The sequence below is a fragment of the Mesitornis unicolor genome, unplaced genomic scaffold (assembly GCF_000695765.1).
Source record: "Mesitornis unicolor isolate BGI_N332 unplaced genomic scaffold, ASM69576v1 scaffold38105, whole genome shotgun sequence".
In the NCBI taxonomy this organism is placed as follows: domain Eukaryota; kingdom Metazoa; phylum Chordata; class Aves; order Mesitornithiformes; family Mesitornithidae; genus Mesitornis; species Mesitornis unicolor.
The window spans coordinates 1-52,820 of record NW_010188208.1 but is presented as its reverse complement, the minus strand read 5'-3'; the positions used below and the strand labels follow the sequence as shown (position 1 = coordinate 52,820).

General features: G+C 39.3%; 1 protein-coding gene across 1 annotated transcript; it reads right to left on the bottom strand.

The window, feature by feature from the left end:
* Positions 1-21,349: 21,349 nt before the first annotated feature.
* Positions 21,350-52,188, bottom strand: PTCH1 (patched 1; the record flags this gene model as incomplete). Its single annotated transcript, XM_010185686.1, is given in 15 exon segments — positions 21,350-21,877; positions 22,985-23,239; positions 24,639-24,738; positions 27,695-27,837; positions 30,865-31,002; positions 32,517-32,797; positions 33,361-33,544; positions 35,595-35,737; positions 40,395-40,704; positions 41,198-41,597; positions 43,136-43,254; positions 49,463-49,588; positions 50,844-50,942; positions 51,581-51,736; positions 52,036-52,188. Coding segments are annotated over 15 exon segments (3,135 nt in total), but the record flags the coding sequence as incomplete, so codon positions are not given.
* Positions 52,189-52,820: the final 632 nt, after the last annotated feature.

Sequence of the window (52,820 nt, the reverse complement as noted above, 5' to 3'; positions counted from 1 at the left end):
ATTGAAAGGCCATAAAACACAGCAAAAGAAGACTGGACAGAGCAATAGTGAGAAGATACCTCTTTTTGGTTTTAACCCAGTATCATGCAGGCATCTTTAGCTAATCAGTCTGAGAAACTGTCACCATGGTCTGCATTTTCCAACATTTGCTGAATGTGGTATATGATCCTTTGTTCACAGTAAGATAGCCCAGTCTCCTAATGTAGCCTTCATGCCTTTGTAAATGATATATTCTTTCAGTGTTGCAGCCCCCTGCCTCACAAAAAAGTCCTTAAGTAGGGATACTCTTCAAAATGGAAAATATATCTTTTTAGTGAGTATCAAAGTGGCTACCAAAATGGTATATCACAAGCCTGTAGCATCACAGTCATTCCAGTGTCAGCCAAAACAAGGCTGAAACAATACAACTCTGTGGCAGAATACAAGAACTGCAATTCATGGATTGCAAACTTTGGCATCACATTCTCTATACATTAACAGAAAACCTCAGATTTCTCCTTTCTTCATTTAGTTTATTGGACATTACAATATGGTGCTTCTTTGACCTCCCAAAGGAAACATACTTCCAATATTCCAGTGCCTTCACTGCTTCTTTAAACAGCTTGTCATCCACACTCCTTTGCCTGCAATACTCACTGTTGCAAATCCGTGGAATGCACTCTTTCATAAATCTCCCCTCAGGTGTTTTAGCAATCCTTCTTCCTTTATTGGTATTAACCTTTCTTTAACCTTGTCTATCTTCACATTTAGTCCCTTCCTCGTGACATCCCAGACAGAATATCAATTTTTTTGCCATCATTCTCTCATTAAAAGAGTGTTCCTTTGTTTCCTTAATTTTCTTGCTGCATTAACCGAGTATTTATATTCGATAACCTTTAAATGGTCTATAATTTAATATGACAAATCTGATTCACAACTCATAATCATTTACATGCATATAATGCATTCAGTTCAAAAGTGCTTTATATAGCTTTATACAGACCATGTAAATCCTCGTTTAAAGGCTTTGTTTCAGATATCTCTGTAAATGAAAGATATACATGCAAATACATGATACATAATAGCAAAGACAAATATTGTATTATGATGGAGATAGGGTTGAGAATATGTACAAATAAATAAATTCAACACAAAGTGTGTTGAATCAACTCAAATCTGAGCATCACAATGCCAAGTAGGCAATTAATTTTGTGGAGAGTGTACTGGATGAACCATGAGTCTTCTGGGTGGCTTGAAAGCATTTTATTTCCTTCCTACAAGTGATAATTTTTCTTCATCTGGTAAATGAGCAAAATTATACTGGCATTGTAAGATGCCCTAGGAATGCGGACTAAAGGACATTATGTAAAAAGTCTAATAATTATTGTAGAGGAAAAAAGACATTCAAATCATAGCAGTCAAGAAGCCTGCTTCCTCACAGTCTTCATTAATTGGTTTTGTGATTTCTAGAAAGTTATTAACCTTTACCTTTTCCATGTACTAACTAAATAAGGCCATAATTAAAAGTAAAAAAATAAAAATAAAAATAAAAAAGCATCAGTAGTTTTAGAAACTGAGTAGAAAAATTAAAGCATCACTGAGAAAGTATCTAGAATACAAAAAGGCTTCTGAGTGGTTTCACAGTGAGCGTATTTACTGGGAACGTAAGGGATACAGAAGTGAAATGTTCTACATGTGATAATCTGTAGCTGTACACTATGAAATGCTGCAAGCAAGTAACTAAATTAGTTAGGGAGACATTATCTATCTACAGTGGTTCTAACTTTCTCAATATTCAAGACCTGCAGCATTACCTGTCACCTCCCCAAAACTCTTCTCCATGCCACAGAGTGAGAGCTAAGGTGCGGATGGGAACAGATGGCCAAAAGGACAAGGAGACTGGGTGCTTGACCCCCACTTGGAATTTTTCTCAGGCTGTAACAAGGGTGGAGCAAAACTTCCACCATCAAGACCTCATGCCTTTGTGCTCAGAACTGCCCTTGCGCTGCTGCTGACATCTTGATGATTCACACTTTGCCAGGCACTCTGTTCAGTGATGGCTGCTCTGTAGCTCTGAGAGGAATCAAAAATTGAACACAAAAGCTGCTCTGACTTGTGCCAGTGCATTAAAGGGAATGGGAAAGACATGTGAAGACTGATCTGTAACTAGAGAATGGTGTGATACACATTTGTCATGGAATAAAGAAAGCCTAATTAAGAAACAGCAGGGAGAAAATGCAAGAGGTCTGTTCTTTAAAAAAGGCTGCAACCATTGAAAAAAAGGGTTTAAAATGTCATTTTGCTAGTGCCAGCAAGAGTCTATTTGAAATTATAGTTAAATCTATCAGTACTTGTTCAGAGAACTTGTAACCACATTAGATCTAGAAAAGTCATAGCAGGCCAGTTACAAATAATAATACAATAAGAAGGTCACTGGTGTGAAATACTATCAGGGAAACACTATTTTTTTCTGTCAGCTGTGGATTTGGAGCTGTGAAATCTCTAGTAGCTTTATGCTCATCCTCGGTTTTCATTCATATCCACATTATAAAATTCCTTAACCAACATATGTCAGGAGTCATTGATCATATTACATTTAGCACTGTTACAAAGCTGTAGTATCAGTCTCCACTCATACACAATCTTAAAACAGGCAACTTTAACAGTGTCTGGTCATGAATTCAATTCAGGCTTCAGAAACTGTGTGTTTCTGTGCAGTTTATCTGCATGCCCAGCAAAGCTTTCTGTACAGCCGCTGCTGATAGCCTGGCAAAGCCTTTGGTGCTGTGCTTATGGTTAGCCAGAGCATAGGAGCAAGGGACAGCGCAACTGATGGGCACGCTGTCAAACACAAACTTACACAGTTCCCTGGCATCAGGGCTAACTTCCTCCTACGCTTGTGGATGAACAGGAAATGGTGGCCTGAATGTGCCCCTTTGAGCACACCGATGGCACAGAATAAGACAGAAAATCTGTCTTTCAGCCACGTTATTTCTCTGGTTTATCAGTCACTTTATCTGTCTCTTTATCTGTCTGGTTACTAATGTCTCTGTGGCTGTTCTTAAAGACATGGCAGAAATCAAGACTTCTTTTGTCTGGTTTATCCCTTTCAGTAATCAAATGTTCTCCTAAAACCCCTGCAGCATGCAGCCATTGCAAATAAGGCTATACTACCTTAGATGTTGTACCAATACAATAAGGCTTAACCACACACTACTTATACAAGGAATTTTTTTTTTTCTGGAGCTCTGGTGGAGCTCCAGTGGCAGACATTTTCAGACTTTTGACATGTTTCCCCAGAAGACTGGTAAATGTACACAAAATTCAGATCCTCTTGGCCAACAACCAGGGCTAGAAGAGAATAATGACAATGCTTTTCCAGCCTATAGCCAAAACACCAGCACTGGGCAACGGGATAACCCTAAGGGTGTCTAATTTCTCAGAGACACACTGAGAATATGCATCTTCTTAGCCCCGCCTGTTATGGGTAGTTTCCCAGCAACAACAGTCACCTTTGCTTACTTTTTTCAGAACCCTTGGCTTGTAAATATTTTGGAGTCCTTTCTGAGGGAAGGTACTATGTGCATTTAAGAATAATAATATTTTCTCTGCTAGCAGGTATTTACCGTCTAGGCTGTCATGCCGTTAAGCGGTAACAATCAAGGAACAGAGCATTTCCTAGGAATTAATGGCTGGCTGGTCAGAGTTTAAAGCCTGAGGTACAGCCAGAGGCTATTAACTCCAGCTGGTCATTAAAAATCCTTCGGAAATACCTTGCTCTAAGGTCAGTATTACTGTTAAAACAAATGTAGGTAGATGGATTTATTTCTTGGGTTGCATTTTCAGTTGGTATGCACAGGGCTTTTCTGGAGAATTTACACCTTCTTAACATTAACCAGCCAATTACTTGAGTCACGTCTCAGCATTCCAGTCATACAGTTTTAATTATACTTACTGTGAAAAATGGAAGCAGAGCACTCTGGCAACTTTCAGATGAAATTATTTTTTCAGATCTGGTGGCAGCTTCAAGATGGTTTTCTTACCAGACAAAGAAACAAAAACCCTGAACTGTGCATATATTCACCAAGAAGTAAGTGCTCCATCTTCTTCTCCTCATTATCTAGTATTTTTGCACAAAGACATGATCATTCAGAATACCAGCTGGCCAACAGGCCTGAATGAGAATTTAACACAGGCAGGATTTTATAGGCTTTAACAGGAGCCTATAAATAATAAATAATTCCATTTAAAACATCTTCTGGGGAGACAGTGTAGTAGAAAAAGAATAATTCAAGAAAATACATTTGGAATTCATTTGCTGGAACAGAAAAGGAACAATCAGTGGAAGTACTCCTGCTTGTAAGTGGAGATGGGCACAGTTTGGAATAAAACAGGAACTTACTTAAACTGTAGAAACTACTGAATAAATCTTGAAACTTATGTGTCTAATAGATCAGTTATCTTTCAGAACAGCCATCCACACTTGGCTTCATATCTTTCTAGTATTCTGATTTCAAAAAACCATAAACAAGCCATCGTAAAAACACTGCCACTGAAATATTGCTATTGCTGTTGGGAGTGTTTGGAAATTCTGGAAGTTTAGTAGAAAACAGTATTTTTTACTGTTTTATGTGTTTGTGCTGTGACAACACAAATAAGTCTGGTACAGATAAAGGTTAAGCCTCTCATGCTGCCGATTCTGTAATATCTGAGTCTTTTATCTCACTACTGATTTTCAGACTAAAAGTCAGATGACTTACCTGAAACTTCTGAGCTTAATCAGTGCATAAAACCAGTTCTGCTCTTGTCAAATCATAGATTTTTATTTCACCAGAATTTAACTCCTTGGGTGACTACCTTAAGGGGCAGGTGGCAGGGCTTTGGGATTTGACTTTGACCACTTTCAGGAAGATGAAGGTAAGTATCAACACATCCCTCTCCGTTACTGTTAGAATCAGTGTCAGTAAATGGGGAAGTTTCTAAAGCCAGTCATCCTGCTGAGCAAACTGTGTTTCAGCAATTAAGTAATTATTTTCTGAAGGTACTCAGAGCTGTAGAGAAAAAGATTATTTCAGCAATTCTGTCAGTGTCCTGTTGTACTACAAAATCTTGTATAATTTCTGCTGAAATACTCTTATAGCTAGTTGCTTGCTTTCCATACAGGTATGCATACATACACACCCCAATAGCTGTTCCATCCTATTTTAAGATTATTTCCACTGGCATATGGGTTTCTTCTATTCTTCTTTCAAAAATGCTTCAACACTTCAACAATGTGCGTATGTGTTACCTTAAGGCTTCTGAATATCCCCGGCCTGACCTTCATTTAGCTTAGTAGGATACAGAACAAGTCCTAAGGCACAAATCCTGCAAACAGTTACACATCTGCTTAATTTTACAGACTCAAGAGTCCTCTGAGAGTTAAGCACTAAGTAAACATTTGCAGGATTGAAGCTGAAGTATTTTTTATTGTAATATGTTATTATGCATGTAGGAATATGCTTATGTCCCATGAGTGTACTGTCTGTTCAAATGTACAATTTCCCTCTCAGCCACCAACTTCTGATAGCAATAACCAAATGAAATCCATGAAGTCAGACTCCCAACCTGAGTTCAAGGCACCCTATGAAATGCAGGTTTCTCCAACAAAAAACTGTGTTTTCCCAGTTTAGGCTGAAATAGTTGCAAATGTTGCCTGTGACTGGGCATGAATTATGGACTTCTATACAGTTTGAAAATGTCTGCTTTTAGTGTAAGAGCCAGTGTGTATAAAATCAAATTTTGTCCTTCTAAATGTGCTTTCGAGATGAAATATCCACCCCTCCGACATTAAATGGATAAGTTGCAGCAGTTAGAGTGAAAGGATGCCATGACTAAACTATTTACTTAAAGGATTCCAATTTGTCCAAGCACCAAATGGTTTAAGTCTCTCAACCAGACAATTAATAATAAAACCACCATTCCAAAACACAATTTAGCACCCCAGATATATACCTAAGTTTAGCAGTATCTGATTGTCCAACATGTTGCACATTGCTCTGAACAAAAATTTTTTACCGAATGGATAGCTTCAGTCCTGAAATCTGTATCAGACATTCAGGAGGTATACTGGCAAAAGATTTAAATGCCTCTAGGTTTTAAACAGCACCTTAACTTCCTGCAGACAAATATCTGGAAAAAAAACACTTTGAAATAATTTTTGTTTTCACTCTAGTATTCCAAGAATTAATGCTTCTTCATATTCATCAGATTTTAAGCAGACTTCTTTCCTTGTGAGGATAGATAGATGTCACTCAGCTGGGTAGAAAGTGCATTTTTCCTGAACTGAACGGGTTGGATCAAAATAAAAGGAAACCTTCTTCCAGCACTACATCTTATCATTTATTATTTCTGTATTACCCAACACCCATTTAGAAGACCATACTCAAGTGTCTGTTTTTTGTGTGGACAAAAGCAGGAAATCAGAGGACACACACGTAAAAATCCAAGTGAAAAATATAAGTGAACATATATAAGCGATATGGAGGTCTGAAACAGAATGCTGGAAACAAAATTTCTGTATTTTGATACAACAGATACAGCCACTCCAGAAACTTTCAGAAGTCACAGACGCTAGTAAGCAGTATCCACCAAATTCAATTCACAATTCTGAAGTCAAGCAAATCAAAATGGTAGATGCTTATACTGTGGTTAGATCCCACAAAGGTTTTAAACTAACCTATGCCCAAAGTTCATAAGTTCTACTGCAATGCCAGAACTACTAATGCTGATGTCCAGAACAACAATTTCGATGCATGCCTACTAGAAAGATGAGTTACTGAAGGTAGTATACATATCCTGGAGTTACGGCATTTCATGGGGAAAGCAGCGTATCCTCTATATTAGATTCCAGGTATGCTTTTAATTATTCCAAGGGTCTTCCTCAGATGCATCTTTATTTGATCTCATGTTCCGTAAAGGTATTGGAGAGAATCTAAGAGTTGCTTTTGCATAGACTCCTTGAATGTGTATAAGCTGTTATATTTAGCAGCATATAGAGCTGTAAATTTAATAGAGATGATGTCTTCTTTCAGCAGCTTGCAAACAACGACAAAATTCAAATTTTGTATGCTCTGGACTGCTGCACGTCATTGTCCCCTGGCTATGACAATAAACTACTTAAATGGGCATGTACCCGGAAATACTATTTTTGTCACAGGGTCTGGGAAGGAGGACCAGTACTGTGGCTATGTTTCTGCTGGCCCAGTGAGCACCTTCTTTCAGCAGAGTGTAAGAAGCTCAAGAAGTAAATACCTGACCAGACTACACGATCTAATGACTTTGCATTAGCATAAATCCTGCTATCAGATTTCCACATTCACTTCAGCTCAGCTCATCTCAACTACTTACAGAAAAATCCTTCCTCAGTGCCTTCTTCGGAGCTACTAAACATGGAACTTCCCTTCAATGGAAAAGAACAAAATAACTAAAATCCTGATAAAAACATGGAAGAGAGTTTAAACCAAGTTTAATTGTATGAAGCTGGGAGTCACACATTTTTTATTAATCTGAAAGATTACACTGCCAGTCCATTTATCAATTTTCTACTTACAGAACCACTCAAAATCCAATAGTATTAAACAAGCAATAAGCCATTTAGAAAAATGTAATGACAACAAGTTAATCTGTGAAAGCACTGAGGTAACTAATCCAATAATGATAGTATATTTTTTTTGTTTAATATCCTGTAAGGGACAGATCACAAATCTATGTTTTCTATTAGAGTGGGAGAACAGATCTTAATAAAAGGGCCTCATTATGAAATATGCTTCAGCTCAAAGCTCTCTGGAGAAAATGCTCTGACCCCATATCACCATTTACAAAGATCATATTGGATCAAAGACCCACTGAGATATGGGGCATCTGTGGTGGATGAAAGGCTTAGATTTTATCAGTTATTGTAAGATATAATCATAAAGGAATGGGAAAAGATTCATGGCACACAATAAATAAAATGTGTAGACATTCTGCATTTTAAAACAGCGATTAAAGAAGTCTTCAATATCAGTATTTTACATAAATTACTACTATCCATCATGATTTTCATATATTTTCAAGTGACAATACAGTTATCTATGTCCTCCTCACAATGCAGCACTAGGGGAGAGTTTGAAAACACAGAGCAGCAGTTAAACAGATGAACAAGTATCGAATTTAAGCCATGATTTACAACGGTGAATGTTTCCAGAACCCACTTCCTTTGGAACGAAGTATAGCAAGAAAAAAAAAAGGAGAAAAAAGCTTTGATAATTCCTTCCTCCCTCTGTAGGGTGGAACAAAGGGGCCAGCATTCAATAGAGAAACCACAGCTGAGTTCTCAGTGCTCCTGAAAATGAGATGACCTGTTTTGGTGACTAAATAAAACTGTATAATCCCGGAGAGGGCCACAGGATAAACCAATGCCAGAAGGGACTCGCAGGAAGGCAGAATTCCCTGTCCACTTGTCACACTTCCACAGTATTACTTCTTTCTATAGTGGCTCTTTCCTGCTTGTTTTTAAGCAGTGTTTTGTTCTGAAAGCTTTAGCGAAACCAGCATTCATGATATTAACTAGGTGAGAAGTATTCTCTGACTGTAGATGTTCATCTATGAATTTGCAAGCAGAGTTTGCAGACTAAAGAAACCCATTAATTGTCTGGGTATTCTTAGCAAGGTTATACCCTTACTGACAACCTATCACATTTGCCTTTTAAGTCCTTCTTTATAAAAAAGCTAAAAAAAATTAATTTGATCTTGAAAAAAAACCTGCTTGTAGCCAAGACAGAAAAAAAAAATCAAATGCATTTTTCCCCTGTTGGTGATTTGAGTATCTAGGACAACACTGGCCCTCTTATATTTTGAGGTCTTTTGTGCCATTGAGAATTATGAAAAAAACGACAGCAAAATGGGCAAAGCATCAACTGAAGCACATTTGTAAGAGGACAGAGACTCCAGTTTGCCAACACAAGACCCTTCTCTGTTCTATGAGCTGCATCACTTACCCCTGTGATGGGGGTGCTTTCCAAACAATGTCCTAATCTTGTGTATTATTATTGTTATTATGTAGGAGTCTTAAACATAATATTTGGACTGAGCAGATCCTAACTATTCTGTGCATTTAATGAGTATTTTACAAGGGCTGATTTCTTGTGATGAAAAGATAGAAATGTTGATGATGTTGTATTACCTTTTAATTACGATTGCGTTGTTGTCTCTCTGGTTAGTGCAGTCTTTCATTGGTTTGTCATAAAGGTCTACAACCGTTTTTTGAGGTTTTGAATCTTTTTAAAGAGCAGAAGCTGGATTTATTCCTTAGCTCTGTGCATTTCTGTCACTTACCTGTGTATTTTTTCTGAAAAAGCTTGCATTTCCCAAACTGATCCCAACTTCTTGCTCTGTCCAAGCCACCAGCTCAAACTGCTTTTACTCTTCCCCAGCCAAATCCGGAGCTTCCCAACACCTCTCAAACCTTCCTTGTCACTGCCAGAACACAAAGAATGGCTTTCTTCCCTATCTCCCGTGGCTGTTCAAGGGGATGCTGCTGCTGCTGTCCCCAATTCAGACCCAGACAATGCCCTTTCTGGCACTTTTCTCCACATCTGCTGCCCTCTTTCTGGCTTTCAGGGCTCATGAAGCCTATTCGCTCTTCCAGTTCCTTTTGACCAGAGTGCAGGGATTGAAAACTGCACACCAAGACCAGTGTGTCACAAATCACCACAGAAAAGCCAGGAAAAGCAAGTGTGACAGCCAGACTCCCAGCAGTCCCATAAGCAGTGGCTTCCTTACACCCCTACTGCAATTGCTTCTTCATGAGGGCTTCCAGAGGCTTTGCTTTTTCACATACTTAGCCCGTTAGGTGGCTTCTGAGGAATAATACGGTGGTTATTAGGGAAATGTGTGTTCTCTGGAACAGGAAAGAAGTGTCTGCTGGGTCACAGACCACTTCTGGGTCTGACACACAATTTCAATGGGAAAAAATTAAGCATAAGTCCAAGTATCCACGCAAGGAAGACCTTAAAGGGAAAGGTACTCTGAGGCCAGAGAAAATAATTTTAAATTACACAGTGGAGTGTCTTCAATTCAAAGCCTTTTTCTTCTATTACATGTACATTAAGGAAGTTAACAAGACCATTTCCAGTAAGTCAGTGCCCTTGCATTCTCTTAATCCTACTTGTACTCTGAAGAAATTAATCAAAACAACAGGAGAGTGGAAAGGAGCTCTAGAAATTTCCATAGTCTGTAGGACAGTGCAGAAGAAATTTCTTAGGAAGAGTCAGTGAAGCCAGCCCCCAGACCAAGAAAAACAGCTTGTCTGCAGCCTCTTCTTCTAAGCTTCCCTTCAGGAATTTGCCAAACAACAAAAATTAAAGCAGAAACAGAAAATGAAGCGACATGTGCCGGGAACATCAGCCTCCAAAAAACTGTAAAACCCCAGGTGCAACTTCCTGCATTTTGGAAGACTTTTAAAACATTTCAGGACAAAAAAGCACATGCAAAATATAAGCCTACCTGGTATTTATCTTGGACTTGCTACTAGAATAACTTGCCAGTAGCAAATTCCACACACTGAAACCACAGTTCTTACTACGCACTCGCGTGTTTCCCATCACACACACTCACACACACATAGACACACACGTTGCATAGAAAAACATTCAAAAAGCCAGCATCAACATTATAAAAAATATCCCCCAAAGCAAGTTATCACCTCCCCTATGAGTAGGAACACTGGGCTCTTATGCTCAGCATCCAAGCACAGCCAAGCCTTCCTTGTCCAGCAGAATGACACCCCTGGTCATTTTAGACAAACTTCAAATGCACCTTTTAAATAAACTTTCGTGAGTCCTCCCACATGGGCTCTGATAAAGTTCTCTCTCATTTGATTTTCTGCTGTTTCCTTTCACTCTCTACTGTACGGCTCACTTGGTTTTTTGCTTCTCTGTGTCTCGGCATCCATTCACCCTGTACTTATGAAGGTGAGCAAAGTACCACAGCGTGTGTGTGTGTGTGTGTGTGTGTGCATGCGCGCGCGTGTGCTGCTTCATGCAGAATATCCAAGTCCCATGTTGCCAAGCTGAACCATCATCATCAATAGCAGTATCAAGCGTTGTCAGTCTCATCATTAGTAGCAAAACTCTTTCTTATATGTCTTATTATCAGTTGCAGCACTCACATCCCATTTCTACCTTTGTGCTTATGTCATTTTTACAGTTTGAATAATCCCTGCTACTCACTGTGATTGTGAAACAAAGGACTTCAGTGTTCAAAGGATCAGAGCCCATGTCACTTTTTGTTAGGAGAATCTTGAGTTTTCTGTAATAGTATTTCTTCATGTCTGACATGGCTTTCAAATATGTAAAACTCTCCATTAGACTAAAGCAAAACCTGAACTATAAAGCAATTTGTGAAACATAAGTACAAAGCAAGAGAAACATAGGTGATAATTTCCCAGGGAGTATACTCTGAGACACTTCTTAGAGAGATTGCTTTTTTGGGATGCCTCAAAGCTGCCCAACCCCAAGTTTGTACTACCTTACTGGTGCACAAGAGATCTTGTACTTCTGCACTAGGTCTTTTCATTGGCTTTTTGGAACATCTCCATTCAAACTGGATACCAAAGATATCTCTGGGCATAGCTGCATTGATCAGCTAACCACGAGCCACACTGACATCCCCATGAGGATGTGCAAGGGGGAAAGCAAGGAAGAGGAAGGGCAAAGAGAGGAAAAAATGTTATAGTTGCAAATAAAATCATATTTAATTGAAAAACAAAGAAAAAAACCCTATTTCTCTGCAGAGATACAGTTCCACAAAGCTAAAGGGTGCAATCTACATCCTTGAACTTAAGTTACAGCAATTTTGTAAGATTTAAACAAAAGGAAAACAAAAAGGTGATAATTCAGTACAGAATGGTCAAAACAGATCACAATTATAAAATATGCAATAATGAGAGATCTGGAGGTCCAGGATTAAGATTCTCAAGCATATTCCAGCATAGCTCCTCTGCAGGTCTCAGGTGGTGCAAGACTGGCCACTTCCACAAGCAAAATCCTTGTGCAACTTTCCATTTCAGATGCAGCTCAAAAAGGCTCCCGAAGTATGTGAACACATTCAAGAAGTATCATTACCTAAATTACGACTTATAGCCTGAGGGGGGGAAACACTTTATTTTTTTCACTTGATTCTCACCCTCAGCTATGAGCGACCAGCGCAAGCATGAGTTGGAGCCTCTGTGGTCAGAAATCCACACACTCTTTGCAGGCAATGGCAGCAGAGGGGCGCCTCCACAGAGATGACTCACTGTACCCAAGTTACATACCGTGGATTAAAAGAAGGGTATGAACATCATAACCAGGACTACACTTTTCTCTGTACACTCCACAGACCAAACGATGCAAAGTTTAATACAAATACAGATTTACCTATGAGTAATCCCAGCGAACACAATTTAAAAGCAGTGTTTTCTTATGGCTGTTAAACACCCTTGTTGACTCGTGGCTTATTCCCATCAGATTTTGCAGGAATTTCCATGGCAAATGTCAATAACAAAATGTTTAAGAATAGAATAGAATAGAATAGAATAGAATAGAATTATTTCAGTTGGAAGGCATCTACAAAGATCATCTTGTCCAATTGCCTGACCAATTCAGGGCTGACCAAAACTGCCCTCCTCTGGATGCGTTCATGGACCCGAACAACCTTCTTAAATTGTGGGGTTCCTAAGGAACCATAACCAATGAATGTGTAAATCCTCATTAGTTCATGGGCTACCAATTCAATGGCCTGTAACTGTTGCTTTGGCACATTACAGTCTATTGCATTAGAGAGCATCCATTGAAATGGGTTTAAATCCATGTACTATCTAGTTAATTGGGAAACCTATTTATAAATAAGATTAAAGCTTTCACAGACAATGTGATTAAAAGCATTTTTTTGCCCCCATACATACATACACTTTTCTTCAAACTTATGCTGAAATGCCTGACACCAGCATAGAGGTGCAGAGTGAGAAGTTAAATTAACTAAATGAAGCAGTGTTAAGTAATTGAAATAGAGGAGTTGGACACCACAGCTTATGTATTGGGTAGTATTTTCACCAGTTATATACTAAATATTTATATTTATATGTAGTTATATTTACATGTAGATCTTTTTAAGGGATAAAGATAACTAATCTTAATTTCTAGTTCTGTTTCCTCACTTGATTCAGTGATTCAGTATGGGCCTGACTGAATGAAAGCACAAATGCATGGTATTCACAGAGCTCATACCATAAATACTTTTATTCCATTCATTTTGTTTCACAAGAACTTTGTTGACAAATTTTGAGAAGATAAAAGTGAACAAAAAGAGCCCCCACCCCCCACCTTTTGTCAGGCACAAAGCTCTATACTACTAATTCCAAAACAGAAAGTTTTAGCTGTCTTTTAGATGCCATCCAACAATTTGCATAAGTGCTACACTAAGGTGGGTGATACTGTACAGTAACACCCTCCCGTGCTCCTTACAGCCATTTAAAGTTGAACCTGTTAGTCTTCTAAAATGTTGCAAAGTGGTACAGAAGCGTATTATAATATTGGCTACCAGATTAATTGCTATTAGGATAAAATAAATAATAGCCTACTTAAAATGACTAAATAGAGAAGCAATAAAGTGAAAGAGAGTTTGAATTCTCTTACTGCAAGTGCCAGTTATTTGGGGTGGAAGTTGTGAGTTTCCTATTTACTCCAGTTATTCTGCTGAAAGAAGGTACTCAAGTCTTTTACCTTTATCAGTCTTAACAACTAATAAAATATCTGGTCCCTTGTTGTATGAGAAGAAATAAACCATTTGGCTCAGAGAGGTAAACTGTAATTTCAGATGGGTTATATGCCTGGTAACTAGGAAAGGGTAAATTGGCATTTTAACCTCAAGATTATTAGTTTAAAGCCAGCCATCTCAAAGGTCATTTGTCACTCATGTTTGGTGACTTAGAGAGTCACAGATACCTTCAATAAAGCCACCTTAGTGCAGCAGCACTCTGGTGACAGCCTCTCCTAAAGGAAGCTACCCACTTAAAAGTCCTGCCAAGATCTGGCAGACCAGAGGGATGCAACCGCTTGTCTTCTGGCGCTTGTCTTCTGGGCAAGACACAGCATCTGCCACAGGGGAGAGAAAAAGGAAAGTAATAAAAGCTGGGAAAAAGAAGTGTAATAATAATCTTCCTTTGAGCCATTTCTAGTTCCAAAATAAGTCTTATTGAACGCCTTTTCCTTCCCCTCTCTTCCAAAAGGCTAGCCAGACATTCCTCCCTGCAAATCTATTCTCCAACATAAACTTCAGAACAAAAAATCCAGGGCTGCTAACACGGACACACCCTGGAAATCAGCCTTACCTAGACTTTTAAATACCTTTGCAATACCATTCCGGGCCTTCTAAATCAGATGGTGGAGCTCTCTCACTTCTGCCGTAAATTACTTTTCAAACACTTCAGTGGTCTTTCCCCCTCAACAGATGGGGTAACCCCCCTAATTCACTCACCCGTGAAGGAAGCTTGGCCCCTGCTTCCTAGCCCTCCCTCGCCTGGGAGGCAGTTTCCAGCTCCCCGCCCCCGCCCACCTGGTTACAGCCTGGCTCCCCAGCGGCAATCACAGGGCTGTGGTGTCTGCAGGGGCCCTGCGAAGTCAGCCCCGCTGCAAAGGTCTGAGCAAACGGGCTGGGAAGGACAGAAACACCACAGCTTTTTGTGCTTCGTTGTGCAAAAGTGCACCTCTGCCATGTGAACGTCAGGCCCTGATTCAAATTATCTGACTCACAGATCCAGCAGCTCCATTGCAGCCTTACCCTACATCTATGGCAAGTGAGTATAGCTGCCATGGCAGCAGAAACTCGAGTGCACAGTTATAGCTGTTAAAATGAGGGTGGAAATGTTCCTAAGAAAAGCTATTTTAGGGGTGGCAAGTGGCCTGGATGCCACTGCAGACAACCGAAAATCTGAGGTAGAGATTTCCTTTGCTTATGTAGTATCCACAGAGGCAGAATAGTTTATGCAGTACCAAATATGCCAGAATATGCGTGAAACTTTTTTTTTTCTGTCAAAGAAGCACTACTGCTTCATTTTTGTGTTTAATTAGCTGCAATTAACCATGTAAAGTTAAACTGGGCATGTATTTTTTAAGCCGCTCAGGCTGGGTACAGCAGTTTCCTGGCATGCATCCTGTTATAGCAGTAAGGTTCAACATGTCTGCAACAAAAAGGACAAGAATGATTAAATAGACTAGGGAAATAGTAATTGTTCTCACTACTTGCAGCAGCCATTAAAAGTAATTACAATTTGGCAGCAGTGGTTTTCAGATATAAACAGTCGGTGGGTGTCTCAAATGCTCATTGGGATAGAAAGTTAAGAAAAATGAAACACCTGTTCATACATCAGTGCTGCTGCAGTTTAGCAGCATGCAGCATTCCTGAAGCTGTTAAATACATGCAATATGCCAACAAAAATTTGGCCACATGTTTACTTAAGGCCTGAATAAATATGGCCAATCTCTGAAAAAAATCTGATTAAGGTCTTCTCTAGGGCTAATAAGACTGACAGCAAGAAAAGCCATTTATAAGAAATATAAACATGACAAGTAATGTAAGGTAAATAGCTCCCATTGATGTAAAATGCAATTTTAAAAGAAAAATCCTGTGTTCTGACTGGCAAAATGTATGGATATCTTCATATGGCTTCCAGTCCTGTGAACAGAGCTGCTCCCATGAATGGCCAGGACACAAAAGGCAACGTCAGTGAGCTGAGCTGGTGCAGGACTCAGTGGCCACTGTTCTCACAGGCTGCAACCCACTGAGGCCAAATCTGCAACCTGATTGGTTGTCAGTCTGGCTTGTCCTGAGGATTGCAAGAAGAATATTCTGAGTAGCAAAGAAACCTAACATGTAGGAGTTTTGCAGTTGAAGTAGTTTAACTGTATTTTTCTCTTTGCTGGTTAAACTTCCAGAAAATACAAAGTTGTATTTGCATTTCCTCTGACCATGAAAATCAGAGGCTGAATTATAAATTATCCCAAGACATGTTTGTGCTTTTTGTTTATGAGAAATTTAGAAGACTCATGAAAAACCTAAGGGTTACAGGATAAAGCAAGGAAAAACAGACTATTTCTCTAATCCAAATTAGGGAACAACCACAAAAGGTGGAAAAAGACAAATAATTTCCTCCAACTTCTACGCAGAAATAACCCGTACACATACTGCTTTGGCCAGTGGTTCAAAGTGTACACAACATACTTTGTTCCCAGAGAGAACAAAAGGTATAATTTGGTTCTAAACCTGTCCCCCCAAGGGATTGTAGAACTGGCTCCTGCTCCAAAATGGGCAAATCTGAATCTCCCAAGCATCCCGAATACTGAAACATCCCGAATTTATGCTCCCAAATCAGAATAATCACATGGCTGTACCTGCACAGCTGACCAGTAGTGCATAAAGAAGTGTTCTATAAACAACCAAATCCATATCCAGTAAGTTATAATATTTTTTTATTCATGTTAGAATTTCTATCAGTGTTTGAACATTAATATTTAGAGAGCTTGTACATTTCCATTCAAAGTTTAAAATGAGAACCATGCTAGATCAGAAATTGTAACTAAGACACAGTTCAGAATTGTATGAATATTCACACTCTCTTTCTCTAACACTGTTAAACACTTTCTTTTCTGCCAGGGGGTTTACAAGGAAAAGTGTGCACCGTAATCATATCTCAGCAGTGTTCCAAAACATAATGGTATCATCATTACATATAAACTCTTTAAAAATATACTTCTGTCAAAAGACTTGATGACTACTATGTACACTACAAAAATAAATTTTCATATAAATAAATTATATGGCATAATTTTATCTTTGTAACTGAAATGACACTAACCCACTCCTACCAAAACAGGCAGGCAATGAGACCCAGTTTGAATATTTTTTTTTCCTTTTAACTCCTTATGCTAAAACCTACAATGAGTCCTTAATGTAAATGTTATATACTCTTTCCTATTTAACATTAGTAAGCACTCTATACAAATAGAAAACCATTAAACAGTAAAAACTTAGCTGTAATAGTGTTTCCAATAGAAATAAAATCCCTGCATCTTGTTTGTTATAAACTGGCATGACAAATACTGTAAGAAAACATTCTTATGATACAAAAATATAAATATCACCCATGATTAAAAAAGTTAAAAAACAAAAGAAAATAATTGTTGCCAGCCACTGAGTTCTCCCCTGGCCAATGTAACTATCGGAGAAGAAGGTCTACACTGCGCACGAAGCAGCAGACAGCTCACCCATACACATGCATGCAGGACTCGGGCAGGGGCACGTGAGAGCACTGTGGCCACCCTGGCCCCCTTCCCTCCCTCCGAGGAAGAGGAGGGAGTGGAGCAGCCGCCGCAGCGGTGCCAGGGGGAGCCCCACTGACCTCTGACATGGGAGCACACTCACTCAGCGGCTGAAGGCAGCTTCCCATGGTATCATACCGCCTTGTTTCATCTGAGGTCACTACACTGCTAGTGCTAAACTGGGGCCCCTCGTCCTTTTGCCATGAAGAGTTTTCATGTCAGACAGTGAACTGGACCAGTAGGCAGTTGCGAAATTAACCCTTAGTGTGCATCGAAACAGTAGCTTATGTATCACGGGAATGCCACTGGGCTCTCGCCACCTGCTCTTCGAGCGTTCACATTGGAGATCTGTAAACAAGTGCCTCATATCAAAGTGTTTTCAAGTGAGCAAAAAAGGCATGGAAATTTGTGCATTCTAATTATCCCCATTTGTTATGCTGGCAAGGTCTGTGGACAAAGATAGACTCCCTGAAGCCACTGGAGAAAAAACACTTTCTCATCAAAGAATTGGCCACTGCTGTTCAGACATCATACTTAAAGAAAAGCCCCACCACTGCTGTGTTTAGAAACTGAATATTGGTTGTGTTTGTTTGGCTCTGCATACACAATTGAACATCTAACTGCTCTAAGAAAAACAGCTTGGTGAAGGGCAGAAAAAAGATGAAGAAAGAGGAAGACAGAGATCATGAAAACTTCTGTTACTTTAAATTACAGTTCTCCATTCTTAGGGTTTGTTTCCAGCTGGAACACAGATTGTAGTGTTTTTTTTTCAGAACCTTCACCTGCAGCAATCCCCATTTAGTTTAAAAATAATAATACAAAAAGCTAAATTAGTTTCACAAAGAGATCCCAGTTTAGCTGTTTTAATTAAAAGTGCCAATGCAGCATGGGAAAACAAACTATAGAGGAAAAGAACACCCCAGGCCTTTCATGTCATTACAGTCCTGGACCCATCAGAAAGCCATTTTTATATTTAAAAAGTGAAAATAGATTTTTTTAAATCCTTCCATTTGATTTTTATCATTTACTATTAACTTCCTTCCTGCCATGAAAATAAGGTTACTGCTTTTGATGGTGTAAGGACACAGCTGAGCTGTGACTCATCATCGAACAACTCAATTATCCAGATTCTAATGCCACTCAGAGTTAACAGTATCAGTACCAAAATAGGGCATATACTTATTGAATTTCTATAACCACCAGCACCTCTCAATACCCAGCACCTTTGGAAGTGAAAAAAGGATGGTTATAGTGTTTGCATGTACTTGGCACCTTTGCAAGAAAAATAAAAATCAAAATCAAAGCACTACAAGAACAGTAATTAAGCCTCACAACATTTCTGGGAGGTAGGTAAATGTAATTACACCCATTTTACAGAATGAGAAACTGAGTCAAGGGGCAGTTAACTGACTTGACCAAAGCCATGTGAACCAAGTCATTAAGAGTGTGGGAAACGGAGCCACAACCCCCTGTCTTCTCTTCTATTTTAGATGGGCCTTTGATGATGGCAGTCTATGGTATATGTTGGTAAACACCAACACAGTTTTCACTAGTGCCTGCTAACAGGGAAAGCCAGACTCACATCAGCATCAGTGGGTTTATAAGCCCACCAAGTGTTACCATACAGTAAAAGCAAAACTATGGTAGTACACCAGGAACATACACACAAAAGCATGTACAATTCCAGATGCACACATGGATACACACAGCAGAACAAAACCTGCACATAGCTAAATCAATCTAAGCCTCCCAGATTAACTTGCATTTCTTCATATTTGCTTATTTTAAAAATTAGCACGCATGGCGTGTTTGAAAGTTAACAGTAATGATTTCATTCTACCACAGGGTTGTGATACGCAAATTTAAAATATTTTAAACAGACATGTACCTTTTAAAAAAACATCCTATCACATAAGCAATATTTGCATAGAATTACACAAGTAAATTATACAGTATTTAAGAAGCAGCAGCAACTTATGCTGAAATTTAGAACTAGATTAAGCTTAGTTGCGGCACAGAGATCAATGTACAGAAAGTACAAAGCGCACACAATATTGTCCCCATTCTATTGCCCAGAGGCAAATTACTCCAGATTATACTACTTTACATTGTTCTTTTGTATATTACATATGTATACATCTTTTAAATACTTAAAGAAATATTTAACAAAATAATACAATAGGTTACAGTAACAGAGAACTGTTGTCCTGATGCAGCATGTCCTTTTCTACAACTTCAAGCAGTTCTTCTCTTCAAGCAGTTCTGGAAATACAGTTTTCCATCTTTGGCCTCTTCTTTGCTTCAGTTATTACCCTTCACAAATTAAGAGGGAAGAAAACCAAACAAGCATTCATTAAAGTTCAAGAGAAACAAACAAATCAAGCTAATCCAAAACTAATTTAGTAATTCTTGTGGTTACAGTTAGTCAGCAAACCTGGGCTCTGCTTTCATGTCTGTCATGAATTTCCTAGTAAAGGGATACTGATGCCAATTAAAAAATGGTGAATGCTTTAATTGTTGAGTTCCCAGCTTTAGATACTTGTGACAAATTCAGTGAAAACCAATAAACACTTCAAGGAGAAATACACTATGCTGAATACTGCGCACAGTTAAGAATCTTGTATTACCATGCAGTTCAGCTTGAAAAAGCTGAGCCCAAGTATTTCCTTATTCTGAGGATATTACTTGCCATATTTCTAGACTGCGAGGCTAGAGGCATTCAGGACTATCTGCACTTTTGAGATGGTTAGAGAAACATTTTCTAAATCAGAAGGTGATTTTATTATGAATCATCAAAAAATTTACATGCAAACTGTCTATGTGTGTTTGAGTGCACGTGCCTATGTGTGAAAGACTTCTAAAACCAAAATAAAATGCCTTGCTCTGGTCAAACTAGTGTCTGCCACTGTAAACTTCTGAAAAGCAAGGAAACAGATCCACAGCTAAGTAACTATTTTACACTTCCTTGTTCCTCCAAAAAAGAAAAACAAGAGTTAAAATAGCAAGAAACAATTTTTCAGGCACAAGCCCCAAAAAGCTTTCAGGCTAAAACTCAACTAGTTTCTCCCCTTCAAAGTATTTTCTGTAAAATTAATGGAAAAATTTCAAGAAAATTAACATCTTTACTCTTTTTTTTCTTTCCCAAACATCTGCTAAAATATCCCGTCTGTTCTAAAGCACTGTTTCCTGTAACCTTCTCCTGCCAGCCTTAGGAGAGACAATGATTTAGGTTATCAAGGCTCTCAAGTTCTCCTGTGTATCTGCTGTTTCACAGGAACACACTGAACACCTTGGTAGGCCAACTCTACCCTACATAGATCTACAGTAGCCACTGTAGCTGCCCCCAGCAAGGGAGTGATTGGCTCAAGGCCTCCTCCAGAGTGTGAGTCTGCTGGGCGGGTCTCTGAGTGCCCCCTGCAAAGTGCAGGGCACGCCCTGCCATGCAGCAGTGCAGAGGCATGGTGGCGCCTTCCCACCTCTCACTCTTCCAGAGGGATTCATTCCTCACCACGGACTTCAAAATCTTTCATGGAGTTTTATTCAAGAGAGGACAACTCTTAAAGTAGCTAGCAAATGTACACACTCCTAGACAACATCATTCTGAATGATGTTTTAAAACGTGCCTGATTCAGGGGCTGTAAGAACCTATCAACAGCAAATGCAGTTGCACACCTTTGAAGACATTACACAACATCTCTGCTTCATTCTCCTCATCTGGTAAACTGGGATTGTACAATGTATTTACCCACTTTGCAAACCTCTTGGAAGTAGTTCCTATCAGAACCCACTATAACCTCTCACTGTTGGAAGTACTATCTTATCCAACTTGATTCCTAGTGCAAAATGTACTATATTCCCAGTCAGCACATTTAAAGTAAAGTAAACCTACCTGAAGGAAAGGTACCTCAGATAAATTTTAGCTTTCTCGTTTCTTTCAATTGCACTGTTGCCTGGTATACGCAAAGCTTGCAGATACAGGAGACGGACCTACCTTACTGTGAGCTGTTGCCAGGTATCCTTTCCTCACATTCAACATCTTGCAGTTCTATAACTTCTACTTTAGAATTTCTTCTTTCACACCACACATTAAAAGGCACATGGGGGTCCTCAAATGGCCCATGATCAGCTTCATGGTGTCCCTCATAGGAAGGAAAGCTCCCTCCCCGGGAGCTGTGGCTGTGCACCGCAGGGTGAACAGCAACAGTCACTGAAGCTGAGGCAGTCACAGTAGTGATGGGCTGGCAGTATGCTGGTCCTGCAGCGCCCACGGCGCTGAACGCTGGGCTCCTCATGTTATGAGAGCGAGCCCTGTGGCCTAAGCGATCCCTATTGCTAGGTCCTGAATGCCCTTCAGTAGAAATCTCAAAAGCGTCCCTGCGAGGGCGGTAAGGAGGTGGTCGCAGCCCTTCCCTTGCTTCCCGTTTGGGTTGTCTGCCCTGACGCCACGCCTGTTGCGCGCTGCAGTCTGGATTCAATTGCAATCTGGGACTTGACTGATGCCTTGTCTCTGGCTGAACCACCTGAAAGAAAGATGCACTGTTACGCCTCCAACAAAATGAGGCAAACAAATACTATGCTTGCTTATATTTTATGCTGAGAAAAATTATAATAATGCTGTCCTGGCTCTAACTCTACAAAGGTAATGTTCCAGAGTCTGGTAATTGTTGATTTTTCCAGATAGCTTTTGTCTTGATTTTTCCATATAGTTTTTATCTGAGGCTATTAAAACCTGGAAAACATACGTTCAGAAAAACACGAACTGACAGCTGAAAACATTATTGTAAGATTCCTACATACTGGTCCATCTTTTCAAAGGAATAGGTAACAAGCACTTGATCTTAACTCCTTCAACAAACAGAATTGCAGGCAGTTGGAAAAGACTCTATTCCATGCAGGATATATACACGCACAGGATGTTATAGGGTAGTTTGTATAGACTGTAGGAATCTGTTTTCTGATTTCAGTAAAAAGCGTGAAGCGCAGCGGCCACATCAGTCAATAAACCGTGACCAACTTCAAATGTGGCTGTGCTTGTACCTATTTCTAGGCTTCTCCTGAACAAAATCAGATCCGCATTGCAGCTCAGCATGCAGCATCAGCAGGGGTATGAGACAGAGCTTTTTCACTTTCCTTTGAAATCGCAGTTATGCCAACCCAGTAGCAAGATGTAACAGGCCCAAGATTTGGTACAACCCTGAAACTGTTTTCTTCTGACTCTATCAATCTTTCTCCCCAAAATACACTGTCAGAGAGAGGTACATGAGACGGTGATCCACGGGGAGCTGAGCTGTGTGGAAGAGGTCTGGGTCTTTTAATCTCTCCCCATTCTCTGAGAACAGTCATCAAACAGACTGAGAGCTCTCTCTTGTGGCTGGTGCCATATGATGTAAGAGCAATTACACATGCCAGAGAACTCTGCTTTTGCACGATCATTTTACCCCCACCTTGATTCTAAAGGAGAGGACAATGAAAGCCTTCACTCCCTGCTTACAAGGCTTGGCACAAAGTCACGAAGCATAATCAGCCAGAAATATGAAAGGGGTTTCCACAAAAATAAATAGATGTAAATAACAAAAACCCAAAACACTCTTCTTACCCTCCTGCCAGTCAGTATGCAAGCTACTTACAGTGGATCTCACAAAGACAGGATTCTCAGTGGCTTCAACTATTACTTGATGGACTGGTGCCCCAGGGCTGTGGGTAGCCTCATACTGATGAAGCTCTTCACTGATGCCGGACACTGTGGTTTGGGAGCTGTACTCAGAATCAGAGGAGTCTGACCCATTATTTGTGTGCCCAGGCGGCAGCACAAACCTCACGATGCTGGGGGGCGGCTCAGGAGATGGTGTGGGCAGTCTGTCTCGTCCATTGGCTGGAGAAACCTGATAATGACAATGCATTCAGTAACATTCAAGTACCACTACCCTTTTAATGATTAGTGCTTGACACAAATGTTCTTCCGCCAAATACACTCTCATGTGCCATGAGAACCTTAGCACCAGTTTTCTGATGAACATTTATACTGATCTGAAAAAATTAATTAAAGAAAAAGACACATGATCCCCATCTGTGGACATGTATGTAAACAGGATTACACAGATTCTTTTGGGTATCGTTGTCTCAGGAAGTGCATGTGTATGCGTGTGCGTGCATGCACTTACATTTATAAATATAATACATAGACTTCCTTCGCCCTTCAGCATACATTCAGAGTGATTTCATAAAAACACCTCAAATGTGTCTGTATAGCATGGTTCACTGTGTATTTGCAAAGAAAGATAGACATGGCTGGGGGCACAGCAACATATGTGGTAATAACATATACATATCTATATATATCTACATCTAGATCTAGATATATGCATATACTGCCTGAGTAAGGGACAGGTCATGTATACTGTTAGGAATATAAGATTACACACTGTTGTCAAAATTGCTTTACTACTACTAAAAAATAAAAACTTCTGAAATATTACTAGTGCTGTATACATACCGTGAGTTTTACTCCTGTACACATGCATACATATATTGACATGTGAAGCATAGCACGCTAATTCTGCTAATATGTGATAAAGATAACCTTATGTAACACAGTAATTGTGTTAACTATGGAGCTGGTAATGAATAATAAACAACCAAATAAAAATTTGATATCTGTGAATCCTTTTTTGCTGTACTTGGGCTCTATACTGTAAAGTCATCAACATTTAAGTGAAGCCTTCTATCCATCCAAGATGTTGCTTGAGCCCAGAGCTTATCGCAAGGAGGAGTGACTGGACAGGGGGACCTTCTGGCAGACCGGTCATGGCTATCAAGGTGTGGTCTGTGGACCACCACTGGTGTATGTTGGTCCACACAGCCCTTCCTGGTGGTCTGCTCAGTTAAATATTTTAGGGAAAGCAACAGAGGCAGTAAGGTAGGAAAGAAAAAGGTATGTTTACAAAATACTGGGGAAAACTGTTATTTTACAAATTAGTTTGCATATCACACTATGCTTTTCAAAGCATAAATAATTCTACACTTGTGTCAGATTTGCTGATTGCAGCCTCTAAAACAAGACTGATAAAAAAACCCAAACCTTAAACATGTAAGTAGAAGCATATTAAACTAAATAACAAACAGCACACTTTTAAAGATGAAAAAGCCCCTAGTGCAAGAAACTTAAAAACTAAAAAATTCCAAAAGAATTTTAAAAATAGTTTCTAAAAAAAGGGGGTGATCTGGGGGAGCAGGCGTGCAGAGACAGTATAATTTCTTCTGTTCATCATTAATTTTACTGACCTCAGGATATGGTCCAAAGAATGAAAGAAGAACAGGAAGCAGGACCAGTCCATTGAGAACTCCCAGAATGGTTAAGATTGCCAAAACAGCAAAGAAATACCTGAAGTAGGATTTAAGGCATTTCAGGGAGAGAAGAGTCACAAGTACTGTTAGAAATATAGGATTACAAATTAGTCATAAATGTGCTAAAATAATACATTTATTAAATTAAATCTAAAATATTACTAACATTGTACTAAACAATTATATCATTTTCCATACATATAGGTATAGGGTTTTTTTTACCTTTTGAATAAGAGAAGCTACAATTCCACAACCCAAAGTGTTAGTTGATAAAAGAAAGGAAGAAAATGACATCTGTTAATTTCCCAGAATCTGGAAGCATGTAATGTTATTTATGAATGTGTTACACAAACACAAAAATATGGAATGTGCAATGAATAGCTGAATGGATTGGAAGCACAAACACAATGAAAAGGGGCCCCCATTAGTGAAAACCCAGCAGAAGCAAACAAATGAAGTGAAGGGTGTAGAATTTAAACAATTTAGCCTAGAAGGAAAAGAAACCCTCTTCTCCCAGCAGCTAATCCACTGTGAAATGCTTCTGCATCTTACAGCAGAATCTCTAATTAAATCTCCAGTGTATCAGGTAAGGGCTTCCCTTGCTGTTCACTAATCACAACTTTCTGCCTAGAATTCTGTGAGTTCCAGTTTTACCAAATAGCCTGGATTGCAACCTTTTTACAGCACAGGAACCCACTTTCTGCAAAGAAAATGCTGCCCATTCTATAGTAAGCTTCAGCATTGTACTGAGTAACAGCACTCCACAATGGCAGAGCTGCATTGCAGGCTAATCTTTTGTTGAACAATTTAGCATCTCTGAATACTCTTGTTTTGCGTCAGCCAATTCAAACATAAAGGCTGAAGTACTATGGAAGAAGAGGAAAGTGCACAAGTGGTTGTCCTTTCCCACCACTGAGGGCTAAGGTCTGGAATCCTTCATGAATACCAAGGTAAACCTGTCAGTAAAAGGAAAGCCTTGCTAGTTGGTATTCGACACAGCTGGGGCTCAGACTAAACTTAAGACTGGGTTGTAACTAATGATTTCAAGGACTCAGGCTTGGAAAATTCCTAGAGGAGAAGGCAAAGGAAAAGAACGGAGGGCAAGTTTGCTACTAATGGGTCTGCTGATTACATTGTCTAGCTGGCAACAAACTTTACTGCCTCCCTGTTCCCCCATCTGATCAAATATATCAGAGTCCTGTAAAACTACAAATATCCTGCTATTGTAAACATCTAGGAATTTCAGATCTGCATTAGGAAAAATCAGCAAGCCAATCTGCTCTACGAACATAAACCACCAGAGCTTTATACTGGGACAGAGATCAACAACAAGCATTAAAAACATTTGCATCTCATCCATCTAACACTAGGATAAACAGGAGGATTACAGCTCTGACCACTTGGTGTATACAATGTCTGTTAATTTACTTAATCTTCCACATTGTTGGACTAATCTATCGCTTTCCGGAAGTTTGGGATCTTCTTCACCCACTATAACAATGCTCAGACTCCCATAGTTTATTTTATTTTATTTTTTAAACAAGGTGACTTAAGTCAGATTGTGCTAGAAAATGAGAAACCGATGGCCAAAAAAAAGTAAAATAACATCAGTTGAAAAGTTGAAAAGCTCATTTTGTAAACTGAGAGAACATCCAATCCAAATTTGGTGTGAAGGGCTGCTACAATATTCCATTTGGTATGACACAAAAATATGCTTGCTGAAATCTCATCTGGTAAGTGGGAAAGTAGCACACCAAATGTATCCCTGTAAATTTAGGTTAAATCTGTAAGTAACCTATACATCAAAGTGTTCCAACCCCTACATGGTTAGGTCCTGAAAGAACAATTCTACTTTATTTCTTCATCATCAATAAAATAAAGTAAAAATTACTGGCTTGGGAAAAAACAGTATCTATTTCAGTACATGCAGTATCTATATAGTAATAATCCTCATGCAGGTTTTATGAGGTCTAACTGCAAACTGCCTGCTTTCTACAAACCTCTTACATACATAAACAAAAAATCTTGATGAGATTTAGCAGCCCTTCTGGCAGTTCCTGCCTCTGACATTTTGTTGTTCTTCTTGTCAAATGCATGTCAGCTAAGTCTAGTCATCTATCCAGCTTATGTCTACCTAAGCACTTAAGTCATCTTTCAGAACATTTTTATTTGGCCCAGTTCTACCTCAGTTCCATTTTAGGGCTTGGGGTTCTTTTTGGTGCTTTAGTTTGCCACAAAGAGCCTGTGTTACTTCTAAGATTAGCCATTTTGCAGAGCTCCACAGGTTGTTTGGAATAGAATAGGATCTGTTTCATTCCACTTCTCAAATTCCCTTCAACAAAAAACTTGCTTTCCTCTCATACTTGATGAATTCACAGTCTTAATTAAATTCACAAGAAACAGTCTGGTGCAGCTCTAAACAGAAGAGCCTTCAGGCTTTGCTTTACAAATTTTTAATGTTAAGTTCTGTGTTCATACTTATGGTTCCCCAGCTCCCAAACAGGGCTTTTTTTTCCTCTCCCTGTTATATATCACTGTAAACCTCACATAATGACAGCAGGAGAAGGCGCAGAGAGAGTCTCCAGCACGATTGTAGATTCACATGTCCTTTGCATACCAATTGCTGTGCATACAAGAAGTCTGGAGGACCCAGAGGTTGAAGGTCAAACCCAGCTAATACTGGACAATACTAGATGCTTTGAACTGACCCAAACCCAGAATTAGCAAACTTTGCTACAGAGTGCCATTTTTGTGTTCTTTCATGCTGGTTGTCAGATTTTCCTGGAACAGATTTTAATACGAGCAATGGAAACACTACTGCGTCTAGCATGTAACAAGGAGTTAATAAAACAGAGGGAAAGCAGGACCATGACGTACGCATGCTTGACACACCATGCATAGTAATAAAATGACATATATGCTAAAGTGACTAAAAATTAAAAGCATGCTGATTTTTATTTTAAAAAGAAAGTCAAGACACATAAATGCTTCACCTGACAATGAAATCAAACTCTGATCCTGCGAGCATTAACACTCCAAGCAGAGTGGACACAGCCCCATCCAGCACTGGTGCAAACATGTGTTCCAATGCAAGGACAGCCCTATGGTTCCTGTCTCCCATGGCAGTTAAAAATGCCTGTAAAACAATAAAATCTGTTTCATTATAGAGATACATACAACATAGCATGCATGTTTTTCACCAGTTAAGTACTTCAGACAATAGTTTATGAAAGTATCTCTATAGCTGGCTAACCTTCAATAGAAAGCCTGATTCTGCAGTCATACCACATAGCTGCTGCTGAAGTCACACAACCAAAGCACTGATTGCATAGTAATAATTTTGGAAACAATGCCTGCTTGCATCAGTAGACTTTTGTCTCCAGCTTTGCTTATTTTCACCTGCAAAGAATTCAATTTATGGTGAAAGCACTTCAGGTGTCAAAATTTCAGGGCTACTCCTGTCACTCATGTGGGGCCATGGCTTCCATGACTATCATGGGAAGTTTGCTGTAAAAACAGTCAGTCAATCTTGATGCAGGTTTTCCCATGCACTTGCCACAGACCAGGAACTGGTAGCTTCAGTTCAGGTACACAGTGACACCCACAGCAGCCTTATTTGTTTATTAGCACATCAGGTTCTATCTCTTTACACAGAAGTGTCCACTGGCACAGCACATTTCTTCTCACTGGTCCAAGGCTCCAGACCATCAGATGTTACACACAGTAAGCGCCCAACTGATGGAAAGTTGTCAGCATACTCAACAGGACTGGTACGAAGTAACACTAGATTGTGAGTCACCTTTCTTTTTTAAACACTTCTATTTCACTCAAAAATGTTTTTGCAACATGGTAGTGCCTAAGCAACAACATGACTAGTGAAATGTCTTCCTCCAGCTACTCAGTGAACAAGCTGTATCAAGAACACTCAAATACTGTTGTTTCCTATCAATTAATGGTTTAAGAAGACAAGAACCTGGTTGATCTTCTTCCTGTGATTTTTAAGGGCTCTCCAGTGAATTCTCTACTGCCTATTAAGATATAAGCTCAAGCAGCTATCTTCCTTTTGGTCCTGGAATGTAAGTCTCTCTTTTCTAGTGGCTTATTTGCACTTATCTGACAAATTTGGAGTGAAATCAGTCAACACATTAAAAAGTTATTTAGTGGGACAAGCAGACCAAAAATGGGTACACGTGGAGTGAGATTTCCGGCCCTCAATTCCATAGGTAGCAAATCTATGTACTATTAATCTTTAGTACTGGATTGAAAGTGGTCTGTGGAAACTTAAGAAGTTATTTGTAGACTTTTAAAAATGAGGACATAGTTCACAAGTGATAGCAGAGAACTGAGCCACAAGTGGATTGTGAATCACTCTTAAAACAAGTCAAATTAAGTTCTGTATCAAGAGTTCGAACATGGTCTTTTTGGTTTACGCAGCACTGGTTTGACTGTTTAAATGCAGGAAGCTCTCTGAAGGTGAGTACTGCTGCTATCATCTGAGGCCTTAATAGGCATTCTTTTATTTAAAGTCCACATTTGAAAGCTTTTGACTCCAGAGTCAAGATGAAAAAAAAAAAATCAAATTCAGTTTGCTTGACATTTTACCTTCAGGCACAAGTGACTATTACATTTTTCGGTATCTATATATAAAGTCCTATAAATTAATTAGTTTCTTCCCATTTAGAAATAAGTAAGTCTTTTGTCCTTTTTAATTCCAGTTTTCTTGTTTTAAATCATCAGTTCTAAGAAACAGTAATTTCTTTGTTCCTCCTGTACACCATTAGTTTCTGACACCAAACTACTGCAAGTTCTAGCACACAGGTTTACCTCCAAAAACCTAACTATCTGTTGCAGAAAAACAGATGTCACCACTTCAGGGAACCAGTTGCTCCTCTTTAAACTTATCCTACTTCCCCTGTGATTTTTCTTAAAATTATTCTCCCCATTCTGCCACTTTATATGCCTCAACTCTGTGCAAAATCTACATGTTCCCAGTATTTGGCCATCTCCAGCATTCTAAGATTCCCATTAGTTCTCCTCTCTTTTTCACTGTCACCAGATCCTCCTTTTGAGTACAAAAAGCCTGTTGCATTCCCATCCAATCTCACCAGCAGCTTCCAGCCCCCTCCCTTCACTTTTTTTTGCATTGCTACAGTACTACTATACTAGAGATTACAGTAGACTACAAGCACTCTCCCTTAAATTATGTTATATTGATCACTCAACCTGTCCTACTTTTTAATACAATAAAAATCAAATCCATGAAGACAATGATACTCTTTAACTATTTTGAAATATCAATTAGAAAACCTGAAAGGAAAATGACTGAGTGTGTAAAATGTTGGAAAGATCAGCGCTGACATTATCAAATGTGAACACAAAAATAGCTCGCTATTCTTTGTCACCAAATAAAGCAAGATGGGTTTTGCTTATCTTGAACACCCAAAACTGCCCCCTTGTAATTTCTACAGAATTTTGCACATCAGGTTGACTAAGCTGGGTGAGTAGGTACACTCTACATTTGGACACTTAACAATGAAAATCTTTATATAAAACATACATTTTTACCCTCCCTGCTCCTCCACATCACAGCAGAAAACTATCTTCCTACAGACTGCATGTTTGTGCCCACTACTAATAGCTGATGGGTTCTGAAAAGAAGGTGCAGATTTTTTACGTGGAAAATTAATCCAAACACATTCAAATTTTAGTGGTCCAGAGAGATAAATGACACTAGATGCGATTTTAAAAACCTCCTTTAAAGGCTTCTCTTTCACAGGACACAGAATCTACATGCAAGAAGGAACGAACAGCTGTACAGCACTGAGGCAACAACAGTGAGGCTGCAGGCAAGGACGACCAGGAGAGTCTGGACTGAAGTAAGGTGCATTCAGAGCTCTGCTTTATCTATGTATTTGTATCACTCAAACAACTAGATACCACCAATAACGTATCCCCTCTCATCTCCTGGGAGACTGACAATAGTTAGGAACTACTTCATCCAGGCGAACTCTGCTCCATCAAGACAAACTAAATGGCACACAAAACAGACCAATTTCCTTTGGAGAATAATGTCATTGACTTACGAGACTAAATAAGGATTTGTGATCCTAACATTGCCATTTTATTTTAAAATATTTTGAAAACGCTTCCGGATTTTACGTACCAAAGCAACGTGAACAGTGAATTCCACACCAATGCCAACAGAAGCAATCAGGATCACCACAGGCACTGCACTCAGCTTTATTCCAATTAGACCCATCATGCCAAACAGCTCCACAGTCATCAGAGCCAGCACCACCACCTAGATGATTTCAAACAGCTGTCAGTAACTTCTTATACTCCAGACAAATGAAGAGAAAGATGTCAAAACAACATGGTGAGTACAAAATGTACTCCTCAAAGCCATCCTGTATTCCCAAAGACAAGCTGATATTCCTTGTTTTGCTGTGCTCAATGGCAATAACTTGCTAGAGTCAGTTTAAATTAACAGATCAAGCATCAAATTGGCATTAGTTATAATTTATCAGTGATCTGAAAAACAATTTATTCTTCCTTATCATGGATACTCCTCAAAACATAACTTTTCTTTTTCACCTGTTTCTCAGACAATCCTTCCAGAAAAAGTAACTTTCAACTACCTGTATTGAAATTCTTTTTGCAAAACTGCAAATATAAGCGTGGATGACTTCTGAGTAGATTTAAAGCCCAGAAGAAAGGTAATGCTGTAATCAGCTGATAAATCTCAGGTTACAGAAGGGCTCTGAGCTTTTAAGATATTTGGAGACACTGACATGGACAAAGTGAAAAGTTAAATCTAACAAAAAGCTTTTATTTTTCTCTCATCTACTTTGTTAAAAAAATGAGGAAAAGGGAGACGAGGAATTCTGTAGAATTAACTTTAAAAGTTGCTAAATCCTAGCAAGAAAAAAAAAGACAGACATAAAAGCAATGGTGGACTCTGAAAATAAACAACTTTTCCAAAGGAAAAAAGTATGCACTTCAATAAATTATTTTATAAGCTAATGAATCAAGAGTAATAACATAAATTACTTGATTAAGTGCTATGAAAAATATTCTAGACTAAACATTTACCTTTTAACATACCTGTCCTATAAACGTACATTAAAAAAACCTAGTAACTGTTTTACGCTTTTCTACTTCTGGCATTTTATAAACCATACGATAGTTTATGGAATTTAAACATAGGAACATCATCATTCAATTCAACTTGAATGATTACTGAGAGGCTTATGGTGTCCTGCAGAAAGCATGGAGGAGTATTCCCTAGAGTTTATAATTTTGTGTCTCTTTCTCCTCAATGGCTCAGTTACCCTCTTTCCAGAGTGTGCACTATACAACCTAACCATTTCAGTTTTTCCAGAAAGACTGCATTCAGAAACCAGCGGGAAAATTTACGGGCAAGTTAGTCACAAGCAACTGCCTTGAAAATTAACTATGTCTGATAAAAGGGGAGAAGGAATAAATAATTAATAATAATTTTAATATTTAACAAAGTTCTTAATTTTCCTCTGTGTCTTTATTTCTAATGTTAGCATGCATCTGTACAAGGGCAAAAGTTTATGTACCTTTCTAAAAAACCTTTAAAGCTGCAAAAAAGGTGGCCAAAGGATTAAGGTTATTAAGGTTTGTACCTTTAGCATGAACCTTACCCCTTCAAGTTGAATAAATATATAATGAATGATGCAATATACATACTCCACCAGAGGCCCAGACATAAACAAAACCTTTCCGACTACAGCAAGAGCTATGCTGAAAGGAATTTGACTTCAACAAAGAACCTTATAATAAACTTACAATGATTCCAGCCGTCCAGGGGTTTAGGAGGAAGAGGGCACACACCAGAAACGTGCAAGCCAAAACCACACTAATGGATAAGAGAAGCCAGTGACGAAGCCCAATATACTGCTCCCAAAACAGAAATGGGTAGCCATTTGGGTAGCTGGCGATGCCCAGGCTGGTGTAGTTACTACATATAGCTCTCACTTTCTCGATAGCCTCCACAAAGTCAGAAGTTTCACGCAATCCGTTGAGGTAGAAAGGAAATTGAGCGTATTCTATAGGCTCAGCTGCTGGAACTAGGAAGAAGATAGCACTGTTAAAATGTGTCTGGAAAGCAGAAGATACACAGAGGGCACGATTAACAAAACACTTTGTGCTTTGAATCCCAGTGAATGGGATTTCTCCCCTGCCAAAGAAGTTCTTGTATCATATCAGTGTTGGTAGCTTAGCATATGAGCTAACTTGATAAAATTCCCTTAGGTATTAAGAACTGAGGATAAACATGATGTAATCTCAGTGATGAAATTTCAGAATGACATAAGCAGGAATTTCATACAATCTCTAAGTTTCTCTCACAGACAGAACTATCAGGTGATACTAAAAAGCAATGCTTACCATAAGTTTTTGGAGCTTTAAAACAGTTATAAAACTCATTTTTCAACATGATAAAACCCTGCAGTGGTGCCACATCTGCAATGGTGCATGGGTCTCCTAAGACTACAGAGTAACACAATATATTGTCCTGTTTACACTTCTGAGCCCTGTGCAGCATCATCCAACTACAGAGTTGCTGGTTCTTGAAAGGAGGATTGGGGACGCTTATATAAACTGTAAGACATGAAGATGTAATGCTACTTACTTCTCAGCCTTGTTTCTGGCATGTAGTCTGCTTTGTCATGGACCCACTCTGGGCGGTGAGGCCGGATGTTGGCTTGCGAGGCAGCATAGGCCACCGGGTCATTGCTGACCCAGGCTGTCAGGTAGATGTAGAACGCATTTGGGTTAATGATTCCATCTGCATCCACCAGACGCTGTTTGGTCAACTGAAGAATGGAAAAAATTAGAAGCCTTTCAGAATGAGTTTTGGTCTCTGGGCTTTTGCTGTAAAGCTTTCAACAAATGGCCTCAAGATGCAACATGCATACAGGAGGGGAAAAGCAAGAGTCTGAATCTTCACTTGAAGTGACTTATCACAGTAAACTATTGTTTGACAACAACAAAAAAATCTAAAAATCTACAGTGACGGTAGAAAGTGGTTATTTATAAATTAGTACCCATATAATATTTACAATAAACACTAAATCAGCAGATGGTTCCAGAATAGACTGAACCAATTAAATCGGAATTCTGAAAGCCTACAGCCAAGAGTGAAAAACAACGAAGTTGGAGAAACATATTTAAAGAAAGGGAAAGAAAACCTGGCAAGAGTCCCTATACACGTCTGTGTGCAGTTAACCTCTGTTGTTAACACTGAAGGAAATGCCACCCAGTAAATGGAGGAGAGCTATAAAAATAAAACATCTGTATAAATTTTGCTAACACTTGCCTCCTATGACCTATCCATTCAGAAAATGCCCAGCGTCAAGAAAGCAGATGAGTACCCTCTGTTATTTGGGTCACTGTGGGCAAATGCATCTGTGGGGTAAACAGCAGTGGTACCCTTCTAGGGTTCTGCATCCAAATCCTGCACAGCTAGAGCTCTGACAGAGGACTCCATGGGTGAAAAGTATTACTGGGGTTTTTCGTTCTGTTTATTTAAAATTCTGGCTCAGCTCCAGTTTCAGGTCTTTTTAATGAAATGAAAAACAACAGTGACAGCAGTTAAAAGAAAAAAAAAAGCTGGATTCCAAGAATCTGGATTCAATTAGTCCACAGGATATGCAACAACTGTATGTCTTCAAGCTGTCTCTGGAACTGCACAGTACAGCGCTCAGCCCCTGTGGGTGCACCACACTTTTCTCCCTCCCAGGCACAGGAAATTATATCAGCAGCTGCAGTCCAATCGCATTTGTTCCACAGTGTACCTGGTACACTGTTAAACAAAATCTCACTGAAGGTTTTCTCCTCAACTCCCTTTTGTTGCTTAATTCATAGCTGAAGCTTCATTCAGACCTGTCAGCATGCTGCATGTTGCTATACAGCAGTGTGTTTTACACACCATAGTAACTTCGAACAATGTACTCTGTAAATCTGTCACCTTTAATGCCAAGAAAAAAAGGAAAATAAGCAGATCTGCCAAGAAGCTCATTAGAAAGACTATTTTTCTGCCTGCAAGCAGCACAGCAAGTCAATGGTGACTCTAAGAGAGGAGAAGTTAGGTTATTGCAAAATTTCTTCTCAGAGGTTTGAAATCTAATTTTAGTGTAAGGAGTCAAACCTACTGTGTTTCCACCTACCAGTGGCTACAGCCAATGCAGTTGTATGCTGTGATAAGCTTGCAAAAGAACCTCAGACATATTTTATTTAGGCAGCTCAAACAACTGCCTTTCTTAGTTCTACAACAGCATAGCTGTATTTAGTGATGATAGTTCAAGGGGATTTCAGTCCCATTCTACTATCATTCATAAGCATCTTTTTTAAATGTTAACTTTTGCATAAATCAGTTGGAACTAACCAAATAATTGCAAATGCCAGATTCAAAGCCACAGCAGCAAGCTGAGCAAAGGTCAACCCTATAAGGCAATCTGATTCAAATCAGAAACAATGCCACTTGGGGCAACAAGGCCAGCCTTGGCTCTGTCTGGCATAGGAGCAAACTCCATCTACCCATGGATGCAGCAAAGCATTTTTCACAAGAATTTCAGTGGAAACTAAGTGTGTCTGACACACAAGCAGCACCAAGCACACGCCAACCAGTAATAATCAAGGGCAGGCATTCCCAGTGCTGATTCTGAACACTTCACCATGCAGGCCAGACTGCAGCTAACAAGTTACTTGCACAAAATCAGTGAGGCCATGCAGTAAAGTGCAACTCAGGCATTCAATTTGTCAAGATGAAAAAAACCCAACAAACTGACATGTTCTTTGCATCTCTCCCCACTCCTGATGACTTGTATATTCCTGTATAAACCACCATGGACTCCGATACAGTACCTGGCTGATGTCAATGGGCTTTGCTCGGTTGCCTGTTTGTACCAAGAGTTTGTAAGCCAAAACAGCATCATCAGATCCATTTTTATAGTTGTTGTAAGTGATCTTCCCCATTTCCCAGTCACTGTCGAATGCATCCTGAAGTCCTGAAGAGTTAAGGAAGACAGAACAAGCACGTAAGCAGTCTCTCTTAGAAACAAATTTCAGTAGGAAAAAAGAATAATGGCTTTTCTTCTTAGCTGTATCAGGGTGAAAATTATCCACCTGCTGCCTCCTACATTTTGGGCTCCTTATTCACTGTCAGTGTGCAGGAATATAAAAGTACCAGCTGCATGTCCAGAATTTTGCCCAAATAAAGGCAGAGAAAGCAAGGAGGTGCAAGGCGGAAGCCTCTAGAGTCTTCCCACGTTGTGCAGACCAGCAAAGCTGCACTAGCAGGCAGCAGATGCAGTGTGCATTGATGTAGACCAGCCTCCCCTCAACGCAAAGAGATCTTGGATGGGATTAGGTCACTCTGGTCCTGCATCCTTCTTAGAGCCTTTGAGAGCAACCTAGGCTCTGCTAGGAGCAGTACACAGGGAAGAGTTAACATAATGTAGGAAAAAAGTGGTTTTCCGTATGAACCACAATTGCAGAATCATCACACTCAAAAACTCCAAAGCATATTTGCATTTATCATTTCTTTCATGCATCCCCTCCCCAAAACAAAGCTGAAGTCTTGCCCTGACCTGGATGGCACCTGAGAAGAAAGGGGCTGAGTTCAGCCCTGATCCAACTTCACTGCCTACCGTGGAGTTATATCCAGAGGCGGCATTTAGTCTGTTATCTAGAAGGGAAATACTCTCCACACTCCCCTCTGCTTCACTGAAACCCTGGTCAAGTGCACCGAGCCACAGTGGAGTACACACGCCGCTCTCATTAACTGTTTTGGGCCACTGCAGAGCACTGAGGCAATAGTTTCTACGATATAACCAGAAATTCCACTACAAGGGGAAAAAAACCACACTCAAACTTTCAACTTCAAAAAGCAACTCAGCTGCTCCTCGAGCACAGCATGAGCGAACACGATTTTGTCAATTTGTTCCATCTGTTCAACTTGTGCAGCTAATACAAGTCGTGGGATCTGCTGCCAGCACATGTAAAGATCACAGCCAACACCTATTCACTCTCAACTGTTATTTTCCTCTCTGCCACCATTCAAGGGGAAGTGAATACCTCACGCACAAATTTGGATCAGATTTAGTACAGGAAGCCACAGCCCAGTACAAGAAGGCTCTGTGCAAGTAGATGACAAACCACATATCCAGGGAAGGGAAGGAAAAGGCTGCGGGAGTGGCCATATAGGAAATTGCTGACCCACCTTGCAGCTGTGCTGAGGAGCCCTAATGAAAACCGTCAGTACAGATCAGTAGGTTAACTACAGCTGTATGGAGATAAGAGTGCTGGGAGAGAAAATGCACCTGGCTCACACCACCTCCAGGCTGCAGTATCTGCTCCCATTTACAAACTCATCCTCCCTCTCCTAGAAAACTGCCCCCCGTGTTCTCCTGCCAAATTGTACCTGCTCTTGAAGCCAACAGGCTGGGAACCAAGCAATGAAGGAAACCTGCCAGACCTCCACAGGCAGCCCTCCAGCACCTGCCCAGGAGGAGGACAATTTGCCACCAGGTTTTCTGGCATCACCAAAGGACTTCAAAGCCCCCTTTAAAAAAATCACTGTTTGCTGGTGCCCTCCTTCCCTCCTGTGCCAAGTTTAGCTCCATGTCAGTCTCTTAGAAAGTGGCCATGTGAGAGCATCAAGAAAACACTATCAGTTGTGTTTAATTTCTAAAGAATTTAAAATTTACAATAACTGAAACTTCCCATAGCACTTTGTAATTAATAGCAGAGTTGCTGCTTTCTAAGCAAGCAGCACTTTTGTTATAAACTGTTCATACAGATTCTAATTACATCTTTATAAAAAAATTCACTTACAAAATAATGCAAACATGTCCAGTTTAAATGAATGGTTAGCGTTAACTCTTCTGTTGCATTTTCAGTGACAGAAAATATGCTAACATGGTATGATACCAAAAAGCAAAATAAAAGGGAACCTCTGAAAAAAGAAGTGCATTAGGCTGAAGGCACTCCACTGCTAGCAAACAAGGAGAAATGTACAGCTAAGCCCATGGATGCCTTCTTGATAAAAAAATGCTACTGTTCACATGCTATTGCTTCCCTCATTCTGCCAGACAAATGTGCGTAAGTCAGAAGGCCATCTTGAGCCATTAATCTCTGGCATTGAATTCCCAGTCAAGTCGGCAGGAATTAGCCATGAAGTTCAAAGTCATCCCTAATTTCATTATCCTTCTCCTCCAGCATGTAAAAATGCACTAGCAGAACTAGATCCCACCTTACAGAGGATCTTCCCTGAATCCAGCGTAAAGCTGTACCCTGTTTGTAAATTCTCTTTTCATCTTCCTGATCATCCTCCCTTTACTCTCCCAGCATAAGCCCCAGTTGGTGACCATCAGGTACTATTCTGCCTCTGAGTGTCTGCACCTTGAGATAATTCCCTATGACAAGTGTGGCAGCTTCTAATATAACACTTTAGTTCTCCCCATTTCATCAGTGCCCTCTTACCATTTAAAAAAAAGAGTTTCTATTGATACATCTCAATACCCTTCTCTTTAAAGCTTTGTGAACACAGTGTCACAGCCTGCAAAGGCAGCCTTGCATCTTTACAAAGCAGCTGGTTTGTATTAGTTGTGCCCTTCTTGGGGGAGGCAGAGAGGAGGACACAGGCCTAAACACTAATGAGTAATCATGATAATTAATTCTAAAGCTATGGGTGATCAATGGGCCAAGCAATGCACCTTCCATCACAGGGCTGCCACGTCTACTTGAACCACCGGAAGTCTCTGACCATTCTAGCATAACATTTCAGCTGCATGCACCCCCATCCAGGGTGCCACAAATACTTACAGCTCCTCTAGTCAAAGAAAAACAGAGGAAAAAGAGGAAGGACAGGCAGGCTAATGTGGGCTGGAAGGGGAAATGTAACTATGTGCAGTAAGAAGAAAATAGGAACACCCCTAAGGGAAGAGCAGATCTGGAAGGGTCACATATGAGCAAGAACACACACGACAGAGAAGGAGATGCCCAAGCACTGGGCTAGGGCCACACAAAGTCCTCAGCACAAAGAGGTGATTACAAAGAGAACAAGGAGGCATCCTGAGTGGCACAGGTTTGGGACCGCTGGGCTAGCCTCCAGCATTTCACTCTGAGAAGCCAGCAAAGGAGCAGATCCAAGGGCACCTCATCCTGACTTTATTGCTGGCAGACCATGCTGAGGTTCAGCACTAACATGCAAAGATCCTGAATACAGTCTCAGATTTCTGTCTCCCTCCCTTGAGGGCATGAGGGAAGGTGGAACTGGGGACACCAGACACATTTTTTCCTACTGTTTTGGAACAACAACAAAAAATACCCACAAAAGAAATAAAATAAACAGCAGAGTTACAAGAGAATTTGGAAAAGCATGTAGAAAGATGCTTGCTTAGAAATCTAGAAAGTATGGTAAGGTTCCAATCCAGCAAAACATCTAACCTATGTTGATTTTTCTTCCTGCCAGTAATACCTTCCTTTACAGCTCAATAGACTTAGTCAGCAAAATATTTTAAGTAAAACTTCCAGTAAGCAGGCTGTAATGAATGGATCCAATATATTTAAAAAACATTAAGAAAACAAAGCTAATAGCAGAAATACTGCTGTGCATGATTTATCAGTGCGTTAAACACACAGGAAACTTGATCATTTTGTTTAGATGCATCACTTAGATGCATCTGCTTTCCTAATACTGCCCAACATATTTTCAGAACAAATAAAATACTCCAAATACTAGCAGTTACCTACCTGTTTTCTAAGAACCACTGGCTGCACTGGTTGTCTGTAAACAGTTAAGGTTAAAATTTACAGTCTCACTAGGTCAGCACAATTTGGTTTTCTGTTGGCAAAAGCTTCCTTGAGATTCTCCCAGCAGAAAGACAGAGGTAGGACAGAAATACTCCTGGGCAGAATACATTTGCTCACAGCAGAAAGCTATTAAATTTGCTGAGATGTAACAGTACTATTTATTTTAAATACTAAACAGTTATTTGTCTCAACATGTGTAATTATAATATCTTTAATATCTTTAACAAGCTGACTTCAATATAATTATCATCACAGCACCCAAAAGGCCATGCTTTCTCTTGCCTTACCCCACTCTGATACAATTCAGCACAGTGCAGCACCATAGAAAGAGTGAGGATACTTGACTGGAAATCTAAAATGGATAGTAAGTTCCCAACACAAAAAACCAAATAAGCCACACTGATTTTTTTCATGCCAGAAGTCCCAGCTGAAGCCAACAGGATCACTCATGTGGTGAAAGTTAAGCCTGTGCCAAAGTACATTGCCGGATGGGGACTTTTCCTTTACTGTTCTCAAAACACTCACCAAACATTTATTTTCCAAAGACAGTGGGCCATATTTGGCCATTAATTATAAAGCAGAACTTCCCATTAGCTGCTTAGAAATTAATGGCATGAGATGGCTATAATCTCTTCAAGCTTCAAAACTGTCTTATGGGGGACTAAATGTAGCCATGAAGAATTTAAGTGGTCTGTTGGACAAACAGCGAGTCAATGAGTGAACCTAGGCATTCTCCCTCCTGCTTGCAGCCTTTAAACATGTCACTGTACTTGAAGAGAGGAACATTACTAGTGTGAGCAAGTGGTTACTACTCTAGAATTAAGAAAAGCTCATGTAGCTGTCTCTTACCTTGCAGCCAGTCTCGAAAGTAGTGCAACCACATTTTGGGAAGCTGCCTATTTTCTTCCAACAGAACATATGTCACATTGCTGAAACTTCTGTGAAGTTCATAAAGTAACTGCTGGACATTTGGATAGTCTGCTTTCTGTGTCACAATATACATGTTGTAGAATGAAAAATACTTGAACTGTGCAGCAATAAAGTCATATTCCCGTGTTTCCCGTGGTACAATGTCTGTGAGATCTAGTCCATCTCTCACCCGGGTAGTTCCATAAAGGCTGAGTCCAAGTAAACCCAGAAAAAGAAAAATAACCACAATCTGCAACAGAAAATGGACATGCATTTGCTTTTACATTTCTAAAGGAAGTAACAATTCATAATGGCATACTACAAAGCCAGGTTCAAAATTAACACCCATCAGTCTACTTCAAAGATATTATCCCTTCCCTTTCTTTTTTTTCCACACACATACACATTAGCTACTCTTTAGCTAAGCTAACCTGTGCTTTAATGAAGGGGTTCTGCATCATGGATGAGAAATCTGTACCATAATGAAGTTTAAAAAAAAGCTTATGTTACTGAAAGTCACCAAAACCCTCCCTCACTTTTAACTTGTATTTGAAAAGTATGTCTCTACAGCACTCATAAGATAAAACTTTTAAAGTATGAAATTACCTGTAAAATTATTAAGAATTGCCATTCCAAAAGAATTCCATTTATTCCTTATATTTAATAATACTCCCAGGAACATTTAATACCTGGGCAAGGCAGAAGTCATTTTTTGAAAAGTGGGTAAATAGTTCCCTGATTACCTTAGCTTTTGGTTTTAGGAGGAACGGAGCATAATGCTTTTCTGCAAAAGATGAGAGTGTCCACTTTGTACAGGGGGGCTCAAGGCAATGCACACTGGAGTCTGAGAATTGGGAAAGCAAATCCCTCGTCGAGCTTGTGCTTTCTGGGCTCTGGCAGCTAAGATTATCTTGCATCACTGTCACTGGCTGCACAGATATTTCTGAGCAAGGCTCTGCTGTGGTGTAGTACACCTGCGTATGAGGATCATATTCTGTGCGCAACTGCACTGTAGACTGCATCGTAATCTGAGTTTCATGTGCAAAGCTGTGACTGCTGTACGGGGGTGGAGGACTGTAGCAAGTATTGTCATTTTCCGCATATGCTTGAGGCTCAATCTGAATCACTCTAGTGACACACGGACTGCAGGAGAACAGAAAAACATCTGTTTGTATATACGTGAATCTTCATTTTAATCAGACTAGATAGGACAACCTGCTTCCATCTGAGACTCCTACTACTATTAGATGGTTTATATTAATCAAATGTAACACTTTGACATGAATTTATTCTGCACCTTTAGGAAAGAGTTTTCAGATATACTTCAAAGTTAGGCATCTAAGAGAATGTGCACATTTCCTGTGCTCAGAAAAGAAGGACCCAGCATCTGCCTGATGACGCTGACATCTTCCCACACCATTCCATTAATCACACGTGCTAATCAGTTCAGTACCGAGGTAGGTGCACACAGTTGGAATGCACAATATATGTGTGGGTTTGCATCTACATGCCCATGCTGAGAATTATGCTATTTAGAACAAAATGTAAACACATGACAGGCTGAGTTCTTCTGTTTAGAACTATTAAAGTAACTGTCAAATAATATTTGGGCCTTCTGGATAAGATCTCAGACTTTCAGGAGGCAGGTTGAAACCACTTGCCATACACTGACTAAATATTTTAAAAATTAAGTAAACATTCACAAGGATCAATTTCCAGTCAGGACTGAAAAGACAAAATTAGAAGCAATTGAAGCATTCCCTTTATTTTAGGGAAACAGATAATTTTTTTTATATATATGAACTAGTTATCAGAGACAAACCTCTTCCTGTAAATGAGAAATAAAAAATTTATGATAGAAAACAGTATCAGAGATTTTTTTACCAAGTGGACAAATCCCAAAAAACCAAGAGAAATTCAGAATGTTGCCTACCTAAACAAAGCAAGCTCTCATTAACTGTGTTTCTTCATATGTAAATGGGCCCAAATCCTGATACACATTTGGTGCAACTTTAGATGATGGAATAAATGGAAGGTCTGATTGACCTGTATTTCTGAGAATCAGGGCTCCAAAATTCAAGCACATTAGGCCAGACACTGAACCTATGACTTTATCAGAAATAGAAAGTAGGAGTCCTGACTTGTGATCAACTCCCTGTTCTAACCACTCCAGAAAAAAAAAAAATTAGGAAAGTGCTTTATCTTTTTGACATTAATATTAAAATGTCAAACTACATCAGCTCCTAGGTGGGTATAAAAGTCTAAGATGACTCACAGTGAACTCTCCACATGCTGGTTATGACAGTAAGAGTACATGTGCAGAAACGTAGCTGATCCTCTTCATTGCAGGCAAAAGCTAAAACTAAGGTAGAAAGCATGCTTAATTTCTAAGCAGTGGCTCCACTAATGACAGTAGACTCCTCCCAGCCCCATTCTATGCTCAGAACTGGCGAGAGAGAGGGAGGTGTGGAGAGAGACTAGCAGACAGACAAATATATTTTAACTCAGTCAGGTAAAATCCAAAGTAGCAAATGTAAGTTAGTCACTAGCAAAGAAATCATAGCAGTAACATAATGACCTCGCTGCAACGAAGAACTCTCACTCCTGACAAGGAATGGCAGCACTGCCTAGCTGCCACAAAAAGGATGCACCTCATACATCTACCCATGACACATTCTTACCTTGTAAAACAGCAGAATATGTCCAGTCTCCTGTCTTCCCGACGATAAAGGTCCATGCTCAGAATAGCAGGAAAAATCAGCAGAACCATAGCAAAGTTGAATACCACCACAACTGCTGCCTAGCAATGAACCACAGGAGAAGTGATGTCATTACTAAGTTTCATACAGGGCATCAGCTTTACAAAGCATAAAACTTCGTTCCAATTCTCATCCAAACACCCATTTATCATGTCAACCTGTCAGATGCTTTCAAGCTTTTCCCTGAGGAAACTGGGACTTTTGCATTCTCATTTCATTATGGTAGACATATTGTAGTGAATTAATTTATTTTAACAATAAACTTCATGTTATTTTAATACACCTGTACCTGGAGATGTGGTGGTGATTTTTTAAGTGGAAAAACAGAGTCAACAAACTATACTTTTACATGGCATTCTGCCATACTTAGAGTCTTACACCAAAAGACTTTTCTCTCACCACAAAGAGAAAGCCTGGCACAGATGGGACTGGAAGATGGTTATAAGAGTAGGGCAGACATGGGAAAAAAGTGGCTGAGCCATCAACATGTGAAAAAACTCCTTTAAATCCTTACATTTCACCCATTAGATAAGCAGCAGCCATGTCAATAGTAGCCCTGTTTCATGTTAAGGAAATCATACAAACTATCAAGTGCCTCCACCTGTAACTTCTGAAGTAATGACCACTTGTGCCAAAACAGTCATAAAAAAAGAACAGAAGTCCTTTTCCAAAATAAACAAATGGCCGCTTTTGATGTTGAAAAATCAGGCCTCAAAACTGGCAGCTCAAAAGCTGTGAAATCCAAAATCCAAGTTTTAAAAATTCTTGACTTATGTGTCAAATAAATAATATAAATTGCCTAAATAATGTCATTTTAATTTTTGTGTCTCCTAATCTGTGAAAATCAAAGTATTAACACATTGAATGATTTTGAGAGTTTTGAAGCTATCAAAGCGTAATTAAAAGACTATATATTGGTTTTAGTTTCCTGAGGATGACACAATCAACTAGTTATGAAAACATTTTCTAGTAATTTTAATCATAAAAATATTGTATACAAATACATTTTCAATGGTGTTTCTCTTTCGTTATCTCCAGCCTGCTCAAAGTAAGATTTTGGTCCTGCTGGTTGCCTATAGACATAACTACTAAAACAGAATTTACCTAGTACTTAAAAGCCAAATCAGTATTTAGCTATCTTTGAGAGAAAAGATCCAATGACTATTTCATGATTTACAAATATCCACATGGAAAGGTATGTAAGGTCATAGCCAAGACTTTAAAATTAAGTTATTTCCTTCTGATCCTCTCTAGAATTAGCTGAATCTGTCAGAAAAAACCAAACCAAACCAAACCAGGCTGCTGTTGCAAGCAAGGTGTTTGTTGGGCCTAGTTCATACAACTGGTTTTTTTACTGCTTCTAAATCAGAGAAGGCTGAATCACCCAGAAAACATGAATAATTAGTTGTGTCTAACCAAGGTCTGCTATCTAGGATCAGCTAATATTTGTTGAGATTTAGAAAAAAACAGCTGAGGCCTGACTCAATAATTCTTACTCTTCTCAGCATGGCTGAAAAACTAACAGAAGTCTCTGTTCCTCCTCCATAAACTTGCAAGTACGTCATTATCAGTTCCCTTTGTAGACTCCAACATCCTTGAATCTTGCCATTAAACCTGAAAACTAAGCTAACATATATGGTAGAGATGCCATTAAAGTTAGCTATATTCACATTTAATTTTTTAAAAAGCATCAAAACTAATTCAACAACACATAGTAAATCTATTAACATGGCACCTCTTTTCAGAGCAACCAGATTTTCAAATGTGATATTCATTCAATTCACATTCCAGTGTTGATGTACTAACCCTGCAAGTAGAATATTTCTAACCAATCCTCTCTGTTCTGATTTTTACTTAGATTCCTAGAGCTTAACACCATGCTGCCTATATATTGCATACTGTCTCTCCCTCATCCAACTCCCCAGTATTTCAAGGAGGTAAGAGTTCTCAGCTTTCACAATTAAATGCTTGCATCAATTCTAATTTGTTGTCCCATCAAAAGACACCCTGTGACTTAGTGAGGGAAGGAAAAACTGTTGAGGGGTGACTCAACCTCTGACCTGATGTATAAGCCACCACCTCCCCTCCCGGTACCATTTAAACCACCAATGGGTGGGAACAGGAACGTATGAGAAAGGCGATCATGGCGATACACACGTTCTGTAGCACTTTTGTTGACTGGAAAAGCACCAACAAAAAACTGTGGCAGCAGAGCTTCCAGAGTACAGGCAATCTGTTAGCAGCACCCAAGCTTAGACCAGGCTTAGGATTTTCAGGGACAAGGCATCTTCTCCCACCCCTTCAGAGACGAATGGTCAAGTGGAAGAGGAAAGGGCCTCAGGCCTTTTCCTTGAGAAACCAACAAAGGTAAGATTAGCCCCAGAAAGGATAAAATGGGGCCTTCTCAAGGGCGTTCAGTGAAATGAGATCTGACAGTACTTTAAAAAAATTCTGTTAATCTGAAGAAAAGTTGGTCACTGAGAAACAGGCTCTGCTTTTTGCATCTTTCTATAATGCACAGCCTAAACATACGACTGCTGCTGCGACTGTTAAGGGAGACAGTAGAACAGCAGTCTGTGCTGGAGGCAGCAAGGGAGCTGCAAGCCAGGCTGGTAGGCTGGGGCCCCGCTGAAGGTATGTGCTGTTCTGTGCCATTCCTGGCAGCCCACCCAGGGAGCACGGGTGTGCTGTATAGCCAGAGGTGATGAACAGATGAGGAGGTCTGTCGGGGAAAGTTCCACCCTACCGTTGTCTATCTGCAACTCCCTCCTGACAGTGTACAGACTCTTATGCCCCCTTGCTCCGCCTTTTCCCTTAGGCTTTAATTTTGCCTAAGGGAGACAAATCACTTCAGCAGAGCAAGAAACTGAATAAGCTTTAAAACTTATGTTCTTTCCCTCCATAAACCCACTACTACCTGGAAGTGCACTTTTACATTTAGGAAAAAAAAAAGTCATTCTTATGGTGAAAAAAGTTACTGCTAAGACTTACTGGGAAAAGTTACACCCCCTTATTAGTGAATCCACATCACTCCTCTGCTGTTAGGGGAGGAAGTTTCTGGTGTAAGCAAGAAGAGGTTGATGAATTTTTGTGAAGCTGTATCTTCCCTTTCCTGGGCAGAATTAATTCCATAAAAGAAATCAGCCCAGCAGAAGCTACACTCTGCCTTACCTTCCTTCATTGACACTCAAACCAAGGGGCTATGTTTAAGAAATTCCTACTGCAAACTTCAAAGCCTTTCAGTGGATTTTTCTAACAACCTCCTCCTCTGCCATGATTTTAAGAAATGAAACACAGCTGAAACCTCAGACCTACTCCTTCAAAGTCCTGAGCACTCTTGCAACTGAGTATTTGGGACATGCTCAGCATTTCAGAGCCCTAAAACTGCTTAAATAATGGGCTAATAAGATCAACAAATGAAAAAAAGTAAGTTCTGAAAAAGCTAAAACAGTGCCTATCTGCATAATGGAATTAACTTTTAAAATCTCACTTCCAAAAGGACTGATTTCCATTTCTTAAAACTCAGCAAAAGCTAACCCTAGCAAACTCCTAAGACAGCATGAGACTTGCAGTGTTTGAGTTTCATAAAGTAAATGAACAACTCAAAGGCATCAATAATTGCTTTAGTTGGCAGAACCAAAGCTGAGAAAGAAGCAAGCATTTATATGCAAAACACGAGTTTCTAACTAAAAGTTGGGCTTGCAGATGCAGGAAACTAATTGTTCTCCATTAGCAGCTGGATTATTTTACAGATACTGGGCCTCAAAAGTTATGGAAACTTTGACAATTATCTTGCAATGTCTTAAGAAAAGTGAAAGAAGAGCAAAACAAGGTCAAGAGCAATCCTTTTTTCTAAGCCCATCTGTTAAAAAAATCACTATCTAGAGGAGAGGGCAGCAGCATCTGTGAAAAGTAAGTGCAGTATTTCACTGCTTTCTGAGTCTTGCTAGGAAGCTATCAAATATGGCAAGAACTTGTTTAAACAAGCCTGGATAAGAGGGAGAGGGAGGAAAAAGACTGTAAATACAGAAATCCATATATAAATACAGACCACCCACCAAAATCTGCCATGGTTATCTAATTCTGAATGCTGTCATTAATGTGTCACCTGATTTTGATTTCACCTAGTAAAGCTAGGCAAAGCAAGTAATAGATGTTCCTTTATAACAATAAAGGGTGTTATTTTAGTGGTTCCTAACTTAAATACAAAACAGTTATATCTATTGCTGTAGTGACAATAAATCTTCATTACAGGTCTCCAGCTGCCCTTCTTTTGCACATTTTTCCATCTCTCATAAACATATAAGGGGTTACCATGTGCAAGCAAAGACAAATTACAGATTCATGTGAGGAAAGATTGAGCAACTCAAACATTCATTTCTGGACACCCAAATGTTTCTACACATAAATTCCATATTAATCACTGCCCTAAAAAGGACTTTGATCATGATGTTTTTATCTGAATATCAACAAGTTCATACATGAATATGTTGAAATCTCACTGGAAACCTTTTGTTTGTCATTTTGCTATGCAGACTTCATTTTCTGAACTTTCAGTGAGTCGGTCTACAGTGTGGCAGCAGGCAAAAAGACAACTTTAGAAAAGGTGAATTAAACTTCTACTACTATATTACTGTAACAATTACAGCTGTTGTCTCCACATATGTTCTAAAGGCAATCTATCATGTTGTGAAGAGAACTGAAAAAGGATGAACAAAATTTTATAATAAGAAAGAATTTTAGTGGCTCTCATTCAACAGCTTAGCAGTGTGATTAGAACAAAATGGCCCATCTCTGTCAAGTACTCATTTAGGCTGAAATAACTTCTGTAAAGCACAGGTACTACAATACCTGACAAAACAAGCCTTCTCCTCAGATTCCTAGTGAAGATTTCCAGTATCCTGGTAGCTACTTAGGGTTTGAAATTGGGCCACAGATTTAGGAGATATAAATAACTTCTTCCAATAGAAGAACTGTTACACTTCAAAAAAACATTTCACACATTAACACTGGTGTTTGCCATAAAATAAAACAATTCACTGTCACATCACCTGTAAGAAGAGACAACTAGGTTTTGGTAAATCAGCAGGCTAAATACTGCTAATCATTGAGGACTAAGGATCTAGTTTTAGTTGCCACAGACATCTGCTAAACAATGCAAAAAATCAATGAGGCCTTTACTTTCTCTAATAGTCACAACCAAACTGCCTATTGAGAAGGAAACGTTAAACAAATTATTAATGTTTATTGGTAACATAACTGCAATCACAAAGAGTTTACCATCTTACAGCTTAATGCAGGCATACTTAAATCTCTGAAAACAGCAATAATTGCCACATGTATTAATAAAAATCGCAGCCCTTGCTTCCTCTGGGTAGCCAAGGGCTCAAGAATGAAAAATTACTGGAGAACTAGGCTACAGCAGAAGAAAAATACAGTAAAAAGTACAGTTTGCCTGGTCTACACCTAGGTCACACAGTACTATAAATTGCTTGTGTATAAAGTGTCAGGGGAGAAATTCCCAAAGCTTTCTTCAAAGAGCCCTTGCTTTTAGCAGAAAGCTTTCTCTAGTATCCTTAATATTTCATATTCCTGAAGTTATATTATCACAAACAAATATAATAAGACAAAGAGAAAGGGAGAGTGATACATGGTTCAGCATATAAAATTCACATTTTCTCTCAAAGCAGTTGGAACATAAAATTATTGACGTTTTTTCTAAGTTTGCTAAAGTACCATTGGGAGCAAGGCAGTACAAACTGCTGCAGCAATAATTAATACAGCAAATGCATATTCACTACTGTCACTGCATGTTGGTTACAGTTTTTAAGAGCAGCAAATTAGGTAAGCGTGAACGAAAAGATTAAATTCCTACTGAAGAATGTCGCAGTATGCACTACAGTAATCTACCCGTCTTGACTTAAGAGCATAGATCTTTCTAAAGACCTGATTCTGCTTAGTTGCTCAAGTCTTGGTTTTTGCACTCAACCCAGCTGTGATGGGTCAGGGTATTCTTTTACGTGCTAACAGGATGAGAGAGACTCCAGGCAAGAGAAATGGGAGTAGCAGAATCCAGGGCAAACAGCAGTTGTTATTAGCCAAGTCTACGGTAAACAGTGATCACATACTGGTGCAGTGAACTGCAGCAGCACTGAACAGAGACTTCAACATTGCCACTAACAGGTATTGTCATTGGCCTGCCATGATGGGACCATGCATAAGAGCTAACAAAAGACCATATAAACTTACTTGGAGTGAAAATGCTCGTAAAGCAGGAATAGGGATTAAGGCAGCCATGAAGAAAGCAGTAACATTGCTGATAGATGTAAGGGCTACACTTGCTCCTGTTCGTTTCAAACATTCACCTGTTCTGTCCTGCAAAACAAACAATGCATCTTAAAAGTCAAGTGAATAAAGTGATGTCCTGCAAATGAAGGGGTCAACCTACAGATATAACACAGCAACAGTGAAAAATTATTACAGTGAAATTCTGAATACAAGTGTGTCTTTTAGAGTATGTGTGAATGAACAAAATAAAAGTATGCTGTTCAGGAGAAAAGCAGATGACAGTGCTCAGGTTTTTAGAAGGTAGAAAACATTATTGAAGCTGATTCTAGCCTCAAAACATAGAACTAAATGGGTACTGACGTATCAAATACATCTGTAATTAAGTAGGATGTATTTTCTGCCAGTGGACTCACTTGGTGTTCTTATTTTTCAGACAAGGTAAGCATATATCAACAGCGCAGAGGCATGACATAGCTACACATCTTGAAGAAGTACATAACAAAACAAAAAAAACAACCCAAGTCTCAGGAACCACACGCAAAAAATGTGGGGAAATCAAAGTAAACACATGACCCTTTCCCAACCCAACAGGGTATTTTGAAGCATATGGAGGTTACACTAGATTGATGCTGTAGTGCCTGCATGCCAAAACCAGCTGGAAAGAGCACATGGAAGACATTGTTTTTACAAAACAGAATGGGCAAATACACATTGCTTTTAACTGGTTTGTACTTTGGATATGAAACTTTGGATTGAGGGTAAAAAAGGTCAATATAAGGAAAGGATCATAAAAGTAACGACATCTTAGATTTCATAACATTAATATGTTATGCTTTGAAATGTCATGGTCAATTATAAACATCAGAAAGGGGAAAAAAAAGAGAAAAAGATATAAGGTAACTGAAGTTTAAGGCCATAACAAATAAGTGAAGCTAACAGTTGACACAAACGAAATGTTTATTTTCTAAACTGTCCTCCTCTTTCCTTTTTCTGCTCTTTCATTAAAAGCATTCTATCATTTAATTATTGGCTTTGTATTTGAGTTTGTTCCTAAATTTACATTGAATTTCACTGAAATTTTGGGCAGAATTTTTATTATGTAAATTAGCCTTTGTACGACAGCTATAGATCTAATTTTAAAGACAAAATAAATGTAAGACACTATTTAAAAAAGAAAAAGAATATGAACATTCTAAATCATTCTAGGATCACATGTATTGCAATACAAAAAGCTACAGAGAAAAAAAAGTTTTTTCATCACTAACTAATTCTGAATACAGTTATCTTTTCTTATGTGAAGCCTTTTGTTTTCTCTTCCCCCAAATCCCCATCTTGTCATTACCTCAAATGGAATTCTTTTATTCTGCCCTGTTTCACTAAATGCATGTGCCAGAAGGAAAACATCATCTACACCAACTCCAAGAGCAAGAAAAGGTAAAACCTTGGGGGAGAAACAAAACAAACAAAAAACAAGAAAGTTGTTTAATGATCTGTCATGCAGCTAGTCATTAAATGGCTAATCAAGGCAACTTTTACATTACACTATACACAAATCCAAGGGTAAAATGAAAATCAAAAGGATGCAATGCAGCTATTAACTTTTTTTCTGGAATACTGCTGAGGAACAGTACCATTTACAAGTACAAAATCTCACTGAAGTTAATTCAGGTTTTGGGTAGACAAAGCATATCTGTTAATAATTAAGTTGTATTCAAAATATTTTCAGAATTTGAACATCCTGATACATTCAGATGTAAAGACACAACCTGCAGCTTCTTATGTACAACTGGATGCCTCTACTTATACTGGGACACAGAAAAATCAAATAACCCAGAATCCAGTAATTATACAAACTACATGATACCTGGTTTGGTTGGTTTTTTTTTTAATATCATTTGGTAGCATGATCACTTAATTCCTCACAGCATAAGCTATGAGACAGGAGAAAGTGACAAGCAAAATTCTAGAGCCAAAATGCTTTTGCAGCTTTTTTCCCCTCTAAGATTCAGTTCCTTTCAAAGATTCAATTTACTAACAGAGTACTTATAATTTAACAGGAGACTTTTGTCTCCTAAATACCTGAGTTGTGGCGGCATTAAAGGAAATTCCAATCAATGAGCACAGGCCCAATCCTGCAGCCACTGAGAGTGCAACCAACAAGACTCCTGCCAGCCCCACAGCACCCTGAGACTTGGCACAGTCCCACCGCAGCATTGTCAAACAGGCGTAGGCAAGCTAAAGCAAGGAAGGAGGGGGAGAAGGAGTTGAGGGGGGGAAAAGCAAATTATTAGAATGGATCCTTCTCCAACAGCTATCTCTCCTCACCCAAAATACGTATCCTTACAAACATTTCTAAACAGAACAGACACATCACAGATGTTACATAGAGGACAAGCCTGAGACAAAAGTTTAAAAATTATAGTTTTTATTTTAAATATGCCTATATTGTTGTGGACTACTGACTGGTAACAATAAAGCAGATATTTCAGCCCCACTTTACTACCACAGAAAATTAAATAAATTTCTTTTATTACCATTAGTAAGTAGCCACTAGCTACTCTGATAACACTGACATCAGAAAATGACTTTAGGATGTCATCCAGGGTTGTTGTAGTAAAGGAAAGCACCTTCTGAGTAGAGTTTTGTGCAACACTTTGATGAACAACCTACAAAAAGAAAAAATAAAACTAAAAATCAACTACTTCTGCCTTAATGCTCCTGCAAAAACCCAAACCCTATAAAGAGATTATGCTGATGCTACACAAATGTGTTTGGTAATTATTTTTTGCAAGCTACTGATTATCAGACAAGAATCTGCATCCTTCAGAGAAGGCTACTGGATTCCCAGCCCATTCCAAACATTTAAACTGAATCTTCTCCCTGTAACTCCAGCATGGATTTCCTGCAGTAGGAGCTGTGACTTAGAGATGGCCAGCGACCTCTTCAGGGTGCTCCTCTTTCACCCTGCCTGGCCATTCGCAGAGGTCAGAAGGAGCAGAGCAGAGGTCAGAGCTTGGGACACAGAGGCCAGGCATGGTCACACAGCCTGCACCCCGGGGCTGCCACTGGGAGAGCAGCCCATGGCTGGCTAATGTTTTCCAGATGCCTTCAGAATAACCATGCCTATCAAAATCTTTTACATTCCAGCTAGCTCTTTGGAGCTTAGTTCCTTCTCAGCCCCACCAAAGCAAAAATGTCCCATACAGAGAAGAGCAAGAACTTCATGGCTTTTCATATGAGTAACAAAGCAGCTTCTTAATTGGGGAAAAAAGACAATAATACACGAAATATAAATAATATAAGTTATATAGTGAAAATA